This window comes from Pinus tabuliformis, chromosome 4_1 (assembly GCF_031772625.1).
Source record: "Pinus tabuliformis cultivar Carrire ecotype Pingquan chromosome 4_1, CPIR1, whole genome shotgun sequence".
NCBI classification, from domain to species: Eukaryota; Viridiplantae; Streptophyta; class Pinopsida; order Pinales; family Pinaceae; genus Pinus; species Pinus tabuliformis.
In genome coordinates this window covers 134,327,791-134,399,879 of record NC_142303.1, presented here as the reverse complement: position 1 = coordinate 134,399,879, position 72,089 = coordinate 134,327,791, and positions in this window count along the sequence as shown.

Sequence of the window (72,089 nt, the reverse complement as noted above, 5' to 3'; positions counted from 1 at the left end):
TGCTTTTGTATCTTCTAGAAGCTTGGTCATAGGAGACTTATCTTCCTCTTCTTGTCTTGAGGCCTTAGTGACCTTCTTACTACCCTTATGCAAAATAACCAAGCTCTGATACCATGTTGAGAAATTTAGGGCATTATGTGAATTAGATTATTCAAGTGGATTTCTCTTACCTTTGATATTTTCTTGTGATTGTTCTTATCTCTTTATTAGTTATTTATTTCATTTTGTTATGTTCATAAAGACAAATGCCAAACAAACAAGGACACAAGATGTAGGTACAAGGCCAGGGAAAAACCCTTATGAAGGGGAAAAACCCAGTCAACTCTTTCTTTAGTAGATTAGATTAGTTTAATACAAACTTGACTGTTTGACCATATACCCATTCCATCCACAAAGTTGGCCCTTTTTTAAGTTCTTGATCCTTCCTACAACTCTTGTTCTTGTTTTCTACAACTACCATTCTCTAAGACTCTCAACCCTCTATAATTAACTTCTGAAATTAGGTTCTCCATGATCTTCATTTCTTGAATTGGACTGCTCTCTATAGAACTTCACATGGCTCCTTCCTGCTTCATAAAAATTGCAGATCAAATGTTCTCTTGTCATATTGTAGATCCAAACTCTCTGTCACATTAAAATTTGAATTCTCTGTTGTATTATAGGTTTGAACCCTCTGTTGTATTACAAGTTTGAACCCTCTGTTGTATTGTGGGTCTGAGATTTATTTTGTATTGTAGGTCCAATATTTTTGTTTTATTACAGGTCTAAGCTCTCTATATTTTCAAATTGGTCAAGCTTCCTTTACTATTTATAATGGTTTCTTACTGTACTTTGGGTAGACATGAAAAATCGTCTTGAGGCTAACTTGTATACTTGTTTGGAGGCCAATTTTGAAGGATATGTGGCAGCCTTTTGTATAACAAAAGGGTTGACTTGGTGGAGGAGTTCCCTTTGACACAATTTTTTTTTATGACTTTTGATTTTGACTTAATAAATTAACTTAGAGCACATAATGGGTGATATTACCTAATGTCCATTGAACCAAGCATGAAACCCATGCTTTAATAAGTGATTCCCTTTAAATAAAAAACAATTTTCTTTTCATTTGACAAATCATGACTCAAATACAATTTTGAAGACCGAAACTATTTACATTCTTTAACATCCCCTAGGAAAGGGTTTTTTTTCCCTTGCTAAGAGCCTATATTCTGTGTTATTTTGTTTATGGGATATTCATGTTTTTCATTCGATAACTATTTAATGAAGAAGAACATAATTAAACTAAAAAAATGCCAACAAAATTCACAAATAATTATCAACGAAATATAAATATAATAATTATTGGAAGCCTCCTAATTTTCTCAACATAATTAGGATGATGTACATATGAAATGGTGCTAAACAAAGTTCAATTGTTTAGATTTCTCCCACACCATACCTCGAAAGGAGTTTTAGACTTCAACATTACACCCACCACAATAATATTTGTTATTCAAACATTTTTGAATACACAACATGCACTTTCCATCAATGTCACATTCTCCCCTTGTTTTGCACCAGTATGGGCATTATGAATTCAATCTTGATACCTTCTTGTATGCAAATCTTACTCACACACAAATTTATCTCCGCAACCACTTCATTGGATTCTTAGTCTCCTTTGATAAGGCCTGGAACAATTTAAAACACTTCACCATCTCAGACTCCACCTTGATGGGATAAACCAGTCTTATGGAAAGAATATCAATGAAATTATAAAAATATCTAGTTCGACTATGTATGGGAATTGTGAATTCAAGCTTGATGGATTCTTGTACACAAAGTGCTTTAAAGAAATTCAAATCATACTCAAATTCAATGTCTATGCTTAACATTTTCATTGGATTCTTAGTCTCCCTTGATAAAGGCCTGGGACAGTTTAAAACACTTAATCATCTGAAGACTGAGATTTATCCTTGATGGAATAAACCTGTGTATGAAAATATTATCAATAAGTTAAAAATATATCTCATTCCACTTGTCACTATGCACACTACAATCTTTGGGATTTTTTTTATGCCCTGGAACTGTTGGGTTGTGTGACATTATTTCCACGACTAGCCGTAGTAGTTAACCTAGGGGGTTAGGGGGGGATGGAGGCCCCCCTTTGTTGTGCCAATGCACAATGGGGGCAGAAATCCCCCCTGTTGGGGGGTTTGGGGGGGGGTGGTAGCCCCCCTTTGCGGGGTTTGGGGAAGCGCCCTGAGATTTTTTTTTGGACCCTATATTAGTTGGGCAGACCTACCTATGGTTTTGTGCATGGTTTTCACACATGGTTTTGGGCACAATGGTTTTCAGTCCATGGCATTTTGGAGATCTGATCAAGGAAAGTACGATTATGTTATAATCCAGGGTTAATGGATTGGGGTTTATGGATGCTTCGATATGTATATATATGTATTGTAACATTGAAAGGAACATAACGAAAAATCAATCTGGTAGTCCCCGTTTTGGGATCCAGGGGAAAATCTCTGTGTATTTTTGTTATATGTGTTATGCTCTTTCCATTGTTTATTTTTTGTTTTTAGAATTCGTATGCAGGTAATTTCTGTATGGGGTTAAAACCTACATTTGTACAGAGTTCCAATCCTTGACTTGATGTCTTCCAATCAAGTTGTCCTGCCTCCCTCTACCTCTAGAAACAATTCGCTCTACCTCCTGACAATAGATCTGGGCATTAGCAACAAAACAAATGCTCATTTCGGCAACTCACGCTCGAAATCTGGGCAACTCGCACTACAAAATACAACCTCCTCTATTGGATAATTTGGCCTCTTGTCCTACCTTTGGATCATTGGAAAATATCGTAAGAATTTCTCCATAAATTTTCATTGCTGCAAACCCTTGCTATTATCTCTCCTTGGCTCTAACTGCGTCATGCTGAATATTGCGAACTTGGTAGTTCGAACTGCCTTTCTCACTCAATGTGTCTTTTCCAATCCCTATGACCCGATCTTATAAAATTTCATTGGAGCATCAATAGCCAAGATCTAAACATGATCGATGGCTCATATCATCTTAGACTCCGTAAATTTACTTTTCTTGAAGTCTTTAGAGAAAAAGAAAATTTCTTAGTTAATACCCATTAATTAATCAATTTTCCTAAGTTAGACTTAGGAATTTTTTAATTATTGATCATTTAATTTAATTGAAAGGTTTCTAAGTGTTCTCTCTCAAAACCTTTTATAGGTTTTGAAGATCTTGTGTTCCTTAGCCTCTCTGACACTTTAGAGATTAAAACACCTATCCAATGTTACCATATCCATGAAAAATTAACACTCGCTCTTAGCAAGGAATGTGTTCTTAGCTCTACTCCATTCGCTCATCTTCTCTCTGAAGAACAATCTGTAGCTGGACTAACTCACACTTTGCACAATCTCTGATTCATATATTACAAATTCCAACTTAACTATCATGTGGTGCTACTACACTACTTTGATCTCACACTATTGATGCCCTTGCACTGCCACTACACTGATGCAACCACTACAATTGTGTGCATTTATCTCTCATGATCTCCCTCTACATAAGAACTGAGAAATTTCTCCTAGATAAAAAAAGTCTCTCATGGAGTCTCTGTCTAGCGGGAACTGTTGATATGATTTCTTATCATGGTAATTACTTGTGACTTATATTCATTCTTTTCTTATTTTTACTTTATTAGTTATGTCATCAAGAAATTACATATTATCAAAATATATAGAACATAATGCACAAGAGACAAAAGACACTAGAAATTAGGCTCAAAGCTAGGGAAATACCCCACAAGGGGGAAAACCCAAACAATCATTCTCTTTTAGAATTAGATCAAAATAATATATCCAACACCAAAAATTCTACCAAAACTCAAAGTCCAACCCTCCTCCAAGTCACCTCCAACATCAAAAGTCAACATAGTTCAAACTAGTCTTCCTGAAATTTTGAACCCTAAAATTTCAGGAATCCTTGAAATCCCGCTCATGAAATTTTTGGCTTACAATGATCTCTAAAATTAATCCTTTTTATTCATAGAAATTTCTCCACGTGTGCAAGATCTTTCTTCTCTACTTTTTCATTCTTTTCTCCATTCGTTAAGTACAAAATTTATGTATGAATGATGATGGAATATATGTCCTCCAAAGTTATGAAACTGTCCTCTATATATATCTGTCCAGGAGGTTGAATAGGTGGCTCTTAGAGCCCAGGACGACTTGTTCCCAAGAAGGGCCCACTTGAAAATTTTGGTGGACTTTGAATAAATAAACTTTTTTTCTTTCTTTTCTTACAAAAATTCCAAACGAGACTTGACTCAATTAAATATTCTTTTTAGCTTACCCTATAAGTGTTAAAAAATGTAATAGTGTTGGTATTCATAATTGCATTTGAGTCATGATGTAATGTATTTGTCAAAAGAAAGAAAAAGGAATTTTATTCTAAAATAAATTGACTTATTAAATTATTGGTTTCATGCTTGGGTCAATGTGTTTAGGTCAAGGCATCCATTGTAGGATTCTAGGGTTTATGTCAAGTGTCCTTGTCTTTGTCAATATGTAAAATACGCTTCTTGGGCTTCATCTATCAAAGAAGAAATTTATTTTTATGTAAAATAGGTCATCTAGGCCTCCTCCACCAAGTTGGCCTCAACTTGGAAAAGTCGGCCTAATTAGAGAGGAAAAACCCACTATAAAATGGAAGAAACTCAACTCATTTGGAACACATCCACACCAAGTTTGATCTGCAACTGTTGGAAGCAGAAAAGGGTGCAAAATTCAAGGAAGAGGAAGGAAACCCTAATGAAGGAGAAGAAAGTCTTTTTCAAGCATAATAAGTCAAATTTTCTCTCTCCTTGTCTCACACATGTGAAGTTGTTGGGTTGTTGAAAGGGCCAAAATTACAATGCTGTAGCTGGGTTTGAATTCTGGAGTAGCTCGGTTGAAATAATGGAGGTACTGGGGGCCAAGATTCTGGGTTGTTGTTGGGTTGTAGCTGCTGGACAAGAAGAGACCACTCACGTTTTTTGAATCATATTGGAAGTTTGATTTGGTGGAGGAGGAAAGTCTTTTGGTTAGGTCTAAGTTCTTGGTCTATCTCAATTTGATTAGTGGAAGAGTTTGACTGGGTTTTCACCTAGAGAGGGGGTTTAGCCCTAACTGAGTGCCTATATCTGGTGTCATTGATATTCATGTTTTTGATTTCATGATTTCTTGATGAAAAGAAGATAAAAGAAAAACATAAAGAATACAATAAGAATACAAGAATAACACAAGAAATTATCAACATAAAAAAATATTTATACCTTTCTAATGTTCTCACATGGTATTAGAGCTAAGGTGAATAAGGAAGAAAATGGAAGCTTGAAGATCTATTGAAAGGGTAAAAGGAAATGATCATATAAGAGGAAGGTCTACTATCTATATCAATAAAGGAAGACATGACAATGAAGTTTGAAAAAAATATAGAAGGACTCAGGATCCTCAAACTGTAGGGCATGGAATAAGAGGATAAATCTTATTCTCGCTAAGCATAAAGTTTTGGATCTCATTCAAGGAAAAGTCAAGAAACATACAAATGATGTAGGAAAGGAGAAGTTCACGGAAACTGACATAGTGGACATGAATTTGATAGTAGATGAAGTGAAGGAAATTCTAATCCCATATACATCCAACATAGATTCCTCTAAAGAAATGCATGAGTCTCTCTCTAAGTTGTTCACCATCAAGAATATTGGTTAGATAGTTAACCTCAAGAATGGACTAAGAACACAAAATATGAAAAAACATGATACTGTATCATCATATTTTGTAAGTATCTCTAGAATAAGAGATGAACTACAATATATATATATATGAATTTTTACCAGAGAAAGAACTCATGGTTGCTGCTCTACTAGGTCTACCAAAATCTTTGAGTGATTTTGTATCAGAGGTTAGAAGTTGGAAAGATACTCCAACCTTTGAAAAAATGTGGAATGCATGCAGTCAAGAAGAAGCCCACATCTCATTAGTAAACAAAAAGAAGGAGGATGGAGAAGACAACACTTCTAATGCCTACTTTTCTCATCACAAGAAGAAGGGAACGTTCAAGAAATTCAAAGGACCAAAGAAGAATTCTGACATATCTAAGATTGAATGCTACAATTGTCACAAAATGGGACATTACAAAAGTCAATGTCTTGAGAATCCAAGGAATAATAAGAATCATAAGTTAAATACCCTAGCCTCTTGATGTTAAGGGTATTTCAATGTTAATAATACAACTATAGTCTACTTAGGGGTTGTTGATAAAGTCCATAATTTATAATGAAATCTTATTCTTTTGAAGTTTAGGGTTTTGATAATGTTGTGGTAAAAACCCTATCCCTTTAGGGTTTGTTGTTAATGTCTAGGCTATATAATGAACCCTAGATTTTTAGGGTTTGGTTATGGTTTATGAAGAAAACACTTATAATAACTAAATTAAGATCATAGGAATGAAACCCTAGGTGTATATTCACTTGTATGATAAAAACCCTAGCCTGGTCAAAATTATTGTATGTCTAACTTCGATGTATTGATGTTTGTATCTTGGGTTTACCTAGTAGATATTGATATGAGATGCTAGTGCATGATAATGAAATTCTATATATGATATGTGAGTATGCAAACTTGATTGTTTATTAATGAAATCTAGGGTTTGTAACAAAACCCGAGTAGAATCTGTTATGAATTCTAGGAAATAATTTTGAAGCCCTAGATGTTTAGTGCTTTGATTGGATTAGTATCTTGATTGAACTTATTTAAGTCTTGATGATGGAATCTAGGGTTTGTGATGAAACTATATCAATTTATTGAAGTCTAGAATATAAAATATGTGACCCTTGCTAAATATGAACCTAACAAGGTTTATGTATTTGATGTCTAAAGCTTGAATGTTTTGATGCTTCCATTGTAATGACATGATTTTGATATAGTTAACTTCATGCTTCTATATATTTGTATTTGGTTGTAATTTCTATTAACTTTTTGCAGCTACATAATCTTCAAGATGTTGAAGATGTTAATAATGATGAACATGATGAAGGAATATATAAGAACGATGATAATCAAAATTGACCTTGATGCCATGAGAAAGAAATGAAGCCTTGATGAAGTTTATCTCATATTATAAAAGAAGGAAGCTATTGATCTCCTTAAGTTGAGAGGGATCATGGTTATAAGAAAAGGTATATCTCCCTGGTTGAGAGGGAGGGAATATTATAATAGTCATAATGAATAAACTTAACAAACAATGAAACCAAATGAAAGAACTATAGATGCATGTTCGTGAAAAAAGACTTGAGAAATAATGAGGCTATATTTGGTGCTACTGAAGAAGTGAAAAGAAGAATGCCTCCAAAAATTTGTATTTAGATAACTTGATGATATTATAAGTAGCATTAGAATGATTGAGGACCCCTAAGGTTTTTGTTTACTTGAATATATATTTAAAAATTTATTATTGATTGGGGTTGTGATTGTGCATGATCTCTCTGTAAAAAGATTGAACATTTGAAGCATGCTTGGAGTGGTGGATATATATTTTATTTAGTTAAAAACGAGAGATGAAGAATCTTGTGGCAACAAAATACTTGGGAGGACATTTGCCTGGCCTATGTGTTGATGTTTAGATCCCGAAGTAGGGAGGATGGCATTGGTCATGGAGCTCCGACATCATATCTGCACCCATATCCCCGGGTTGGTGTTAAATATTAAAATCCTCATGGTACCTTAAGTGGTTAAATCTTGAGTACACCTTAGTCCCACCCAATTAGAGTACCCTGGTTAGGTATCTAATCTGTAGCACTGCATGTGATGTGACTTTTCATAGAGTATATCACTAGTTAAGAGGGAGTGTTAAAAAATGTAACTAGTGTTGGTCTTCATAATTGTATTTGAGTCAGGACGTAATGTATTTTTCAAAAAAAAGAAAAAGGAATTTTATTATAAAAGGAATTGACTTATTAAAGCATGAGTTTCATGCTTGGGTCAATGTTTTTAGGTCAATGCCTCCATTGTAGTTTTCTATGTTTTATATCAAGAGTCCTTGTCTTTGTCAATATGTAAAATACCCTTCTTGGGCTTCATCTATCAAAGAAGAAATTTATTTTTATGTAAGATAGGTCATTTAGGCCTCCTCCACCAAGTTAGCCTCATCCTGGACAATTCATCCTAATTAGAGAGGTAGAAACCAATATAAAAGTGAAACAACTCGACTCATTTGGAACACATCCACAATGAGTTAGATCTGCAATTGCTGGAGGCAGAAAATGTTGCTAAATTAAAGGAAGAGGAAGGAAACCCTAGTGAAGGAGAAGGAAGTCTTTTTCAAGCATAAGAAGTCTAATTTTCTCTCTCCTTGTCTCATACGTGCACATTTTCTGGGTTGCTAGAAGGGTTGAAATTGCAATACTGTAGCTGGGTCAAAATTCTGAAGTAGCTGGGCTGAAATTCTGTAGTTGCTGGGGGCCAAAATTTTGGGTTGTTGCTGGGCTATAGTTGTTTGAAAAGAATATACTACTCAATTTTGATGAATCATATTGGAAGGTTGACTTGGTGGAGGAGGAAAGTATTTTGGTCAGGTCTAGGGTCTTGGTCTATATCAATTTGATTAATGGAAGAGTTTGATTGGGTTTCCCCTCGAGAGGGGTTTTAACCCTGAATGAGTGCCTACATTTGGTGTCCTTAATCTTCATGTTTTTGATTTGATGATTTCTTGATGAAAAGAAGTTAAAATAAGAACATAAAGAAGATAATAAGAATATAATAATAACACAAGAAATTATCAACATAAGAAAATCTTTCTTCCTTTTTGATTTTCTAACAATAAGTATGAAGAACATGCTTTGACTAGAAACAAAATAACAATAATAATTAATATAATCAATGATAAAAATTACATTTCATTACATTATGAATACAAACTCTAGTTACATTTTTCAACATTCCCTCTTAACTAGGGAGGTATTCATAATGACACAATAGGATACTCTCAAGTTGAATTATTGATATAAGAAATGATTCAATTTGATAAGCATCATCATAACCAACATTGTCAAAATAACAAGGCCTTGAATAACAAGCTCTATCTCTCCACTAGATCAAAGAAAAATGTTGAGAGGCATAAATTTGGACACCACCACATCTCTAGGCACACACCCCATCCATATTTTCACCAAGTATGTCCTCACATGACTATTCTTTTATTGGATACACATCCTCAAATAATATCAATCCTCATGACTCTTGGATACAAATCCTCAAAGAATATCAGTCCTAGATGATTATCGGTCCACCATTCTCCCTACCAATTCCTTCACTAGAATTACAACTATTATACCTAGACATATTACATGACACATGGAGAAAAAATGTCCATCCTCACTCCCTCTCAAATAGGGAGAAATAACCACAAGCATAGCTTGTCTCAAAACTATTCATCAATGCATCAACTATCTGTTCTTCCGTGGAGATATATTGTAGCTTCTCGAATTCTATATGAATCACATCATAACAAGATATGATCTTCTTTATTTTATGAAAAACTTCATATTGAATTCAACATGTCATCAAATAGTTCATCAAGTGCGTTATGGAGCCAAACTTCTCTGTCGCTCATTTGCACAAGCCTTCGCATCTTCTTTCTTCATATTACAAAAGAATTACGCTTCACATTCTTCCAAGAAATCATATAATCTCCTAATTATTAGTAGCATCTCTAACAATACTGTCAATCGAACCAATCATAGCTCCCTTTTTCAAGCTGAACCAGGTGAACTTATTTTGTGCCACCATCTAATTGACTTCTTCCTCTTCTTCCTTTTTAATCTTCATGCTTTTCCATGTTCTTCCAATTCTTCCATCTTCTAATCAAGCTTATGTAGATCTTGTCTTGACCTGCAACCTTTATTAGAAGACTATGAAAGAACAAAAGGCAAAGTACAAAGACAATAAATTTATTAGTTATCAAGGAGATGTAGAGTACTTATGTTTTGAGGAAGGTTAGCACCCTCTTAATCTTAGAATTGTTCACCAACCTTGCTCTCACATTAGCATGATGCCATTATCATGAAGGGTTAGATCTACTTCATACAGTGGAAACGATTAGATAGGGTTTTTTTCCTAAGGTTCTTCTCAGTCCAAACTTTGTTAGGATTTATAAAACCTAGATGCCAAAGTTTTCAAGGCTTACTTTTCAAAAATTGAAAATTATATAAACATACTAATAAGTTAGTTGCAAAACCCTAGACACATTATTGACAAGATTACTATTGACCTAGTATTCATAAGGAAATAATCTGAATTCTAACATATCAACTATGTCACCATCTCTAATACATGTCTATCCAAACCCATTTACTATCTTTCAAAAGGACATTACCATGACCTAGAGGACTTAATATAATCTGCATAGATCATGAAATGCACAAAAAAATTATACATACCTCTTCAAAATTATCTATACATCCTTGTAGATATCTGGTCCTATTTCTTCAGTTGATATTAGTCGACTTCCTTCAAAAGAGACACCATATACCTTCAGTTATCGAACTATGAAGTTGGTCATAGAAATTTATTTGGTATTCTTGCAATGCTCTTTTCATATATATCGTCTATAGAGGAGGCTATAGTCTCTTCACCAATATTCAATCCATTATCAGCTTTTATTGTATCATATAGGTCAACTTTAATGATGTGATTAGCCTTACTTCTATGTAAAGGAGGTAAGTATAGTTACATCAAGTGTTACAAAGATATCTTTTCACAATTCTTCCACGGGGTTCACAAGATCTCAACCTCTAGTGATGTTTTACGTGGTTCTAGTCCCTTCCACTATATATTACTGACTTCAAGTCCAACAAAGGAATCTTCCAAAGAGTCAAGAAATATAGTTGCAGGTATGTCCCTTATTTTAACGAGGTATCTTTCCTTTGCGTATGTCACAAAGATGATGATATTTAGAGCTTCACAAAAAATTTATGTCCTTCACATATATCTCAGGTCTTCATATAAAATGTCTCAGGGTTCACATAAGGGCATATATTATTACAAAATTCATAATAACACATAGCCATAGAACTTCATATAGGCTATCATAGAATGGAGTTTAAAATTATTCCATAGAGAGATTAATTTTATGTATTTCTGAACTTGACTATTTGGGTCTTGGATAAGTACTTGATGTCATTATGGATGTCTTAAATTTGTCATAGATATACTTTTTATGAATGTTTTTTTGTCATATTCCATTTATTAGGGAGAGAAACACTATTTCCATGCTTCAAATATATTTCACATTTCTTTTCATGTCTCTTATTGTTTTATGCCTTAGGAATTCCATAAGGGTCTAGTTTCAGATTTCACTTTGGATCAAATTCACAAAGTGTTAAGTTCTTCAATGATTTATCCACAATCCAAACTGATTATATATGTCTGCCACATCAGAGAGATATAGGTGACATAGAAGGCTTGCTTCGATGTAGGAAGATGTGCCATAGGAGCTTGCATTAGCCTAGAGAGATCTATCATAGGAACTCAATTCATTATGGAGAGATATGTCACCAGAACTTGAATCATTATTATCATCATGGGAGATACGTGTCACTAAATTTCATCACAGGAACTCATTTTATCATGCGGATGTATGTAATCATAGAGATGACATATATAGTACTTCTTCCAAGAGATGTATATTAGGTCCTCAGCAAATTACAAAAGTTTGAATCTTAGTCCAGGATAGTAACCATTTTTTTGTACTTCTTGCCCAGGATAAAATTTGAATTATAATCACATATTACTAGTCATAGATTTTAGATTTTTCATAGGTACAAACTTCAGTCTTTAATCTTCTTACTTAGGTCACGTATCACATAAAGATATATATCATCACAAAATTTGTATATTATGGTGTCACTTCATGTTTCTTTAGATAATAATCTTTTTCTTTATAGTTTATTTGAGCAAGGGTTAATTATTACTTCAGTGCTACTATAGGAGAATACTTTGTATCATTATGTACCTCAAGTTTTGGATTGTTCCTTTTATTCAAAGTATCACCACATATTTACAAATTCCACCATAGGTTTGGACACAAGTAATATTTTATAGAGTTTGGATTTTCTGAAATGTGAATAAGATATTGAAATCTCCCTGAAAAAAAAGGCAAATCAAATTCATATTTAGGAAATTCAAAACAAAATTACATGAAACAATTGTGAAAATGATGCAGTGATTCATTAGGTGATTTTCGCAATTGCAAAATTTTCTTGCACATATGTTTACGATCATACATGTCAAAAGCGTGAAACAATTATGTGACAAGATGTTTGAAAGTGTGTATGGAGGCATCAAGAAATGTGCAACACCATTCCCTTGCGTGCCCTTTGAACGTGAGAATGAACAATCTACAACCAAAATCCTCACAGTGGATGTTGTGTTCTATGTAGAATTCAAGAAAATGAGCAATATGCTAAAATAAGGTTGTTTCACCCCCGCCATCAAATTTTAGAGTTGACAAGTCATCTATGATATTCACCGACACTTGTAGACTTTCATTTCTGGAAAAACATGCCAAGTTATGATTATGGAAACAGTCATTAAATGAGTGCATAAATTCAAAACAAACTTCAAGGGCTCAACTTGTCATCTGGCCCTCCTTCTAGTGCTAGAAATGTTAATGGTGCTAGACCTGCAACATTCATGGGATCTCCTTGATGTAAAGTACCAACTAGACCTCACACTATTTGTAGTAGGAGTCCCAGCAGTGGGTGATAATATTATGCCTTGGCTATGAAAACACACAGAGAGAAGTATGGTAACTTTGGGTGAGAGCGTGTGACCCCGCGGAAAGTCAAGTGCGATGCATGAATGTTTCAACACACGAAGGAAAAAGGAAGTGCACCCCTTGGAATCTTGTAATAGTATGAAGCTTGAAAGTAACACATGAGCATAATGACATCAAAAGCTAAGACGTGAAATAGTCCACAAGTTAAATTGATGAATTAATACAACAACATGTATTCAACATGATTCATACAAAGGAAAATGAAATAGTTCATAAGCATAAGTGTAAGTTAAATAACATACATTGAAAATAAAACAAGAATAGTCCTACTATATTCACAACATATGCATGAAAGCGTGTTGGCTCTAATTTTATTATAAGTGAAAGATCCATTCATACATACACCATTGATGGACCACTAGCCCCAATAATGGAATACTAAAGTCAAGAACACCTGCTCCTCAAAAGAAGTATACTCGCTCTATGCTACGGAGAAGCCAAGGCTCTTCACAATACTCCCAAGCTCCTTCTAAGCCTAAGCCTAGCCAAAATATTGGCTCCCAAAATCCCTTTACATGAGTTATGAGGTTCTATTTATAACAAGAGGGGGTGACTCTTCAACTCCCCTTTGTGACCTTTGGACTACCCTCACGACTCTTTAACTTCTTTACAAATTATTCATTACATTACATCATGACTCTTCATATTCCAATATTAACACTTGGAATTTTACTTACAACATAATTAAAAATAATATTACAATTTACACTTGTACCCATATAAGAAAAAATAGGGTAGAGGCAACTTGAAAACCTAACAAGAAAAAACGCTATGATGCTTGAGTTTTGGGAAACTCTAGCTCAAAAAATTTCACTTGATGCTTCTTGGTCACATATTGGTGCCAAGCATTGAAGAAAGTGTAACTAAGTTCGGTCTTCATAAATTTACTTTTGATATTTGTATTTATTCAAGAAATGATTATTTATTTATTTATCAATGAGTTTCTTTCTCATTGAAATAGGTCTAGTACATGTTAAAGTGCTATAGGTGAGTCAAAGAGTCAAAATAAAATGTTGAAGACCTTAAGGGAATGTTACACCATGTATATATTTGTATAAGAGTCAAAGAATATCTCTTGAAGCAAAGTGAAAGTCTTCTTTATGCAACGACATCATCACATAAGAAATTTCGATGCAAAAGAAGAGAAGTCGACCTACTGTCCTCAAGTTGGCCTAAACGAGGGACAATCCTCTATATATAAAGGTTGTCCAATCCTCCAATTACAAGCCTACAATATCTCTGAAATAAATGAGAAGAAAGACGAGTTAAGGGTGAAGGGAAGGCGAGTTTAAGGAGCCTCTAGTTTAGTGAACAAGGAGAAGTCTGACCGAAGTTGAAGAGACTATTTTTAGGGTGAAAAATAGTCACGTGTGCGAGAAAAGGACACATATTTGTGGTAATAACAACAACAATGTAATAGTATCATAATTCTCATTGTTTGGGCTTGAAACTTAGGCCTATAAGGCCTCCCACTAGAGAAAATAATATACTCTCTCAATCGATGAAGAAAGGAACCAAATACTCAAGGAAACCTCCCACACGTGCAAGAATTTAGGGCTGCAGGACTACCATATCAAGTCTAGAACTACACCTTGAGGAAGGAGCTCGATTGGTCAAGAGGAAGGAAGAGATTATCACAAGTAAAGGGTCTCACTAAAGATAAAGGATAAGTATCTCTTCTAGAGTAAGTGCAACAAGGACTATCAACATTTGTAAGAAGAACGAAGTGCCGAAAGAAGGAGGATGAAGTGTCAGGGAACAAAGTGTAGGAAGGAGGAAGTAATTGAATTTTTCTTGGAGGATATTCTTGTCAAGGTTTTGGGGCTTTAAATTGATCAATAAGAAGCTTCAATAATATAAACTTATGAAAGGGTTTTCCTCTCTAAGAGAGATAGGTTTTTCCTTGGTAGAGAGCCAACATCTTGTTTTCTTGTTCTTATATTTTTGGTAGTAGTTTGATGAAGTAAACACACATGCATTAATTATAATAAAAATAAGATTAATCTAACAAGATAAATTGTAAAAGAGATTCACAAATTGTTATAAATTCTAGAAGAATCATAATATACCCCATTGCCCTAGATTCTTCAACATGGTATCGGAGCTAAGATGACACATCAAGGAAAGGGCATCTCACGAACACTCATAAGGTGACTCATCTAAGTAGGAAATTTCAAGAACATCTACAAGGTTGAAGCATAAAGCCAAGAAGTATCAATCACATCAAGGACAAGAAGGTCTAAAATCTACTATCCATCAAAGAAGACTACTAAGCAAGAAGAAAAGCCTTGTATAAAGGCATCTACAAGAAGAGAAAATAAAAGAGGGACCTACATCAAGCTATACCATCTTCAAAAAGGAAAAGCACTACAAGTCAAGTTGTTAAGAAAATATCATCATTAAGCAAGTCCATTTGAAGAAAGAAACTTGAAGAACATCAAGATCTAAGGAAGGCAAGCCATCAAGTCTTCAAGAAGAAAACAAGTTCACTACATCTCAAACTCTATCAAGTAAGTATATGTCCCCTTTTGAATATACCTCAATGTATTTTTCCAAGGAAAGAAACAAATTGGTTGGGACCACTAACTTCCTTGCATGGAAGAAGAGGACTGATTTACTTCTCAAAGAGAATTAACTTCTAGACCTCCTCAAAGTGAATATCACTATCCATGCTAAGGAATAAACTCAAGCCTTAGCCAAGTACAATAAGGATGAGACAAGAGATCAAAGGATTCTAATAGAATCCATCAAAGACTCTCTCATTCCTTATGTCTCCAAATTTGAAACATCAAAAGAAATCTATGATAAATTAATAGAGCTATTCTCGGTAAGCACAACTAGAGAAGTGTTATCTTTATGAAATGATTTGTACAAGATTAAGATATAAAAGGAAGGAATATATCCCTACTTCATGAATATATCTGAGATGAGGGATCAACTTCAAGAGCTAGGGGAAGTCATGTTTGATAGAGAAATGAAAACTATAGTACTCAATGCTCTACCTGAGGATTGGGGAAACATCACATCAAGCATATATGCCAAGAAGGAAGCTACCCCACTAAGTGAACTATGGTATCTATGCAAGATAGAGGAAACTAGACTCAAAGAAAAAGATGATGTGGGATCAAAAGAGAAAGAATTTGCTACCATGGCTAAGAGAAAGGGAAAATTTGGCAAATTTGGTCCACGAAGAACAAGTAATAGAGCTATGTCCAAAGTCCAATGCTTTGGATGCCAAGAATATTGACACTACAAAAGGGATTTTCCTAAACTTGAGAAGGAAAACAAAAACAAAAGAAAAATGTAAGAAGCTCATGTAACTCAAGAGGTGAAAGAAAAAGACAAGAAGTAAAAGAAGGAAGATCCTCCAGATCTCTACTATGACTAAGTCAAACTCTTTACTTAAAGTCTTCTTTCCAAGTTTTGAGTAGTATAGGAGCATGTAGAAATAAAATAGAGTGCATGGTTAAAGATATCTTATAGAATATAGGAGCATGGTAGACATAGCTCAAGATATTCATGTAGAAGGAGCATACCTATTATAGGACCTCATCCACAATGAAATAATAATTGATCATGATTAAGAATCTTAGAATGCCTCTATCATCAAAAGGAAGAAACATTTATAGGATGAGGGTCTTCAAGATCCTCTAATAGAATCTTCAAAATAAGGTTGATAAATAAGAGCAGATGTCTCATTGGGAGTCCCATTCATGGGATTCAAGAAAGGATGATATGCATGCAAGAAAAGATGATATGCATGCAAGAAAAGATGAAGCAATAAAGTCTACACTAATCAAGAAGAACTATCAAATGAAACCAAGATGATCAAAGAAGAATCAAGATGAGGTATGTATGCATCAAAGTTTAAGTCATGCAATCATATGTATTATTGAATCATGGGAATAGTTCTATGACATGATCAAGTATAAAATGATCTCTTTCACCAATAACATGCTCAAAGGCATGTACTACAATGTAATGAAGGTTGACATGAAGAAGTGCTCCCATAAGGAGTGTAAGGTAGTTGACTAATCTATCCAAGAAGAAGCAAATGAAGAAAGAGATCAAGCATGCGAAGAAAACCATGGTCACAAAATATCACTATCTAATAAGATCCATAAAAGACATCTCTCAAAAGAAGGCATGAAAACTCTAACAAAGGAAGAAAAAGATCAAAGGAACCTTGACACCTATGAAGGCCTTGGATATATGAAGAATCAAATAACTGATTCAAATCTACAAAGATGTCATGATGAAGAAGCCATCCAGAAAAAGCACCATTTGATGTTGAATAAGTATTAGGACGAGGTCATGAAGGGCTACTAAATAAAAGTATGGAACAAGAAAGTACAACTAAGCATCCATGTGAAAAGTATTTAGAAGCACAATATTGGCTTGATGAGGCTTGAACCATGTTCAACTTTAACTGCGTCAACCAAAAAAAACCCTAAACTGTTGGCCCTTTCGGCAACAACCCACGTAGAGCAGGTTGTGGTCTCACCCAAACCAGTATTGGGGGATGCTAGAATCAGGTTTCTGCATCCAGAGGCCCATGTGATGGTTTCCTAAAGTTATTACGACTTAGATCTACCTTCACGCAGCTTTATCCCTTCCGAATAGACAACTAATGCAAATATAACTAAATGATGTGCAGGTCTTCGCGAAGGTACTTAGTTGGACTTATTATGCATAAATATTGTAGATCTACCAGGTTCACACAATAATTAAGCATTCATTCATATAAAACACATCACAGAGTGAAGATAGATAAATTTAGTAGAAGTAAATAAAATAACACAGATGCATCATTTTCAGCCCAAAACAGTGTTTATTAAGTGTAAGTGTTCATATACAAACTATTTATCCTTGAGCACTTAGCTGTAAGGGCCCACACACTCAGCTTGCAGACTTACCAAGGTCTCCCCGAACTTAGCTGCAGGAGCCTTCCCCTTTCGCCTAAGTACAGGAAACAAACCTTTCCTCCCTTAGCACCTTGCCCTTACAATGATTTTTCCATTTTAGTTAGTTATAAGACTTGCTATGACTCAGATTTATATAACATTTTCTTTACAATACCATGGTTCGCAGACCATGGGAAGGTCTCAAAACAACTCTATCACCTACCCAACTAAGGGGCTAAAGCCCATTTGACTTCTACTAGCTTTGCTCTTCACTTTCCACATTTTGTGGAGACTTTACATTTGCTACAAAGATAATACAAAATTGACTCAAAACTTAACAAAATTGACCCCAGGGACCCCATCCCAATAGGCCTCCAACACAAATTGGGTGACTCGCCCTCGAGTCACTCAGCTGGCGCCTCTATCTTATTGTGGAGTTTGCTGAACTCCATATTCAACACAATTATGTCAGCAAAACCCTATACTGCGGCCTGCTGCAATTCCTCTACCAGCTTTTTTATGGTCAGGCGTTCCATCATGAGGCACATCATCCTTTGACTCTGCTGGAGTGTCTTCAATTTTTCTTGGACTGAAAAAGTAAGATGACTTGCTTCCTCTGTTCATGGCTATATTTTGGCCTTTAAGACAACCTCTTTCCTTTGCATCTCCTTAATCTGCGTTTGAAGTTGTTTTCCTTCTGTTAGGCGAGAGAAGTGCTGGACTGGCGCCAAAGTGTGCACAGTCACCCTGAGTTCATCAAAATGTTGCTACAACTCCCTAATATCTATGCTAAGTTTCTACAGGTTTGGGTCCTCTTGCAGATTCGTCCATAGTTCCATTACCTGCTCAAATATCAGTGTGCAGCCTATGACGGCTGCATCCAAAGTGGCCATACTTTCTCTGATAGCTGCTCCGCATTGTTCCGTGACTTCTAGCGGAGTTTTTGGCTGCAATTTCAACTTGAGCTCTGAGATATTCATTTGGAACTCAAATGTTACTTGGTTGACCTCATCCTTTGATTCTCTAACTGTGGCATCCAACTTCTAAATTTTCGCTGCTGCTATAGCATCGTCTGGAATGTGAAGTTATAGCAGTGTCTGACATGCCTGCGTAATTACTGCCTCCAAGCTTTGGCTTCGCATGGCCAATTCTTCCTTTTTCCTTCAGCGCCTGAGCCTTTTCTGCAAAAATTTTCTCATTATAGTGCACGCTACTCCCTAATCTTGAGATTTTCTGATACCCATTGATGAAGCACATGGAGTGTTTGAATAGGAAACATGACTAAGTTGACACCCACGTATTTTAGTTGTTCGAGCTAGGTGTTTTCTTCACCTGCCTCTGCGCGTAGTGAACCGTCTGGTAAAGGTATAACTTTGAGGTCTAGAGTTCTGTCTATGTTTAGCATCAACATGCTTGCTTGCTGCAGGTTCACTTGAATCCCACTCACCTGTCCCACTGATTTGATAATCACCCTATGAGTGACCTCAGTGAAGATTTATTAAACAAAAGGTATTACAGACCCATGTGGCAGTGTGTGTTCAGTGTTATTGAAACAATGGATCGATCAGATTGCCAATACATAAAAAATAAATGGAAAGAGAAAAGAGAAATACAGTAAGCAATACAAAGACAAACAATTTTTAATAAGGAGTTCACCCTATTCTCCAGGGCTACGTATTCGGTCCAGCTTCAGTGGTGGCCTTATTTTATTGTGTCTTTCATCAGAGAAATTACAATGCAGGGACTTAATAGGAGTTCTCCTGAAGTAGAGTTTTCTTGACAGGGTGGTTCTTGGATTCCCCAAGCCACTTGGAGTACACAGACTCTTGTTCTTCCTACCAGCTTTGTGACCCTCAGTCTATAGTGGAAAGAGCCAACTGTGATGCTCAATCCGGACAGATTCCTCTATGGGAAGGCTTGATTCTTCAAGCTCTCTGGTGCTCGACGCTGCCTATGGTCAGCTCGGCCCTCTGTCTCCTATGCTTGGCTTTACTGCTCTCCGTGCTCAGTCCTCCTCTCAGGGTTCACTGTTCACTGTCTCTCTTGGTCGCTTGGACTCTTTGTTTTGAATATCTCTTCTGATCCCTATTCACTGTCTCTATTCGTGGCTTTAGCCATTCGACCTCCATGCCTGTTCGGTTCCTCTCCCACCTACGTAGATTCGCCTACCGCCTGTGTGCTTGAAATTCCCTGTTTGACATCAGCATGAATGCTCGAGAAGTAGCCATGTGTCCTTACTGGAACAACGCCAGCTGTTCGTCGATTTGTTTCTTTCTCCACTGTGGTGGTCAACGGATTCCAAATCCTCTTAAATCACGACTTAATCCCCTGTTAATTCCGCCCTGTCTATCAGACGCAATATCAGCTGTCCGATCTGGGCTCCTCCAGATCCAAAGTCATTCGCACGCCGAGCGTGGTTGACTTGCTCGACCGATAACGCACGATCGCGACAGTTTTTCTCTCACCTCTGCTGCCACGCGTCGATCGCTGAGGGTGATCGCTCCGTTTTCTCCAAAACCGCTTACTGTTCAAGGGTGCCCCAATCAATACCGCTGGTTTCCAGGGTGCGAGTCCTGCTTTTGTACTTTAGCACCTTTAACTTTTTCCATCTGCGGTCCTCTGGTTCCCCCATGCGACCAAGTGCTTAACGCTCCTCCTTTTTGGCCCTGTTTTCTTGGTGAAAATCAGCTCCTTTTCTCGTTCCGAGGCTCCCAGGGGCTATTCTGACCTCTAGTGCAGTCTCCATGGGCCTCGGTCAGCGCACTTTGACCGAGGTCCTTGTTGTTCTACACTAGCTACCATGGCCACTGGTTCAGGGTGTTTTCGATTGCTGTTTTGGATTCTTCAAGGATTTGTTTCATCCCGATATAGTCATGGTTCTATGATAGTCGTTTATAGATCCGATTTGGATCACGACCTCCCAACTGAAAATATTTTGGACCACCAAAAGTTGGTTTTATTCAAGCATTGACTAAGTGAGGAAACTGCTGTCTCACTTGTCCAATCTCAATCCACTTCGCACTGCTCGGCTTCGAACCTTTAAGCCTAATTCTGAGGTATTCCACCTGTCCATTGCGCGTCATCCTTACCTTCCTGTCTAGCATTGTATCTTCCTGCAACTCATTAAGATATTCAGGTAGTAGATCATCAAGAGAAGGTAATTGACTCTGCTCTTCAGGGTCCTCAATCATTGAAGGTTCAAACAACCTCAAGCAATCTACGTTCACGACTGAGTAGATGTGCATGTAAGCTGGCAGATCAAGGCGAAAAGCATTTTCACCAATCTTCTCAAGTATCCTGAAGGGTCCATACCTGATAGGTTTTAGCTTCTTACCTTCACCTTGCATCCTGTCCTTGCGGATATATAGCCAGACTTGGTCTCCATCTGATGCTTATCATGCCTAGCCTTGTACTTGGCCTGGCTCTTTCCAGCTTTTCTGTATTGCCTGGTGAATCTACTGGATCTGTTCAATGAACCTAGTTGCTTTATCCACATCACTGTGTCCATCAACCATGGTATCTTTACCAAAGACAAAATCCAAGGGAGACCTTGGTATGAAACCAAATCAGGTCTCAAAAGGAGATCTCTGGGTAGAAGAGTGTTTGGATCTATTGAAAGCATGCTGCACATAACACAAGTGTTCATCCCAAAGCTTAGGGTGTTTGCTGCAATATCCTCTTAGTAACTGGATCACTATCCTGTTAACTACTTCTGTCTGGCCATCTGTTTGTGGATGGAAAGCTGTGCTTTTCTTTAATTTGGTGTACATTAGTTCCCACAAACTGGACCAAAACTTTCCCACAAATACAGTGTCTTGATCAGATATAATGGAAGTGGGTAATCCAAAATGAACCCATACACGTTCAAAGAATAATTTTGCAGTTTGTTCAGTTGTAATCTGTTTACTATACGGTATCAAAATACACATTTTGCTGAACCTATCCACAACAACATATAGATAATCATGACCTTTCCTAGATTTAGGTAGTCCTCCAACAAAATCCATGGAAATGATTTCCCAAGGGTGAGAAGGAACTGGATATGGAGTGTACAAGCCTAGTTTTCTGTTGCTGGGCTTGCTTTTAGCACACATAGCACACCCCTTTACATATCTAGAAACTGTCTCACTCATTCTTGGCCAATAACAGAACCTTTGCAGCTGTGCAACTGTCTTACTTACCCCGAAGTGACCTGATATCATAGAAGTGTGTGCTTCCCTAATTATCTTTGCTCTCTCAGTTTGTGGAATTCAGAGTTTCCCACAGTGATATAAGAGTCGGTCCTTCACATGATAGTCCAATTCTTCTACTCTTTTGCCTTGACTCAAAGTTGCATATACATCTTTAAAGTCCATACCCTAAGCATACTATTCTATGTAGCTTTCATGTAGCACATAATTATGCTTAAGTATGGTAGATGCATTTATAATGGGTCTAGATAACATGTCTGCAACCTTGTTATGTATGCCCTTTTTATATCTGATGACTGAATGAAACAGTTGTAGAAAACCCATCCATCTGTAATGTATTGATTGTTGCAACTTAGTTTGGGAGTGTAGATATTGAAGTGGTCAATTATTAGTATGTATTACTGTTTCTTTGCCCATTAAGTAATGTTTCCACTTTTTCACACTCTGAGCTAATGCATACAATTCTTTATCATAGGTAGGATAGTTAACTACTGCAGGATTAAAAGTCTCAGAATGATAACATATGGGTTTACCGTGTTGTGTCAACACTGCTCCCATGGCATAGTCACTGGCATCAGTTTGGATCTCAAATGGTCTTTGTAGATCTGGCAGTGCTAGTACAAGTGATGTACTAATTTTTTCTTTCAAGGTGTCGAAGGCTTTTTCCGGTTTGCCTCCCCACTGAAACACCTTGTTCACTCCTGTCAAAGCATGTAAGGGAGATTCAATTGAGGAAAAATTTGAAATGAACTTCCTCCAATACTGCGCTGCTCCTAAGAAGCTTCTCACTTCTGTAGCAGACTTGGGTTTAGGCCAGTTTACAATGACTACCACTTTAGAGGGATCTATTTTCAATTCACCTCCCCCTACTATATGACCCAAATAATTTAGAGAGGTTTTGCCAAATTCACATTTGGAGAGTTTAACATAAAGTTTTTCTCTTTTCAAAACATCTAATGTCTGCTTAACATGCTCTAAATGTTCTTCCCACATTTTACTAAAAATCAGAATGTCATCCAGATACACAACAACAAAATCATCAAGAAAAGGCCTGAGTACATCATTCATTAATCTCATGAAAGTAGTAGGGGCATTGGTCAAGCCAAAATGCATAACCAACCATTCATACAATCCCTGCTTTGTTTTGAAAGCAGTCTTCCATGCATCTTTCTCTGCAACTCTGACCTGATGGTATCCACTATGAAAATCCAGCTTGGTGAAATAAACAGATTCCTTCAACTGATCTAAAAGATCATCTATGCGAGGAAGGGGATAACGATTTTTGATCATTATTTTATTCAGTGCTTGGTAGTCAATGCAAATTCTCCACGAGCCATCTTTCTTTCTCACCAAAACGATCGATGACCCACATGGTGATGTGCTAGGCTTGATGCACCCTTTCTTGAGCAACTCCTGCACCTGCTTCTTGATTTCAGCATTCTCTAAAGTAGATAACCTGTACATCCCAATGTTAGGCAAAGGAACATCTTGCTGCAAAATAATATCATGTACTATTCCCTTTTTGGGTGGCAGACCTTGAGGTTCTTGAAACAAGACATCATACTCTGAAACAATCTTTTCTATATCAGCTTGCTGATCAGAATTATAGCCCTCAAATACATTGGTTTTATCAGTTTTCTTTTCCTTTACAACTATTAGTAAGAACTTTTTGCATGAATTTATCATTCTTTTAATCTGTCCCGAGTTTATGAGAGTATAATTATTCTTGAGCTTATGAACTCTTACAAAGTATTCGATTCCATCTTTAACAAGTAGATACTTGTTCTCAACTCTATAGAAAATAGCCTTTCTATCATACAAGTAAGGACTTCCTAAAACAATTCCACATATATCCAAAGGAATTACATCTAACTCAACCTCATCTACAAATGCTGACCCAAAAGAAAACTTGAGTTTGAACTGTCTAGTCACTTGTAGTTGTGCTTTATCATTCAACCATCCTAATGGGTATGGTTTCTTATAAGGTGTAGTTGCTAATCCCAATTTCTTTACAACTGCTTTAGAAATCATATTTACTTGTGAGCCACTATCAAACAAAGTATCAATCTTTTGATATTTGGAAACAACTTGAATATGGAAAAGCTCAAGCCTTTGTCTCTCATGTTCTTCATCAATGACAGATTGAGTAGAATTACTAGTAGATGCTTTAGAGTTCTTACCTTGTATACCTATGGCTGCAATGATTGTTTCATCTCGCGAGTCTGACCCCAAATCCTGCTGAATAGCTGCAGCAGTCTTCTTCTTCTTGCCCTCGGACTTCTTAGGTCTAAGCTCTGGATGCAGAATCCAACAGTGCTCATCATCATGCCCCTCCTTTTTACAGTGAGTGCATGAGGCTTTGCCTTTTTGTGCAGTGTTAGCCTTCCTTGCTTTCCACTTCTGCTTTCTTTTCTCCTTGCTCTTGCTTACAGTGGGTTGGGATGGTCCCCCAACTTCTGGATTTCCATTCTTTCCTCTAGCTTCTAGATGAGTAGCTTGTACAGATACCTCATCTCTACTAGTGGAATTAAACATGAGGATGGTATGCCTCATGTAGCTATGTAGACCACCAATGTACTTCAAAATAGTTTCTAGTGAGTCTAATGAAATACCCAACATCAATTCTCACTTTCAGAACTCTTGAGTATACCCTTGTACACTTTTCGCTTTCAACTGCCGAAGAGTTTGCCAGGTCATCATGGCTTGTTGCATGTAGGCCAATGGATAGAATTGCTTTTTGATTGCAGTAACAAATTCACTCCAGACAGAGATGGTCTTACCATGCTTCCTCATATCAGCTTGGGTTCTGCCTTCCCACCAAACCAAGGCAGTGCCCCCTAGGCGAAGGCTTGCCAGCTAAATCTTGCTCTTGTATGAGTCTATATTTTGTACTCTGCAATACACATCAATTTGTCTTATCCAATTGTCCAACTTTTTAGCATTTAGCTCTCCATTATATATAGGAAAATCAAATTTAACATCTAACTTAATCAAAGATGCTTTCTTATTATGCACAGGGCTACTAGGAGGTGTAGGGAAGCTTTCTTTTTCCCCTTTCCTTTGGAGTGGTCATGGGAATGAGATTCATCTTCTTCTCTATCTTTCTTAGAGCCTGATGAATCTTCACCCTTATGCTTTCTAAAGTCCCTATACATTTCTTCCACCATGGACTTTATAGCTAGGAAACTTTCTATGAATTGAGAGTCTGGCCCTATAGAACCTTCTTTTGACATTGTCTTTTGAGAATAGACTCTCCCAATTTCAGGATTAGTTTCCACCAATTCTCCTTTTCCTAATTTGAGCTTTGATCTAGTGAGCATTCACAGCTAAACCAACACAAGCTTGTCTAACCTTACAGCCTAGAGCTCTGATACAACTTGATCTGATAATCACCCTATGAGTGACCTCTGTGAAGATTTATTAAACAAAAGGTATTACAGACGCATGTGCTGGTGTGTGTTCTGTATTATTGAAACAACAGATCGATCAGATTTCCAATACACAGAAAATAAATGGAAAGACAACAGAGAAATACAGTCGATCAGATTGCCAATACACAGAAAATAAATGGAAAGACAACAGAGAAATACAGTGAGCAATACAAAGACACAAACAATTTTTAATAAGGAGTTCACCCTATTCTCGAAGGCTACGTCTCTGGTCCAGCTTCAGTGGTGGCCTTATTTTATTGTGTCTTTCAGTAGAGAAATTACAATGCAGGGACTCAATAGGAGTTCTCCTGAAGCAGAGTTTGCTTGGCAGGGTGGTTCTTGGATTCCCCAAGCCACTTGGAGTACACAGACTCTTGTTCTTCCTACCAGCTCTGTGACCCTCGGTCTACAGTGGAAAGAGCCAACTATGATGCTCAATACAGACAGATTCCTCTATTGGAAGGTTTGATTCTTCAAGCTCTTTGGTGCTTGATGCTGCCTATGGTCAGCTCGGCCCTCCGTCTCCTCTGCTTGGCTTTATTGCTCTCCATGCTCAGTCCTCCTCTCAGGGTTCACTATTCACAGTCTCTCTTGGTCGCTTGGACTCTTCATTCTGAATCTCTCTTCCGATCCCTGTTCACTGTCTCTATTCATGGATTTAGCCATTCAACCTCCATGCCTGTTCGGTTCCTCTCCCGCCTACGTCGATTTGCCTACCGCCTGTGTGCTTGGAATTCCCTGTTCGGCGTCAGCATGAATGCTCGAGAAGTAACCATGTGTCCTTACTGGAACAACGCCAGCCTGTTCGTCGATTCATTTCTTTCTCGATTGTGGCGGTCAACGGATTCCAAATCGTCTTAAATCGCGGCTTAATCCCCTATCAATTTCTCCCTGTCTATCAGACGTAATCTCAGCTGTCCGATTTGGGCTCCTCCAGATCCAACGCCATTTTCACGCCAAGCGTGGTTGACTTGCTCAACCGATAATGCGTGATCGCGGTGGTTTTTATCTCACCTCCACTTCCATGCATCGATCGTTGAGGGTGCTCGCTCCGTTTTCTCCAAAACCTCTTACCGTTCAAGGGCACCCCGATCAATACTGTCGGTTTCCAGGGTGCGGGTCCCACCTTTGTACTTTAGCACCTTTACCTTTTTCCACCCGCGGTCCTCTGGTTCCCCCACGTGACCGAGTGCTTAACGCTCCTCCTTTTCAGCCCTGTTTGCCCAGCAAAAATCAACTTCTTTTCCTGTTCCGGGGCTCCCAGGGGCTATTTTGACCTCCTGCGCAGTCTCCATGGGCCTCTGCCAACGCGCTTTGACTGAGGTCCACATCGTTCCACGTCAGCTACCATGGCCACTGGTTCAGGGTGTTTTCGATTGCTGTTTTGGATTCTCCAAGGATTTGTTTCATCCCGATATAGTCATGGTTAAATGACAGTCGTTTATGGATCTGATTTGGATCACCCACACTTTCTTGAATTTGACCTGTTTGAATATGAAACTCACGTAGATCCTTTTGCACACTCCCTAAGGTTTGAATGTACTGCTATTCGAACTATGTCCACAACTCCATCATTGTGTTGAAAACCTTGTCTCCAATCTTATACAAGTACCCCTTAGTGAGGACCATTGGATCCACATGTGCATGCTTATCTAACTTCTGCTTCTTCCAAGATCTAGAAGTCATATCCTTGGTCCACTTCTGCAATTTAAAAGGAGTTCTCTACTCCTCGCCACCACCTCCTTTCTCCTCAGACCCTTCCTTGTCCGTAGTGTGTTGAGATGCAGACTCCTCAAGTTCCAGTGTGGCCTCGTTTGCAGCATGCTCCTTGTCAGCAATTTCATTCTTTTTCTGCACTACGTTTTCTTGAGCAACATCTTGCTTAGCTTCCTTTTTCTTATGCGTTGCTATGGCCTACATGGAGGAACTTCCCCTAGTTGTGCTGGTTCCTGTGCCGAGATTTGATGGCTACTGCCACTCACTTGTTCATTTTTCCACAACTTCCTGTACATATGCGTTAGTGACTAGGTATGACAACTTGTACCATACTTTCTTAGGATCTCACCTCACGCAGATGGATGCATTGTGAAATTCCACTTTAAATTGCACGTAGGCCTCCAATTTCCCAAACTATGTTGGTGACAGCCTTGCCTTTGGCTGATCATGGTGCGAAGGTCCATCTTGAGCAGTACCCAGAATAATTTTGTCTCCATGACCCTCTCTAGATCCTTCTTTTCCCATAGCGAAGTGAACTTTGCGACCTCCGGTAAATCATCGTCCTGTGGAGGGAACTAGTTGTCCTCTGGGAGCCTCCACGTGATGAGGACAATCAACAACAACAGGAAGGCATAATGAAATTCCTTGGAATCGTCTTGTGTTTTGTGAAAGTTGATCAAGAATTCCTTACAGACATATTATGCCTAGTTGTACTACACCCCCTTCACGCACTGTGCATCCAATGAAATAACTAGTGCTAGAACCTCGTCCACGTGACACTTTATCATGACCTTGTAGGTCAAAATTTGAGTGGAAAACTGCACCACCTTGTCTGTAATGGAGTGGATGGAGTATCCGCATGACTTATTTATCAAGCCAAATGTGTTCTTCATCCTATCCATGAGTTGATTCTCCTTTCTTTTTCCTCCGAACTCCTCAATTAGATCCACCCCTTGATAGGGAAACCTTGTAATGTGCTGGATCAACATGTCTGTGATGGGGATGGGTTCTCCCAGCTAGAGACACCCATCATGAACTAATGTAAGTAGTTTGCGTATGCACACCATGTTGATAGTGGTTCAGCTGAAGTGTGGTACCCATAGCATGTTCAGTAACCCGGCCTTTTTAATCCTCGTGACCCACTTCATAGTCTCCAGTCGCGTGACCCCAGTCTCCTCATAGTAGATTTTTGTCATGTATTTGTTTGTGGCCAAATGCAGAAATTTCTCGTGATCAACAAGATCCCAATCCTCCATTTTCAGTGCAGGGATGCACGCTAAGAGCACACCTTCAAATGGCACCTTCTCCAGTAATAATAGTGTAGAGACCATAAATTTTCCAGAATCAGGATCCTTGGGTATCTTCGCTTTACCCTTTTGCGAAGGGATATATTTTGGGAGCCTAGTGATAGGCTCACCCTCCTCAGCATCCATATCTTCCACTCCTTCACGAAGCTCTTCTTCGTCTAGATCTAATGGTTCATGTGGTTGCTTGGATTTGTCCATTTTCCCTTTTTGTCAAACCTCCATAGGGTTCTTCCTCGGTGACCGCCTCACTTGTACAACCTGTGGTTTCTTTTGTTTCTCTTTGGAAGTAGATGGTTTTGACCTAGGAGACCTTGGTTTCATAGGCACAGATGGTGTAGATTCCATCTACGTGATTTCAGGGGCTGCAGCTTGAGAGACAACAGCTTCAGAACTTGTAGCTTCTGTGGGATTAGTTGCATACATTTTCTCGAAGATGAGCTCACGGTTCCACTCAGGAAAATTTGCAAACTCCGGCTGTGACAACAGTTCCTCCCAATCTTCTGAGTTCATAGGCTTCAGAAAACAAAGCTTACAAATAATTTTCAGAAGGAAAAGTGTTCTACTGCAGGCCAACATGCCAAATTTATAGGTAATTTTGAATTCAAATATGACTGTTCCCTCCAAAATCCTGTCATAAATGCATCTTTGGCGGCATATTGCTAAAGATTTTCACGATAAATGTCGCCTACCTACTCCTCCTAACACGATTTTCACCATCCAAAAAGCTACAATGCATACAATGACTATTTTTGAACTCCTTTGCGTGACACCATCCTTCATCACATAGCTCTCTTGGCGCAGCTCCTCCTGGCACACTTTTGGCTTCCCTCACACAACCCCCTTACTTCGTTTTCCCATTCTTTGGGTAGTGTAGTTTATAGTCCCGTACCTCCTTGCAGTTGCCTGGAGTACTAAGACTGTCCTGCTATCATGTAGTTATTGCGTAGGGCATGATCCCCTTGATATAACTTCAGTCAAATTCCATTGACTCTTCCTAGAAATATTTCCCCATTTAGATTCGCGAGCTGAACTGCGCCACCATCTGTAATTTCCTTGACTATATAGGGCCCCAATAAATGCATTTGAAACTTCCTAGGGATCTTTGGGAATTTCCTATCATATAGTAGCACTAAATCATTTAGCTTGAAGGTGCGCAACTTAATATGTCACTCATTCCAGGGCTTCTTGCACTCCTTCTACACCTACTGGTGAAATCTTGATAGAAATCAGACTTCTTCTAATTCCATCAACTGCACGAGGTGTTCCTCCATAGTTTCATGGTCTACCATATCCATTAATGCTGCAATTCGCAATCTCAACACAATATACTCCATAGGCATCAAAACCTCTATCCCATAGACCAACCTAAACGAGGTTTGTCTAGTCAAATTCTTACACGTCGTCTTATACGCCCATAGGACCACTGGTACACACATATCCTAGTCATTTCTCTACGCGTTGCAGACCGTCGTCAATGTGTTCTCCAAGATTTTATTGAATGCTTCAACCGTACCATTTTCTTGAGGATGATAGGGTGTACTCTTTTGATGATAAACATGAAATTCCTTGAGCATCACAGTAATAGTTTCATTCAAAAAGTGCGTACCCCTGTCACTCATCAGTGTCTTAGAACACCCAAACCATGTCAAGACATACTCAAATAGGAACTTTACGGTTGTAGTGATGTTACAGTCCTTCACCAATTGTGCTTCTGCCCAGCTCGTCAAGTATTCAGTTGTAGTAATAATATACGCACGCTAGTATTTTTCCCTGAGGGCTGTATTGGACCCACAAAGTCAAAATCCCATTTGTCAAACACCTGCAATGATATCTGAGGATTCAAGGGAAATTCATCCCTTCACGATGTCTTTCATATCCTCTGACATGCATCACATGCCTTGCAATATGCCTTAGAATCCTTATGTAGCATTGCCACCATAATCATATGGTTAGAATCTTCTGCACGGTTGCTCTACATGCATAGTGTCCTCCTGCCACTCCTCCATGTGCTTCGGCAAGGATACTGGATCGGTCAAACTACCGAACTTATCGATGCAATATTTCATCAGTACCCATGTTATACAATTGTCCCACAATCACATAAAAGTCGGCAACAAGACCACCAATTCCTTCTTTTGCTGAGTAGAATATCTTTCCGGGGCTATTCAAGTAGTTAGAAACTGAATTATATCAGCAAAGTGATCATCCGCGACTTGTACATCAAAGAGATGTGCATCTGACAACCCTTCTTCCAAACTAGTTGGTCCTTCATTTGTCTCAATCTGGGATAAATGATTTGGTCCTGCATTCAGCTTTCCAGGCTTTACAATCACTTCAAAATCATATTCTTGAACCAAAAATAACCATCTATAGATATTCCCCAACAAAAGCTTGTTGACCAGGTACTTGAGAGCGGAGTGATTTGTATAAATTTTGAAATGTATGCCTATTGACAGTGCTGGACCTGCCAACATGTCAAGGGGATCTCCTGGTAAGAAGTCCCAATTAGACCTCATAACGTTTGGTGTAGGAGTCTTAGCAGTGGGTCGTAAGGTAATTCCTTGATCGCGATGTTGCATAGAGGTAAGTAAGATAACTCTGTTAGTAGCAAGGGTGTGACTGATAAAATGAGTCAAGGAATGAGTATGAGTGGTTCCAATACTTTGAAGGGATAGGAAGGTGAAGGTGAGTTCCAGGTTGAAAGGGATCAATCCCAACTCGGCTAGGAACACACAACACAAAGGACATGGACAACTTCCGGTAGAGCAGTCGACACGGATGTGATTGTCACAACATACAAGGTAATATAACATGAACAACCCTCATGGATCAGTCTGAGACGCGTGTGATGGTTGATATAAAAAGGTTCAGAGAAAGGTGTGTCTAATGTTTGGCAGAGCAGTCGACATGGATGGTGACAAAATTAACAAGATATGAAACACATTAACAACAATATTCATATAATTGCATTCAAATTAGTTCATATACAAGTACGTAAGTTAAACAATATATATAATTAAGGCAATTGGAGCAGTCCAACTACAATAACAACATATGCATGAAAATGTACTGGCTTTTATTCTATAAAGAAGTATAAGTCACAATCATACAATACACCATGTAAATCTGCTAGCCTTATCAGTGGAACGTTACAACCACATCTACCTGCTCCTCCAAAGAGATGTACTAGCTCTGTGCAGTGGAGAAGCCAAGGCACGTTACAATACTGCCCAAGCCTTCTTCAAGATAGTCTTAGTAGAAGCTTGGCTGACCAAAAGCCTATACAATGAGTTATGAGGGACTATTTATAGCAAAGGGTGGGGTGACCCTTGACATTCCCCTTTGTGACAGTTCAACTACCCTAATGAATTTTCACCTACTCTATGACTATTACATCCAACTGTTGACACTCGACTTACACTTGACATGACTCAACATTACAATGCACACGTACTCATGTGAGACAACATGGCTTGAGCAAGCCTTGCAAGACATCACTGACACTTGGTCCACTGTGATGAGACCAACTCTTTGACATGCTTGTGATGGTGAAGGTGGTGAGCTGATGCCAAGCTTGGTCGTCCATGATGATGTGTGTGCACCTCATGGTGACATCTTGGTGAAGCGAACTCTTGCCTCCATTGCAACCAGTGGATTGGTTCTGCACCTTCATCCAACTCATTTGCTAACATGTGCGTGGTCTTCTTGGGTATGGTTGAACCGACAACATACTGATGCATAGTGTCAGTTCTAATCTTCAAGTGTGTGTTGGTGGTTATGCACATCAACTTGCCAAAGTACATACTCAACCCTAGTTGGACTTGCTTCTTGTCTTCACCTTGGTGAGTGTGTTGAATGGGTTGGATTGCATGTGTGCACTCAACGACATGCATGCTGCTAGATCCCTTGCATGCGATCAAAAACATTGCTCACCATGTTTGCTCTGTGTCAACTACTGGAATAGATCCTTAACTCGTATTGGCGTAGTTTCATCTACGATTGTATGTTGTGCCCACTGTTGTTCTTATTCCTGATGCAATTCATTGGACTATATATGCAGCTTCATGTTCTTCCTGAGTTGCTGCTTCAACACAACAACTCCTTCTTTGTTTCATCTTCTACCTTTGCATGATCTTCATGTTGCTTTGTCACTTCATAGCCCGAGTCTCTAAATTTGCTTTCATTATCAGTGGATTTGCTTGATCTTGCAACTTTGCTCTGCCTCTATGTTGTCAACAACCTTCCTCTTTCATTCATTGCGTTCACTACATTTGGTATGCTGCCTTCATCTGTTGTTCATGACGCTGCTCGTTGTGATGCTATTGCTTGATGTCCTTTTCCATGAACAACTTGATGTCTTTGTGAGTAGGTAAGCCCATGGAAACTTGCTCGAATGCATCCCCAAGCATGATTTGAATGGTGTCTTCGTCTCTGCTCTCTTGGAAACCATTGTACATGTACTGCTGAGAGGTAGATGAACACTTGTGATACCTGGAGACATGGCAACACTCATAGCAAGAAATCTCTCTGTCGAAAACCAAAATTAACATGAGAAATAACTTGTAACATACATGGGTGAATGATCATGAAGGTTGCGCAGTTTCGGCCATGAGGCTGAGTGATTGGCTGCAAGAACTGCACAAAATGCAGTCTAGACTGACTGGGAGGCTGGACTGGCTATTGGATCTGTAAAATGTGCAATCCAGTTGGGAAGTTGGATGCTGGGATTGCACAATGCGCGATTCTAGTTGGGAAAGATTGCTGGCCCAGGGACAATTTTGCGCAAAATTTTGGGCCAAGCAACCACTGACCTCCAGAAATGAAATTTTTTAAGAATAATAAATAAATTTAACACACATGAAAAATAACGGAGACATAGAAATGGTGGAAAAGGCCTCAGCCTTATTGTATTCTATTCCTCACACTCTCAATGTAATATACAAATAATGATAATAGTAAAAATAAATACATGAGGAAGTTTGTCTCAAGATAGTACGTCTATCTTGGACACTATGGTTGAGAAAATATCTCAGCCAAACACTAATCTAAGAGCCTAACTAGCTTGAGAGAATCTCTCAACCAATTAAGCCTAAACTGATTCCTAACCATGAGGAACAAACTCAATCTAGAAAGGTAGGATTAAATCCAACTTTCTTGATTTTAATTAATTTAATTGTTTTGGACTTATAATTGTTTTCATCACATGAGAGTGAGGCTAACATTCCCCCCCTCAATGATAAGTCCATAATAAGAGCCAGGAATCATCGTCCAAGTTCTCATGCTGAAACTATTGATCCTCAAAAACACTGCATGAAAAACTGCCAAAGCTGGATGTTGAAAAAACTCCAATCATAAGAGAACATGAGTCAATTGCAAGTCTGAGTCATCTCTGAAATTTTTCTTGAAAACTCCATCACGTGCTAAGCTGCAAAATGATCCATCTGTCCTCTTCTTGAAATTAGCATTCTTTGTCCATTCACAAAATATTGAGAACGCCCACTAGATACTTTGATGTTGACTGCCCATTGGCTACTTTGATGTTGATGATGTCCACAGGCTAATTTGTTGATGATGCCTGTTGGCTGATTTGAAGATGTTGTCGAGACTTTTAGTCTGACAACCACCCTTAATTCCGTTATCATTTCCCCCCTTTGTCAGCTGAAAGGAGAGACAATCATCTGCATTTGATTTCTGAACTCCCTCCCTTCAGGTGTAGGAGAGTTTCATCATTGTACTCCCCCTTTCAGGTGCATGAGAGTACCATCTTCAATTGACTATTGGCTGCAATAGTTGAGATTTAATTCTGTTGTAAGACTTATATAATCGTTTTACTATTGACGACCATTCCTAAGGATAAATCTATGCATTTTTGATCTTTAATCTGGCAGGTTGGTGTTGTTTGCAACATTTCTCTGATGAGTGATTCTGCTTGCCACAATGGTGACAAGGATGGAGATCAAAACGCTGATCTTCCATGTGACCTTTCCTTTGAAAATGTTTGCATGTGGGTTTGCCTTCCACTTTCTCATGGCTTGTTGATGTTATTTGATCAAGAAATCTTGCACTGATGAACTTGATCAACTCAGAATAATCTGGGACATACAAGTTGTTTTCATCTTTGTCATATCCTAATCCTGGTTGATTTTTGTTACTTTGGAGTTCTTCCCACGACTTGATGATTGGTTTGGAAGACACAAGTTTAATTTGATCACGAACAACTTCTACACTTGAAATTGTTTGGATGAGTGACTTAGAATCAACATCTTTATCTTCATGTATATGGTTGAAAGACTTGGAAACATCACTTTTCTGTTGCAACTAATCTCTTTGAAGTTGTGACTCCAATTGAAGGAACTCAATTGTTTCATGTGCCTGTTGTAGATTATTTGAAATATCAGCAAGAGTTTCTTTGTTGATTTGTACCATGTCTTCAGCAGTTGAGAGGATAAAATTGTTAAGAATCTGTAATAACTGAATGATTTTTGCCATGTGAACTTGCTCACTTGATGCTTTCTACAACCAGTTTCAGGCTCGCTTGATGTTGTGAACTTTGCACTTGCTTGAACTCACTCTCTTGATTGATCAAAAGAAGGGTGTCGAATAAGAAAATGCACCTAAGAGAAACACTTACAATGATTTGAACGACTTAGTTAAAAAGAATGGATTCACTTGGTTTAATTGATTCCCTATCAATTCAAATCTTAGGTGTCGGTTTCAACCGAGAATGCACCCTTACAATTCAACTCAATTTGACTTTGATTACAATCCAACTTACAAATTATGATTTACAAGTTACATTTTTGTATTGAGCTTCTTAAAAAAAATAAAATGGTGCAAGTTCATTTTCCAAAAAATTGATGTTGAATTGATGCAAATGTTGTTGATGTAGATGATAACTTCATTAACTTGATTGGATGTTTATGTAGAATTGTCTTTGAGAACTTGATTATGTATTGCTGCTTCTTGATTGATTTTAGTTTACTTGATTACATAAGCTTGAATGGAATTGATTATGTGCATGCATTGCCTTAATTTGTTGTGTACTTCATGTTTACCATATTAGAAGGATAGTGTCAAAACTGGACACAAAAAATAAGCTACATCAAGGAGCATGTGCCATCACAAACATACACATGGTGTACCTAAGATCCCCTTATTCAATTTCGAGCGGATCTAGGACACATCAACACCACAAAAAATGTCTTTATTAAGTATTTGAGTACATCAACCTTTCATCTTTACAACATCTTCATTGAAACTTCTCAAGCACAAAGTTTGAGAACTTCTTAGAGGTAAATAGTCTTCAAAAGACTGGATGTTCACTGACTCAATTGCTCTCAAAATATCTCTCAAAGTAAAATAGTACTTTGGATTACAATAATAACTTTCTCTAAAAAAAATCACTTATCACTCCAAATACAAAACACTTATAACTCCATAATTATAAAAAATAATTTCACCTTCTCACTCCGCAAAATCACACCTTATCTCTCCAAAATAAAAATTTCACATTCCAATAATGAGATTTATCTTTCAATATTTTTAAACTCCCATTTAAAAGAATTTCATGAAGTCCCTTTTAAAGAAGTGAATTAAAAAGTGAACGAATTTCATGAAGTTCCTTTTTGAATGAAGTGAATTAAAAAGTGAACTTTATGGATTCACTTTAAAATTTAAATATCTCCTTTACCAAAGTCAAATCACACTTAAAAAAAATTCATTTGGAGAAGTTACGTAGAGCAACATAAAAACTTTCACTGTAGATCATTTTGTTCATTTTTCATTTGGCACAAAGAAAAATTACCAATTCGTAATTGTAGGTGAAGACCGCCCTTTAAGCTAGCTCAACACATTGAAAACCTCCAAGCTGGCTCAATGCACTCCATTTTGAAAGCTAATTCATAAAATTACTAAATTTTTTCAAAACTTCACTTGATATTCATGCTAATGGCTTTAGCTTGTTGAGAAAATTGTGTAAGATCTGGACAATGGTTACCGATATGTAGCTTCCATTGGTAATGAGGATCTTGACAATCACAACAATTGTGTGGTATCCTTAAGGGTTCGATCTCATCCATAGCAATTAAGTGGTCTCTTTGTAAAATAATTTGCATGATTCAATCACCCACAACAGATCGATTCTGTGCTTGAGTTGCAGCTTCACAGGCTCAATCCGACAGTAATAAATCAACACAACCCAATGGAAAACCTTCGAAACTCTCCGGACATTCTTTTGCCCACTTGATCCAATGAAGCCCTCCTATATTTTTCCTCTTAATGTGTATAAACTCTATAGAAATAGAAACCCCTTAAAATTGCATCACCTTGAAAATCTATCAGATTGAATGCCAAAACAACATCTAGCCAATCCTACGCAGGAAACCCTGAATTCCGAGAATGAGTTCAACAGAACACCAAAAGCGCTCATTCCTCGAATTTCTTTGGATTTTTTTTACTAGAAGACACTGGATCAACACCCTCCTGGTAGAGGGCCAACCAGGAGCATCACACATATTGTTGCGGTTGGTGGAGCTGCTTTGGGAGATTCAGTCGATGACTGCTTGGGTGCTGCAGCTTTGTGCTCAACAAATCTTCAAGATTTATCATCCTTTCCACAATGAATTGTTGCCATTCCATTCTTCGATCCACAATCCAAAGTATCATACGCATCACTTATCTAAAGTCATATTTATTACCAACACATAGATTCCTCATTGATGTTCATTAACAACAACACAACTCTCTATTTAATTCCAAACGTAAAATATTTGACTCTCAAACCTTAAGCTCATGCTGGGCTCTCACAAATCTCACCATGGCTCTGATACCATATGAAGAATAATAAATAAAATTAACACACATGAAAAATACCAGAGACATAGAAATGGCAGAAAATGCCTCAACCTTACTGTATTCTATTCCTCACACTCTCAATGTAATATACGAATAACGATAATAGTACAAATAAATACATGAGGAATTTTGTCTCAAGATAGCATGCCTATCTTGGACACTATGGTTGAGAAAATATCTCAACCAAACACTAATCTAGGAGCCTAGCTAGTTGGAGAGAATCTCTCAACCAACTAAGCCTAAACTGACTCCTAACCATGAGGAACAAACTCAATCTAGAAAGGTAGGATTAAATACAACTTTCTTGATTTTAATTAATTTAATTGTATTGGACTTATAATTGTTTTCATCACATGGGAGTGAGGCTAACACAATTCAGTCTAGGAGGCCAGTGCTGGGCCATAATGCACAAATCTGGAGAGGAAGGTGAGCCTTCCTTCTCTAGATTACGCAAAGTAGCCTTGGTTAAGGCAGAGATCGGGCCAAAGTTGGCTCGACTCACCGACGGGCAACTAAAAGCAAGTAAGTGGATGAAATGCACGACGAAACTAAGTGATAGAAGAAGTGATAAAAAGTGCATGCAAAACATGAATGGAAGATTGAGAAAACAGATCAACATGTATGTGGGTGAGACCGTTCACCGTTTGGGAGAACACCTGTGAAAAATAGTTTCATGCATGCAACGACAGTGAGCTAGCAACGAAAATTGAAATAGAGCTAGGAAAAGCTAGAATATATGTAAACGACATTAGACGCTCAAAGAAATCAAGCAAACAACACTCACACAAGAGAATACACAAAAAGCTATAGAAATGTTGAAAAAGACAAGTTGAGGCCACTTACCCATGAATAGCTGAGCTAGATGTGTCAAAGAGTCCTGGATGTGCTGTGGGATGTCAGAGCTCCAAGATCGATGTGAATGAATGAGCTTTGATGCGTCAAATAAATAAGTTTGGTCTCAAGACGCGCATGACACAAATCTAGGAAAAAGCGACACTTGGAGGGATGCTTCTAAAATTTTTTTGTATGTAACCCACAGCTACTAAAAATAGCTTCTTGAATCATGGGATACCTTTTGCATGTTTCCTCTTGCTATTTTGAGAATATCAATGTTGTGGGGAAAAATGCCTATGCAGGACGATCCTATCCACCTAAGGTGTGACAGTGCCTTAGCAACAAACAGAGACAGCTATTCTAGTATTCTTCCTTTATGAATTAAGAATGAAGAGAGATAGATGGACTAACCAGTGTCTTCCGTTTGTCCCTCGATCCGGTTTCTCTTCTCTTGGAGAGTTCCCAGCTACTTGCCTTCTCGCTCGCCCAGCTTCAAGAGGTTTCTGCAAGATCACAAGAAGAGAACACTACACAAGACATGGATTCATATTCATAACTAGTTCATGATTAGAAATAAACTAAACATACTAATGCAATCATACATCAAAAATACATCAGTATATAGGAGAAACCAAGATAGCTTTATTGATGAATAACAAGGTTCAGGAAGAGATACAACCCAGAGGGCTCCAATCCAGCATCTCCTTCCCAGCAAATGGAATTCCTATCTTCACCCCCTTCAAAGCATTAAGCACCCAATGATTCCAATCTCAAACCAACAACAATTCTTTGCAATAACAAAATTCCAGCCTATAGATCTCATGGAGGAGAGATCCATATATAGATGTTTGGAGAGAGGATGAGTCAGCTTGAGATCTAACTAGTGTCCTTTCCCTCTGTCAGTTCTTGAGTCCACTTGGAGGTTCTTGCTTCCACTTGGAGATTTGGAACCTCTTACTCATCACCAGTCGAATTCCCTGAGGCAAGTGTCATTTTGGAAGCTTCCTGGGTTTTGACACCTTGAGAAATGAGCCTGCCACTTGTCCATTCTCGCTCAGCGCAGGTAGCCAGTGTTCCCTTTGACATTCAGCGTAGGTAGCCAGTGTTGGCTTTGACATTCAGCGCAAAAAACTAGTGGAGCCACTGAATTGATCCTGAATTGACTTGTTTTTGAGCAGTTTCTGGTGGAGAACTTCTGTGAATTGCTGTGGTTTGTTAGCCGTGTTCCTCTAGGGGTAGGAACAACATGTTTAGGGACTTTGGATCCCTTAGATTATGGACATTTCATGCTCAATGCTGTAAGGCACAAAAACGTCTATAACAGTTGCCCCCTAAAGTATGAGGCTGTTTATCGGGTGAAATGCTTTATCAAGGGGATCCGAAGTTCATCCAATGCTGGGAGGAGACCTGTAATAAGATACAATACAATACATTATTTTTCATACTGCTTTCATGATCTAGCTGAAGCGGGCATTCCCATGCTCAGCTTTATAAATTCATTTTTCTGTACATAGAACAGACAATCGTCTGATGGTAGACTGATAATTTTGGTGAAATTATCATCCTTTGAGTAGGATGATTATCCGCTGCAATGATGTACATGTCAATGTCTTTATCTTTCCTGAATATATATATCGCAGCCCGGATGGATGAAACTAGATCCGGGGTCTTCAAACTCGTTCGATCTTCACTCTAAGTACAAGTCGATCCATGTGAGAAATGTTCTGAAGTCGAACATGGAAAGACATCACTTGATTACCGGTCAATGATGTAAACCGTTAACAAGCGCGAGAGGAATCACCGATAATGATAATGACCCTCAAGGTACTGCAGTACAATTCACGTGGTGTGAATAAAGGACTTGGCGTCGAACACCAAGCAAAATCTTTCGGTCGAAGGTCATTGATGTATACCTGTCGCCGGAAGTGAGAAACTTGCCATTGTGGCATGCAAGGTTCAAAGTACTGAAGGGGTTGTTCCTAGATCAACTTCTTGGATAATGAGCTGATGTCGACAAGAAGCGATCCATCAAAGGAGGGTGTTGGATAGGTAAATCCCCTCTGCGGACAGAGGTGATCCCACTAACCTAAAACAGAACTAGCCACAATAAATTCACGCTGCCACGCAAGTTCCTAGTTGTACATTAAAGGTGAATTAAGAAGACCAACCTGGAATCCAACGCTATAGTCGAAGCAGAGTTGGTATTCCCACTCCCTCGCTCCGGCAGGTCACAATCCTTGCGATCCTTGCAAACGGACACCTGCACATGCAAAGGAAGAAACAAAGACAAGCATAAAATCCACCAAAGCACAACTATATTTCAGTCAGAAAGGAAATAAATCAAACATCACTATAATAGACAATGAGATTGGAACCATAACAGCAGTCGTTCATTAATAAATAATAGACAGGAAAAGTTACAACCAAGGTTCTGACGTTGAACCTCTCCTCTAGCTGGGCGAGCAACTAATGTACCTCCTCTCCGGCAGCATAACCTCTCTATGCTTCACTATCACTCACGACAAGCGTAATCACAACTAGCATTCCTCCAAAAACTTCCACTGTCTAATGCATGAAGACAGATATTTATAGATGGAGAAGGGAGAAAGATTCGATGAACCAGGACACCCATTGTGGATTGGCATTATCTCTGAAAAGCCATTGTGGATAGATATCAAGGATAGATGATGACTCTCGACCTCTATCAGATGGATTTTTCCCTTAAAAGACTTCATGATCTGAAGGGAAAAAACAGATGGGTGTGCGTTTATCAAAAATCATTACCAAACTGGGCTGGCGCGGGTGTTGTTCTGTGACAGAGCGCCAATGGTCGCGCCCTATTTTGAGGATCTCAGTGATTGGCGTGGGTAAGATACTTGTGGACCTGCGCCAATGGAAAGAGAGTACTTTTCAGGGAGAATTTGCAGAAGGTGTCTTCAGGGAACATGAAGTACATACTTAGGGGAACATAATGCAAGTGTTTTTGGGTTATGTCACTGTTCACAGGTCCCGGAATTCGTCCTCCAATGTACGGGAACGGGGCGATAGGGACGGTGACAAATGGTGACAAATTACTGTGTAACAGATGCCCCCTAAAGCATGAAGTCCGAGAGGGAGAGAGAGGGGTGAAATGCTTTATAGGAACACACAAGAACACATATAGCTGCCGCCAAGGATCTGCATTGAGAGACACGACTGATAGTTCAATTACATGATGTACGTGGTATGGTTGCAGCCATCCATAAGAGGGTACATAAATAATCTAGATCCATAGTATGGACGCAGCCATCTGGTTAGGATCAATGAATAGACTCAGGCATGGTCGCAGCCATCCAGTGAATTAGTCATGTATCAAGAATCACGCCTGGATTACAACAGACACAATCCAGGGTCTTGCGCTCCATCTCGACCCGAACAAGAGTACAAGTTCAAGCATGCAAATATATGAGCTGAAGTCGAACATGCATGAACATCGTCCGATTACCAGTCAATAGTGGAAACTGTTAACAGACGCGAGAGGTACCACCAATAATGACAATGGCCCTCAAGGTACTATAGGTACAATCTACGGCGTGCGAATTAATGAGCTGGCGTCGAACACCCGTAGAATCATTCAATCAGAGGCCAATGATGAAAACCTCACGTCGAACACGAAGAACCTGCCATTGAGGCATGCAGGCTCCAAGGCACCATAAGGGAGTCTCTAGATCAGCTTCCTGGATAATGAGCTGAAGTCGACAGGAAGTGACCTTGATCGAAGGTGGGCCATAATGTTTCCCACATCATCGACACGAGACAGAGAGATAATTTTGTGAATCAAGATTGTACGAGCTATCAAAGGGAGGTTGTTTCTTTGTAGAGGTCAACTTCTCTTGAACATATTGGCGGCACATTAATGGAATTGGCAGTATTTGACATTAATGTATCAAAGGTCATGATGACGAGGCAATGAGTAGATGAGAGGTCAAATAGGGTACCCAAGTCCATGGAAGCAAGTGAAAAATATGAGATGAGATATCCCCACCCTGGACACGAAAACAGAGAAGTGCCATGTTCAAGAGCGACATACTGCCGACACGATAATAATTATGGTTCCAAAATTTTCTTTTCCCCCACCATTTCTGGTGAGTACCCCAGTTATTTTTAACAAGCTTGATGGGGATAGCATATGCTTGTGGTGTGTCATTTCGACAAAATCCGATGTTATCAGGTTGTAACAAGTCTGACAAAGGAAGAACTCGGCGTCTTTTCATGTTTAGAGAGTTTGAAAAGACAACAGAAAAGGAAACTCCAGGGGTGTCCTTTTTCGCAAAGTTGTGTCTCTCGGGCCCGAAAAAGTATAAAATAATGCCCGAAAGAACCGCCCGACCATTACGATCGAGGAGTACTTTTCATAAATAGTGATTCCGACATGAAAAAGTAAAAAAGCGGTTGAAATCACGTCGTTTCATGACCATTAACGAGTTTGAAACGACAAAACCAGGTAATCTTTTTATGTTTTAACGGTTGATAAAAAGAACTTAAAACGACCGCCCCTTATTAACGTTTAACGAGTCAAGAGGGGTAACTCGGCAATCTTTTCATCTTTAAACAGTCGGAAAAGAGCTGAAAGCAGACCTCCATTTTTATTCTCTTTAACGAGTCAAAAGGAAAAAATACTCGGCAATCTTTTCATATTTTATGAGTCTGAAAAGAGCTTAAAGGAGACTCGTCCTAGAGGAATGAGTGGTATAAAGAGTAGCAACTGGTTCCGGTAATGGTGGAACTGCTCAAAACATGTAATGGTCAAGAGGCTGGCTAATAAAACCACTCATCGCTGCGGTTCCTCAGGAAAGGATAAACAACCAAGTGAAAGCATATGGTCGGCCAAAGAGATGGTGGCGATGGAATGAAACAACCAAGGCTCATCTAGCAGAATTTAGCAGATAAAAGGCAATCACAGGATGTGAATCAGGTATGGTTCATTTTTACACAAGCTCGAACCATAGAGAACTTTGCTTGAATTCGGTTTCATGTTTACACAAGCTTGAAACGGAAAACTATGCTTGCTATAAATTTGCATGCCCCCAACATAATGACGCAAATCGACGCAAATCGAGGTACATGCCCCCCAAGCTTCATTGCATTCAACGAGGTGGATGGAATGAAGGTTCACTCTCGAGATCTAGGAAAGACTCGACTTGTATTTTACGAGATCCTAATCAAAAGACTCGATTTGGAAAGGGAGTTGTTTCATTTTTTAATGAGGTTGACCTAGTAAAAGAACTATCCTCTTAACCCTTGTTTCATTTTTTAACGAGCTTGACACAAGACAAGGAACTATGCTTTGTCCAGACTTCATCATAATGAATGGGAAGTGGAGGCTTCCAAGAGGGCCGCTCCGGAGGAAAGGCCAACCTCTTGGAAATCAGGGCCCAATGCCCCCAGGACACTATGCACGACGGCGGCATCGCTGGTTACAGGCACGGGATAGGTGCCCACATAGTTGACCTGCGGTGAAGCAGATGCAACTGGTGGATGTAAACCAAGGGAGGATGACAATTGCGCCGGGGGGACTCGTGGACGAACGAACAATAATTGATCGATAGTCACAATTCTTCCATCGTGTGGAAAGCAAACCACACGGAAAAGTGAAGAGACAAGGGCCCCCATGGCATAAACATAGTCGCGGCCAAGGAGAAGACTGAAATCTAAAGCACCTTGGGTAACCGATACATCTATATAGATGGTTTTGCCTCCCAAAGTAATAGGGAACTTTGGAAGGATCCCTAATGGTTGACTAGTTCCTCCGTCAAAAGCCGTCAGATTCGATGCTACTGGCACAAGCTGTGGGGAACCCAAAGCTTGCCAAGTAGTGGCAGACATAAGACTAACAGATGCACCCTCATCTAAAACAGTGCCAGGTATTGCCTTATCATAGGCATGTACCGTGATCCAGAAAGGCACATGGGATGGGAGGCGGAAGGTAGTCAAACGTCTCCAGTCAAAGGAAACGACTGAACTACTTGGTGGGGGAATCGTATGATTTCCCCCCTGCTCTGAAGGAAACGAAGCACGACTCTCGGGAGCAGCTAGAATAAGAGAGTCATTTCTGGATTCAGGAGAATCTGAGGAGACGAGAAGAGGAGAGGTCCACCTTTGAATCAACATGATGTTGTTCGGGTGGAGGAGATGGTGGAACAGGAGTCATCACACTCGGGACCACCGAGGTTGAAAACAACCATACGGGCAAACCGATGGTTAACCCAGGCAAAGACAAAGTTGCCATATATGGAGCACCAACATTTCCAAAAGAAGTAAATGAACTAGGGTTTCCATCCGGGGGAAAACCTTGGCCGGTGGACTCAGGGAAGGATGCCATTGAGCGAGAAAGAATCCTACTCAAGCTAATGTAAACAAAATCTAATTGGGTAGATGTTATCGTAGCCAGATAAATTTTAAGACGCAAAGACACGACTTGACCTTTTCATGTTTTAAGAGTCGAGAAAAGGACAAAAGATGACTCTAGTCTCCTTAGAATATTTAATGAGCACGAAGTGACAAGACGCTCACAGGCACCTTTTCTTTTAGGGAGTCCAAAAAGGATCAAAAGTGACTGCTCTGGAAAACTAGGCAAGAGGTTTACCAAACAATCCGTAAAACTTCTTATACACCTCGGCAATCAGATGAAAACCAAGGACTTCCCGTACTGCAGTCAATCTTCCCGAATGCTGTGTTCAGTGCATTACGACAGACTCTGCTTCCTATGGATAAAGGATGATGTCCTAGTGGGGTCTCTCGTATATACGCGACGCTACGTGGGAGCTCAGTCCGTATTGGCACCTATCGTTTCACCGTGGAGGAATCACCCAACCACTCAACGGTAAGCTACCAGGTTTAAAGACACCGGAACACGTCTCTAACCTAGACCTCTAGAATGTTTGCGTTAGATTCCAATGCGTTGTTATGTTCATTGAGTTTATTTTAAAGTTTATCTTCAATTATGTTTCAGTTTTTGGTCCTACCGTATGTGATATCTCAAAAACTTCTTAAATGCGAACTACATGCCAAAACTATATCATTTCATTCAATGAATTCTATCTATAGGAAGGTTGAGATCTTTACACAAACGAAATGATCACTCAGCAAACAACAAAGATCCTAATGCAGCTAATAACAAGAAATGAATTTTTTTTTCTTTTTAATAGCAACAAATAACAATAAACGCTAACTAATATGATGCAAAAGATCATTTGTTTTTCTTTCCTTTAAGATGGCATGATGCATTTAAACAAATCTTAAGAGATATTCACAAGTATAAACAAATCAAGTTTACACCAATTCTGAAACACCAAGATGAACTATCCAAGCAAGGAGAAACACAAAGACTTTCAATGAACCATGTAATCTAAGTTCAAATGAAGTCGAGCAAAATCCAGAGAAGCTAGAAGTGAATCACCCAAAGCATAGAAGACCAAGCTTTAACAAACCACTAGATAGGTGCGGAACACAACCAACAAGTTGACTGGAAAATCAAAAGACCGAAACTTCCCACAGAAGGCTAGACATGCGAAGCCACTAGATGTTCTAGGGCCAGGATGAAAATCAATAGAAATAAGTAAACAACTGAAGGATAAAGGCAAAACTAGTCAAACAGAGGTTCAACACACTTCCAGAGGCTGTAAAAGAAATAAAAAGATAAAAATATGAGTTGAAAGAGCTTCCAACCAACACACAGGCAAAATTCACAGGGCTGGCGCGACTGTCAGCCTGCAACTTGCGCTACCAAAAGATTGGCGCGGGTTGCTGTTGGGAAACATGCGCCAACTGGCGCGACTGTCAGAATAAAAACCGCAGCAACAAAGCTTGCCGGCTTAAAAAATAAATAACACGACCCCAGGTCGGGCTGACAGTGTTCAGATGGATCAAACTTAATGAACAATCTCAAAACTGACCCAGAAAGCTCAATCACTCAAGCAAACAAGAGAAAATGAACATGCAAGACAAGTTCCAAATAGCTTCTCCCCAGCGGAGTCACCAAATTGTTGGATAGGTAAATCCCCTCTGCAGACAGAGGCGATCCCACTAGCCTAAAACAAAACTAGCCACAATCAATTCACGCTGCCACGCAAGTTCCTAGTTGTACATTAAAGGTGAATTAAGAAGACCAACCTGGAATCCAACGCTATAGTCGAAGCAGAGTTGGTATTCCCGCTCCCTCGCTCCGACAGGTCACAATCCTTGCGATCCTTGCAAACGGACACCTGCACATGCAAAGGAAGAAACAAAGACAAGCATAAAATCCACCAAAGCACAACTATATTTCAGTCAGAAAGGAAATAAATCAAACATCACTATAATAGACAATGAGATTGGAACCATAACAGAAGTCCTTCATTAATAAATAATAGACAGGAAAAGTTACAACCATGGTTCTGACATTGAACCTCTCCTCTAGCTGGGCGAGCAACTATATGTGTCTTGCAATGTACCTCCTCTCCGGCAGCATAACCTCTCTATGCTTCACTATCACTCACGACAAGCGTAATCACAACTAGCATTCCTCCAAAAACTTCCACTGTCTAATGCATGAAGACAAATATTTATAGATGGAGAAGGGAGAAAGATTCGATGAACCAGGACACCCATTGTGGATTGGAATTATCTCTGAAAAGCCACTGTGGATAGATATCAAGGATAGATGATGACTCTCGACCTCTATTAGATGGATTTTTCCCTTAAAAGACTTCGTGATCTGAAGGGAAAAAACAGATGGGTGTGCGTTTAGCAAAAATCATTACCAAACTGGGCTGGCACGGGTGTTGTTCTGTGACAAAGCGCCAATGGTCACGCCCTCTTTTGAGGATCTCAGTGATTGGCGTGGGTAAGATACTTGTGGACCTGTGCCAATGGAAAGAGAGTACTTTTCAGGGAGAATTTGCAGAAGGTGTCTTCAGGGAACATGAAGTACATACTCAGGGGAACATAATGCAAGTGTTTTTGGGTTATGTCACTGTTCACAGGTCCTGGAATTCGTCCTCCAATGTACGGGAACGGGGCGATAGGGACGGTGACCGATGGTGACAAATTACTGTGTAACAGAGGGCCTTAATGAATCCCACATCAATGACACGGAACGGAGCTAATGATTTTAATGGAGGTGAAAACGATCTGTGACATATGATTCAGGGTGGCGGTCATGAGAGGATGAAGGATAATGTACGGCAGTGGATGGGACACGGTTGACTTTTCTGAACGACTTCTCTTGAACATATGGCGACACTGATGCGATGGATTGGTAGCATTACCCCAAATATGGATGGTATGGCGAGACCATGGATGTGACCGGTGAATGAAACAACCCAACCCGATTGTGGTACGGAAGAAAAGTGTCATGTTCAAGAGCGACTTGCTACCATCAAAGTTTTCTTGAGTTTCTCCCAATTTTTCCCCAGTCATTGCTGACCAGTACCTCTTTATTTTTTTCAAGCTTGAGGAGGATAACATATGCTTGTTCTATAACCTGCCCTTCGGGAAAGCCCATCGCTATGTTTTAACGAGCCTAGCGATAGTGAAACTCGTTCTCGTCTAAAGACAAGTTTGTCGCTATTTAATGATTTTAACGAGTCTAACGACAAGGATAACTCGGTCCTTTTCATTTTTAGAGAGTCTGAAAAGGTACATAAAGTTAACTCCAAAAGTCCTTTTTCGTCATCTAATCCCTTAAGTCCGAAAAAGTATAAAACAATACAGAAGGGATGAGTTTTCGATAGTTTTAACGAGCCGAACAAAACAAGCGCTCGATCGTTTTGTGCAATAATCCCTCAGGTCCAAAAAGATTAAAATCTAGAGGAGGGATAGCTCTTCTGGTCGCTTTAACGAGCTAGAAGGCCAAAACTCGGCAATCTTTTCATATTTTACGAGTCAATTGAAAATAGCTTAAAGAAGACTCGTCTTTTGAGGAACGAGTGATAAATAGGGTTAGCAGCAGATTCCAGGTACAGGTTGGAATTTTCCAATCACGGCAGTGTCACAAGGATATCTAGGTGGAATCACTCTTCGCAGCTGTTCCTCAAAATGGGTAAACAATCATATGGAGGTGAACGATCGGCCAATGGAAAAGTGGAGGTGACGGTGCAACACGACCAAGGCTTTAATGGCTGATGATATTACATTCGCAGTGGTTATTTACCGGGTAGTTCATTTTTTAACGAGCTTAAACGCGGGTGGAAACATTTGCTCGGTCTTATGTTTATTTTTTAACGAGCATGAAATATGTGCTAAAACTGCTCGGATCTTGCGTTTATTTTTTAACGAGCATGAACTTTGTGCTAAAACTGCTCGAATCTTGCGTTTATTTTTTAACGAGCATGAACTGTGTGCTAAAACTGCTCGATTTTATGTTTATTTTTTAACGAGCATGAACTATACGATAAAACTGCTCGGTGATAAGCTTGCATGCCCCCAGCATAATAACGCAAATCGAGGTGCATGCCCCCCCAAGCTTCATTGCATTCAACTCGGTGGTTGGAATGAAGGTTTACCTTTGAGATTTGAAAAGGGGATTTGTTTCATTTTTTAATGAGGTTGACACAGTAAAAGAACTATCCTCATGACTCCTTGTTTCATTTTTTAACGAGGTTGACACGAGATAAGAACCGTCCTCGGAGTCCAAATCCATTAGATGTAGAAGGTTTCATATTCCACTGTGGCCACTTCCGCCAGATTACTTGGAGGCGGTAGGGCAAAAGTACCCATTAAAGCAGGGTCTTTTAGGAGACCTACTCCGATATTTTGGAGCGAATGATTGCTTCCATGGATCATTGGAATGCTTCCCGTAACTTGTGAACTGTTGGGGAGAAAAGTTTGTTGGTCGACGATTGTAATTCCTCCTTGGAAGGAAAATGCAATCTTCCTGAAGTAGGTCGACACAACTGCAGCCATGGCATAGATCCATGGTCTTCCTAGTAGGATGTTGTAATCAAGATTCCCATCGATGACTTCAACATCTATTTCTACTGTTTTCCCTCGTAGTTCAACTTTCAAGTTACTTAGGATACCATATGGGGTATATGTCCTTCCGTCGAATGCTTTTAATGTCGTCAAAGATCGCGACAAGGTTGGATATCCTAAAGTTTTCCAGCAACTCATCGACATAATGCATGTAGATGCCCCCTCATCAATAATTGTTCGATGAACAGTTTTGTTGAGGGCTTTCACTTGAATAAGGAAAGCTAGTTGAGCTGGTAACTGAGGGTCATATCCTTTATGATCAAAGGCCACAAGATTGGAATCCATTGGGTCAATCCCACCTATTGCTGATAATAAAGCTTGCTCTTGGGAGAAGCAATTTTGCGGTACCTCAAGTGTCGACATAGCGGACGGCGATTGGGTCAGGTCCTCTATCTGTGCTATTTTCGCACAAGGATTAAATGTCGATTTGTGTATGCTCCCTTTTGCGACTTTATCATTGGCTCAGGAACGATGGGTTGCACAACTTCGGTCAAAGTTGTTGTCAAACTACTAGGTTGTTCATTAGCCTTGTTGTTCGACAGCTTTGGATTCCTGTAATCTTTATTCCTCGTCAAAGCATCATTTTGCTGCTTTGATACAGACAACATAAGCACTTGGGATCGGGAAGCATTTTGATTAGCAACCAGTTCGGTTCCCGGGCTTGGAAACGGATCAGTCAACACAGCTGAGGTTTTCGAACTCTTAAATAATCTTTTAAGCTCAGCTTTGTATGGACAATCTGCTGTCCAATGATCCTCATCGCATATATGACACCCCACAGGGGGTTTCCTTTTTCTCCCTTTCTTTTTCTTCTTGTCCCCTGGTTGCTTCAGTTGTTTGTCCTTGTCGTCCGACACGACACTTACTTCCGAGGCAAGAAGTTCCTCATTTGGATTTTGACCAGAAATCTTACGGGCCTTTTTATATATAGCCTTTATCAATTTCATGTCTGTTGCGCCAATCACGCCATCGCCGACATGAGAGTCATTGTTTGATTTAGGAGGAGGAGGAATTGAGAATTCCGGTCTAGGGGCATCAGGTATTTTATCGTAGAGCGTGCCGAACTGAGTGTAAACCAAGTCCAGATATTGTGCACGAGCGATGATTTGCTCTTCCGTTACGACTCCCCCCTTTGCCACATCTTCCGTGATGGCAGGAAGTAATGACTTGATAAACCATTCAGCTAATAGCTGATCGGGAGCGTACATTTTTACCATCCTACGACGACGTCGCCACTCATGTATATGATCAGATATGTGAGTGGCCGTTGTCTGTTTGAAATTGGTTAGGAGTTCCGTTCCCGTTTCATACCTTATGGGTAATTGAAAATGGGTTAAGAAAGTCGTGGCTAGGGTACTGAAGTTAGCGAATGAAGCTCTAGGAAATTCGATATACCATTTTGCTGCCGAACTAGTTAACGTCCTCTGAAAAAGGCGAAAGCCTAATCGAATCATCATTTATGGTGTTTGATGAACACCACAGATGAAAGGTCATCACATGATTCGATGGATCTTCACCCGGATTTCCATTAAATTTAGGAATAGCTGACGAAAGTTTATGCGGAATCGCTGGCCACCAAGGGGCATAAGCAATTGGATCATTCGTCAGCCGGTTTAGATCTGGTAATTCTAGAGTTGCTACAAAGGGAAACTGTTGAGTCAGGTTAGGCGAAGCATACCCAGGATAAGATGGAATCGCCTGAGGAGTGGGTCTTTGCATACCAGCATAATGTATTTGATGGTGGCAACTTTGACAAGGTTGATGGGCATAACCATTATAATATGGTTGTTGGTAACCGCTTTGTAAATGCGATTGCCCATTACTTACAAAGAATTGTTGCTCAGGTCCTCGATATGATTGTTGGAATGGGGGTTGATGAGTTTGAACCAGCTCTGGTTGTTGGACCAGTTGCTGTTGTCCAATACTGGATGATTGACCAAGATGAGGAGTCATAGTACTTGTTTGTGCCTGAGTCGCTCCAGATAAGGAGGCATTAACCGGAGGTTGTGATTGAGTTGTCGAGACAAGAGGCTGTTGTACGGAAACCTGAGAAACTTGGGGTTGACATACAACAGGTAGTGCTTGTACTTGCGACGCAATCACCATACCAGGTATAGTGGCAACATTCGACACAGGGTGGACTGGTTGCATTGAATATGCAACCCTTGGTTGCGGAGGCAGTATTGGTACCCATCCGCTGGATGTAATTCCAGTTTGACCTGAACTTTGTTGTAAACTCCCATATGGTTGTTCTCCAGGGGGGAACAATGAAAAGGCATACTGCCCTCCATATGGTGGCAATCCAGTACTTAAAGGGTAGATTGGCCTTTGAAGACACATTGGATCAATTTGTTGAGTTTCAACATAAGAAATACTAGATGATAATCTAGATGAAGAAATAGGAACTAACCATGTCGTCGAAGCAGTCCCTGATGGGACTCCGGCTTGTTGTTGATAACTTGCCGGGACAGATGGTATACCATCGAACATCGTTGGAGTAGCAGTAGGATGTTCTGCTGCAGCTGTGTCGGATGACACAGTCCTAGATGTCGACGATTGTTCAGACATATCTAGTCTATCCAAAAGATTTCTTAGCGATTCTACAAGAACTTGTGATGAAGGGAGACTAACTTCGAAGATCAACGAGGGAAAGGTGATGTTTATCTCGTTTAAAATAAATTTTAGACGCTTTGACACAACTTGCTTTTTCACTTTTAAAGAGTCGAGAAAAAGCTAAAGATGACTCTAGTCTCCTTCGATGTTTTAACGAGCCCGAAGTGACAAATGCTCGAATGGACTTTTTCCGTTATAGAGTCTGAAAAAGGCCAAAAGGAACTGCTCTGGAGTTCTAGGTAGAGGGTGTGCCAAACTTTTCGCAAAACCGCAGAATACTTTTTAAGGTACGGGCGGTCGATCTTCCTGAATGCTGTGTTCAGTGCATTGCGATCAGTAGGGCGGCCGACACAGCTTCCTAAGGATAAAGGTTTTATGCCTATAGGGGTCTCCCAATATATACGCGACGGTACGTGGGAGCACAATCCGTACTGGGGCTATCGTCCCTCAGGAGGAATCACCCACCATCCACGAGATCGACAGTGACCAGGCTTTACGACGCTGGAACACGTCTCTAGCCTAGACCTCTATGTTGTGCGTTATGTTGCAAAGCGTTGTTAAGTTCATTCAATTTATTTTAAGTTGATCTTTTTAGAAGTTTACCTTTCAAGGTTCACCACGAGATGTATGATACAATTCCTAAATGCAGTCTAAAGATGATGAGAAAGCTTTATATCTTTTCAACTTTGAAAATCATAGCTACTAAGGGAAAAGAAAGACACCATCTTTTCTCAAAGAGCAATCAGCACACTCTAATGCACTTTTCCTAAATCAAACATGCAAACTATCAAGATGCAAATGCACAATGCAGGTGTTTGTTTTCCGCTTTCTTAGTATTGATGCCTACAAAGAAAGCTTTTTGTACAACTTTGAATTTGCTTTTAAATGACAAATACAAACAAGTTTACTTTTTCGAAATCAGAGAGGGTAGAAGAGATTACAACACTTAACGATTTTCGAAATGAATACTTGTTTCGACACTTAAAAGAGACAAACTCAAACCAATAAGCAAGAGTAAATGTATAATCAACTGCAAACAACCAATGAACTCTCTTCTAAGATCACAATAAACAGATCTGAATCAAGGGCTACAGGATGATTATTTCACTCATGCAAAGGAAAACTGCAAATGATGTCACAAACACATAAAAACACTCACATTATTTTTTTACAAAAGGAGGCGGAATCTAAGCAGAGAAAAGGAGTTATTAGACTGGTACCTATGCTGGTTACAGGTTGCAAAAATCAGAGATCAAAACAAGGCAAAACAGAGCAGAGAACCCCAGCTGCACAAGGGCAAACTGGTTCAGCGCAACCTCAACACAGGGGTTTTGACATTCAACGCAGGTAGCCTTCACGGGACCTACGTTGAAATGCAGAATCCCTACACTGGGTCTGCGCTGAAGGAGAAACTCTTGTTTCCCTGAGGTTCTGGGTCACAGATTGCTATTTAATTCACTGTTTTAGGCCAAATAAAAGCAACAAGCAAGGTGTAATCAAAGGGATGCTTTGAGGGGCTACTAAGATCTATCACAAGGATCATCAAATCATTTGTGAATCCATTGTTCAGATCATAGACAAGTTCAGCAATTGGATCAAAGCAGCAACTTTCTACTTTGCATCCGGGAAAGATGCAGTTCGATTGTTGCTGTCAAGTCTATGATGCAAACAATGATAGAAACACAAATAAAATGACTAAACAAATCTCCCCAGTGGAGTCGCCAATTTGTTGTGGGGAAAAATGCCTATGCAGGACGATCCTATCCACCTAAGAATTAAGAATGAAGAGAGATAGATGGACTAACCGGTGTCTTCTGTTTGTCCCTCGATCCAGTTTCTCTTCTCTTGGAGAGTTCCCAGCTACTTGACTTCTCGCTCGCCCAGCTTCAAGAGGTTTCTGCAAGATCACAAGAAGAGAACACTACACAAGACATGGATTCATATTCATAACTAGTTCAGGATTAGAAATAAACTAAACATACTAATGCAATCATACATCAAAAATACATCAGTATATAAGAGAAACCAAGATAGCTTTATTGATGAATAACAAGGTTCAGGAAGAGATACAACCCAGAGGGCTCCAATCCAGCATCTCCTTCCCAGCAAATGGAATTCCTATCTTCACCCCCTTCAAAGCATTAAGCACCCAATGATTCCAATCTCAAACCAACAACAATTCTTTGCAATAACAAAATTCCAGCCTATAGATCTCATGGAGGAGAGATCCATATATAGATGTTTGGAGAGAGGATGAGTCAGCTTGAGATCTGACTAGTGTCCTTTCCCTCTGTCAGTTCTTGAGTCCACTTGGAGGTTCTTGCTTCCACTTGGAGATTTGGAACCTCTTACTCATCACCAGTCGAATTCCCTGAGGCAAGTGTCATTTTGGAAGCTTCCTGGGTTTTGACACCTTGAGAAATGAGCCTGCCACTTGTCCATTCTCGCTCAGCGCAGGTAGCCAGTGTTCCCTTTGACATTCAGCACAGGTAGCCAGTGTTGGCTTTGACTTTCAGCACAAACAGCTAGTGGAGCCACTGAATTGATCCTGAATTGACTTTTTTTTGAGCAGTTTCTGGTGGAGAACTTCTGTGAATTGCTGTGGTTTGTTAGCCTTGTTCCTCTAGGGGTAGGAACAACATGTTTAGGGACTTTGGATCCCTTAGATTATGGACATTTCATGCTCAATGCTGTAAGGCACAAAAATGTCTATAACAATCAAGTCATGCATGCATGCACGTCAAGTTTCCTTAGTCCTGGGTGGAACTGATCAACCAAACTATCCATGCATGCCAGTGCTCAACTGCTTGGGAAAAATGCGCATTCCTAACTGTAAGCTGGGATGACTGCCCAAGGTGATTGCACAATTTCTAGGCCCAGCAGCTGAAAATTGCCAAGATTTGCGCAAATCCTAGGTTGAACAACTTGTTGATGGGAAAAACTGCGAAATCCTACTAGGAGGGTTGGCTGGTAGGATTGTGCAATCCTGAAGCCCAGTAGGATGTCAGAGGGAATTGTGCAATTCCTAGAGGACAAGGCTATTTTCCCTCCAAGAATGCACAATTTTCAAGGGGAAGCTACTCAACCTACAGTTGGAACAAGTCTAGGTAAGCAGCCTATGAGGGGAATGGATCGACTATGATTAACAGGATGCCTTTCTGTAAGGAAAACACTGAAGCTTGAGTACTTGACGAAGCAAGACAAAGTGTTGTGTAAGGTTTGTAGGGAGGCTCCAAAATAGGCTAAGGCAAAATTTTCGGGGGTGGTTGTAGCCTCTACAATACTTGGCGACACACTGGTAGAACTCCAACTCTCTGCATAGACCTTGTTTGTGAAAAGAAAGTCTAACACCTTTGGAAGTATTGTTCAGTTCTATTGATAGGGAAAATGTTTGCTATGACAACAAAGGGGAATTAACCCAATCACAGACTCCAATTAAATATGCTTTCATTTGGAGTGGCTAATTCCGATGGGTTTTAAAGGATCCCATAAACCACTACAGGTGTTGAAAGATTACTTCTCGGAGGAAGACTTCAATTCGATCAACAAAAGTAACAACTAAAATATATCCAGCATGCACTATCTATACTAATTCTACCTGCTTATGCTAATCCTAACTATTCTAACCTATCCTGCAGAAGCGTAATTAAAAGAGATTAAACATCATATATGAATTCCAAGTCCAAATGAATCAATTACTGGGTTCACCGATGAACATGAATGTGCTTAAGCTTAATTGCAATCTAATTTCTCATAAAAGGAATACACATTCCATTTCATATAAATCAAACTTGCAACTGATGTTTAATATTGTTTCAAATAAGAGATAGCTCATGAATTGACCATGCTAATGAATTACATTCAAATAATAGAGACTAATCATAAACTAGATACAATTACTGTGCATGAAAAGATCCATATCTCCTCATGCCAACAACAATGCTCTCATTCCAAACATGTAAATAGAAACTTGCAAAAGGCCACCTCTTGACTGAAACAATTCTCTTTATTAACACAATAAAATCAGACTCTGTTCTGCCAAAAAAGTCCTTTTCCCATATTCAGAGGCAATACTTATACAAAAAGAGATCCGATCATAGGTCTTCCATGACCTTTGGCCTTCCGAGTTCCTATCAAAATTAAATTTAAAATATACAAAATAAAAATGGTTGGTGAAACTGCTGACATAGTCAAGCCATTGTTGCTGGAGCTTCTCCCAACAATCCATGATAATTTTATCCTTAAAATTCTTCTCCCCTTTTATAGTTTTCAAATCCTGAGGAGAATTCTCATAGACCTTGGAATACCATGCCACAGTCTTCAATGCCCCATTTTATTCTTGCTGGAGGGACCTCTGCTTGTCATTCCCCTCTTCTAATTTCATAATTTGATGGTAATATCGCTGCAGGGTCTCTAAGTTTTGTAAGAAGTAAACCTGAGCCTCCCTGAACTTCTCATTTGCGACTTGAGCTTCTTCAGTAAACAAATAGAGGGCTCCCACAGCAGCATTACTTCGCTCCTCCTCTCTTATCCTTTCCCTGGATTCTCCTAGCTCCATGACGCAAACATCCTTCAATGTGGCTATGCAATCTTGATGCTTCTACATCAGCTCGTTGAACTCGCTTTTCTTCTCTTCTTCGAAGGCATCGATTCTTAACCCAGCTCAGGCCACATCCTGCCCTGCGATATCCCATTGGATTCTTTCCTCAGTACCCTCCACGATCATCTTCTCCTTCTCTGCTACTTTTACCCTTTTCTTCCGAGGAGTGGTTTCCATGACTACAAGCTTTCGCTTGTCGAATTTGTAGCTACTTAGGAAAAACACTTCCTCCTCTGAAGCGAGCCTGAAAGGCCACTTCATGAGCGGGTCAGAGAACAAGTCTAGTAGTCTTGACTCCTGGAGATCTCCTGAAGGGTCGCTGTCCCGGGATGGGCTTGTGTCCTTCCACTTGAGATTGTCCTGCAAAAATGATTAACATTAGCTATAATCATGAAAGATATGAAAGCAACGCCCAAAAACAAACCTTACCTTAATCAAAACTTTCAAAAGGAGAAAGACTCTGTAACTGGGAACTCTATGAATCCTTCAGACCCTAAATCTCAAGAGAGCATGATAATCCTTACTTAGACATGGCAAAATGATGGCTCCAAACTTGCTAGGTGATGTTTTAAGGGAAACTGACGATTAAATGCGAAACGACCAGCCACACAGTGAAATGATTAAAATCTTTCTGCACAATGGGAACACACCTCCTTCGGATTTGGTTTCATTTATTCACATTCGACGCTATGTACTGAGAGCCCCCAAGAAATGTCCTCGAAATACGAAACCTCGGAATCTGGGGAAGCGATCACACGACAACAGAATGGTGGAGCTCGGAGTTGGGTGGGATTGGTAACATTTCTACTCACAACTTCAGAGTCTGGAACTCCAGAATCAAATATCTCCAGAAAACTGTGAAATGCGCCATGTGCTGGGTTTTCTCTTGGACCCCAGATAGATTCAACCTTCAGAACCCTTTGGGTTAATCCCATAGAGTATAGCATCAATAACTTCATGACATTATTCAGGCATACAATGTCAAAGTTTCCATTTTAATCTCAAAACACATTGCAACTATAATCATTAAAACCATTAAAATCATTCAGCTTTGAAAACATAATTCCATTCGACAACTCCAGTTATCATTCAAAGAAACAAAGGATCAAACTTCTTGGGGGACCCATTCAATTTTGCCCTAGAGCAAAATTTAATAGGGTGGTGGTTGTGGCCACAACAAGTGGCGAACCACTGGGTGAACCAGTTATCTCTGTTACCAAATAAACCTTGGACCAGTAGAACATCAGGGAGTTAAAGATAAACTTGAAATGAAAATTGTATAGAAGGATAGGCATGGGTTCCACTTAGCATTATTCTCTTTTGGTAGGATAAAGACAAATAGCTCTACTTACCACTAGGGTTTCGACAGGCATTCTCCAATGGTCATATTATGGGATTCATTAACCATCCTTTACCCACTTTTCCACTTTCAAAATCCTTTCGGGGCCATCACTTGTTTGTCAATACCTGCTTAGGTGTGTACCTGTTGTACTTTCATATGATTGAATGGGGCACAGTCATAGGTTACACCATATTTTTAAACCGCTTAAGTAAGGTTGGGGCTTGCTGTGTCAACCGTTACTCTAAGTCCAACAACAATCCTACTCTAATCAGCTTCCCAAACAACCTATCCTTCCAGATTGGCATAAGGACTAGACATTTTATTTTCTTTTAAATAAGTCCTTCTAGTTTTAGGCACAAGGACTAGAGCATAATTTAATTTGCCACAGGATATATGAAAGTGAGCTTAGCCCATGAAAGGAGGTTTACTTGCAGATGATGGATATCAACAATTTTAGTGTAGTGGGTGGAACCAATGGAGAATAACTGAAAACCCTATAAGCAAGTATAAGCTAGGTCTGGGTAGGACCTTTCAAAATGCAGTGTTCCGCCATGCCATTCCAGCTGTGGTTATACATTCTTCATTTTATAAGGTTTACCCTTCATGCTCAGGGTATCCAGGCTATCAACAGAGTCTACCTAGTTCCCAATAGTTGCCAATGAGTGGTTTTGATTTTAATTTTACCCGTGATTTTTCCAACTTTCAAAAGCTCATCAAAAGGTTCAATTGTCTTGCAAAGTAACAATGAATTTAAGATTTGTAGACTCATCAACAGGCTAGTGAGGGAAGAAAAATGTTGAAGATGATGAGTGAGGGAAATCGAAAGAAAGCTACAAAAGGCAAAAATGAAACTGAAAGACCGAAATCAAATTGCTGAAAGAAACTGAAGTTCAAAAAACAAAAGAAAAAAAAAAACTTGAAAAAAATAAACTAGGCTAACAACAAATAAAATAAATCCTAACCTACTCAGGAGGTAACCACCATGTGGTGGCTACTAGAAATACCTCTTAAGATGCTGGCCATTAACAGGGAGCTTTTCAGTCTCTCCCTGTAAAGTTTTCAATCTGTAGGTTCCCTGACCAATTTTTTCCTCAACTTGGAACGGGCCCAGCCATAAGTGTTGGAATTTCGTGTGCTTGCCTTTCGGCTCACTCAACTTGTCCCATTTCAAGACTAGATCTCTGACTTGGTAATATTTATTTCCCGCTTGGTGGTGATCAAACCATCTCTTCACAATCATTTGGTGATTCCTGAACTTATTTCTGGCATTATCTCTCAATTCCTCCAACCTCACCAGTTGGTTGATCCTCTTTTGAAGTAAGGCTGAAGGGGTCCCTCTCGAAGCTTGGGAGAGTTGTAAAGAGGGAAGGGCAACATTGGGAGGTAAGATCGCTTCCTATCCATAGACGAGGAAGTATGGGGAGTTTCCTAATGCTACTTTTGGGGTGACTCTATCGGCCCAGAGGGAATTTGTTAGAGTGTTATGCCAATTTCTTTGGTTGTCTGCGACAAATTTATGGATTATACGAATGAGGTTTTTATTTGATGACTCTGCAACTCTGTTTCCTTGGGGGTAATAGTTTGCAGCATACCTTATGCGAATTGATTTATCAATAGAAAATTCAGTCAATTTTAGTGATGAAAAGTAAGAAGCATTATCAAATATGAGAGCGTTAGGAATACCAAACTTGTTGATATTGAATTTCTCAATAAAAGATATTACCTCGTCTTCATTAACCTTCCGAAGTGGGATGGCTTCAGTCCATTGGTGAAGTAATTAGTTTCCGTGAGTATATACTTATGCTACTATGAAGATTTCAGAATGATTTCACCTATGACATCCAGGCCCCATTACTGAACAGGCGGTAAATCATAACAGGCCTAAGGGGAATGGCTGGCTTTCTTTCTCTCCCTGTGACAGTTTGACATACCCTGCACTTCCAAGCGTAGGCATGTGAGTCTCTGAACAATGTGGGCCAATAATATCTAGCTCTTAATATTTTGTGAGCAGTGGTCTCTCCACCGTAGTGACCACCTGCTGGGCCATCGTGCATTTCTTTCAAGACATGATCTGCATCACCCTTTTCCAAACACCTCAGCCAAACTCCATCATAATTATTCCTATATAATATGTCATTAGCTAAGTGGTACTGATTAGATTTTAACCGGAGCGCTCTTCTCCTTGATGCATCCATATGCTCAGGACATGATCCTCAGGTTAGATAAAAACATATGTCGTAATACCAAGAATCAGAGTCTAATGGGACTTCCAATATTTCACGCTCATACATCAACATCTCATTGTCCCATCTGGGCTCCTTCCGGAATTCTTCTTGCACACCCCACGTGCACTGCGCTTCTGGTTCCTTTGAAGTTCCTTCTTTATCTGCTAAGGCTTCCACTACAAGCTTACACAATCCCTGCCCCCGAACTATCTCAAGGTCATATTCTTGAAGAGAAGTCATCCAATTCCCTCTTCGTTCTCCCATTTCTCTCTGTACGAAGAGGGTTCTTACAGCAGGGTGGGGAACAGTTACTTTACTCCTAGTCTGATCTAGATTTAAATAGGAACTCAAAAAAGTACAGAGATAACCATATACACAGATATGCAGTGGAAATAATACTTCATTTCATTTCAGAGGGATATATGTTTCTTCGAAATGAGGCTCTTCCAAATGAGTGGGAGGATATTTTTTACCTTTACGATCCATACACTAATCTTTTCAAATCCATGTGCAACCTGCGATTGCAAATATGTGACCAATAAATTCTTTGATACTTTTTTAACAATGAAAGTAAAAGATAAAACACATGTTCACCATTCACTGTTAAGGGAAAAATTTCATTTATAGATGAAATCCTAAAAAGCTGTGAAAGGGGGCGACCCTCCTTCTAGCGCCAATTTTGTTGATAGGGCAAATGTTTGCTGTGCCAACAAAGGGGAACTAACCTGATTGCAGACTCCAATTAGATCTACTTTCATTTGGAGTGGCTAATTCCGATGGGTTTTAAAGGATCCTGTAAACCACTACAGGTGCTGAAAGATTGCTTCCCAGAGGAAGACTTCAATTAGATCAACAAAAGTAACAACTAACCTATATGCATCATCTATACTAATTCTACCTGCTTATCCTAATCCTAACTATTCTAACCCATCCTGTAGGAGCGTAATTAAAAGAGATTAAACATCATATATGAATTCCAAATCCAAATGAATCGATTACTGGGTTCACTAATGAACACGAATGTGTTTAAGCTTAATTGCAATCTAATTTCTCATAAAAGGAATACACATTCCATTTCATATAAATCAAACTTGCAACTGATGTTTAATATTGTTTCGAATAAGAGACAGCTCATGAATTGACCATGATAACGAATTACTTTCAAATAACAGAGACTAACCATAAATTGGATACAATTACTGTGCATGAAAAGATCCATATCTCCTCATGATAGCAACAATGCTCTCATTGCAAACATGTAAACAGAAACTTAAAAAGGCCACCTCTTGACTGAAACAATTCTCTTTATTAACACAATAAAGTCAGACTCTGTTCTGCAAAAAAAAAAAGGGTCCTTTCCCCATATTCAGAGGAAATACTTATACAAAAAGAGATCCAACCGCAGGTCTCCCACAACCTTTGGCTGTCTAAGTTCCTATCAAAATTAAATTTAAAATATACAAAAAATAAAACGGTTGGTGAAATTGCTGACATAGTCAAGCCATTGCTGCTGGGAGTTGCTCCCAACAATCCATGATAATTTTATCCTTAAACTTCTGCTCCCCTTTGATAGTTTGCAGATCTAGAGGAGAATTCTCATAGACCTTGGAATACCGTGCCACAATCTTCAATGCCCCATTTTATTCTTGTTGGAGGGACCTCTTCTTGTCATTCCCCTATTCTAATTTCACAATTTGATGGTAATATCACTGCAGGGTCTCTAAGTTTTGTAAGAAGTAAACCTGAGCCTCCCTAAACTTCTTATTTGTGACTTGAGCTTCTTCAGTAAACAAATAGAGGGCTCCCACAACAGCATTACTTCACTTCTCCTCTCTGATCCTTTCCCTGGCTTCTCCTAGCTCCATGACATGAATATCCTTCAACGTGGCTATGTCATCTTGATGCTTCTACATCAGCTCATCGAACTCGCTTTTCTTCTCTTCTTCGAAGGCATCGATTCTTAACCCAACTCAGGCCACATCCTGCCTTATGATATCCCATCAGAATCTTTCCTCGGTACCCTCCATTATCATCTTCTCCTTGTCTACTACTTTTACCCTTTTCTTCTAGGGAGTGGCTTCCACGACTGCAAGTTTTCTCTTGTCAAATTTGTAGTTGCTTAGGAAAACCACTTCCTCCTCTGAAACGAGCCTGGAAGGCCACTTCATGAGCGGGTTAGAGAACAAGTCTAGCAGTCCTGACTCCTGGAGATCTCCAGATGGGTCGCTGTCCTAGGATGGGCTTGTGTCCTTCCACTTGTGATTGTCTTGCAAAAATGATTAACATTAGCTATAATCATGAAAGATATGAAAGCAATGCCCCAAAACAAACCTTACCTTAATCAAAACTTTCAAAAGGAGAAAGACTATGTGACTGGGAACTCTGTGAATCCTTCAGACCATAAATCTCAAAAGAGCACGATAATCCTTACTTAGACACGACAAAATGATGGCTCCAAACTTGCTAGGTGATGTTTTAAGGGAAACTGATGATTAAATGCGAAACGACTAGCCATGCGGTGAAATGATTAAAATCTTTCTGTGTAATGGGAACACACCTCCTTCAGATTTGGTTTCATTTATTCACATTTGGCACCGTATACTGAGAGCCCCCAAGAAATGTCCCCGAAATCTTGAACTCCGGCATCCAGGGAAGTGATCACACGACTACAGAATGGCGGAGCTCAGAGCTGGGCGGGATTGGTAACATTTCTGCTCACAACTTCGGAGTCCGGAACTCTGGAATCCAAGATCTCCAGAAAACTGTGAAATTCACCATGTGTTGGGTTTTCTCTTGGACCCCGAACTAGATTTGAATATCCTTCAGGACCCTTTGGGTTAATCCCATGGATTATAGCATCAAGCACTTCATGACATTCTTCAGGCATACAAAGTCAAAGTTTCCATTTTAATCTCAAAACACATTGCAACCATAATCATTAAAACCATTAAAATCATTCAGCTTTGAAAACATAATTCCATCCGACAACTCCAGTTATCATTCAAAGAAACAAAGGATCAAACTTCTTGGGGGACCCATTCAATTTTTCCCTAGAGCAAAATTTAATAGGGTGGTGGTTGTGGTCGCAACGAGTTCTTAGCTCATCTTGGTTTCACACTAACTTGACTGTAAGATGTAGCATCTACCAAGCCCTTGGTCGATTGACACACATTCCAAGCCAAGGCAAAAAAGTTGTTTCGATTGGGGTTGAGGGGTATATATGTGCACAAGTAGTATAGTTGTCAAAGTCTTAGTTTCATCTATGGTGTTGCTCCACTTCTAGTAGGTCTAGATAGTACCCCGGTGGAGTCACATAGGAAAATAAGCATGGCTCCATTGCCAACAAGCCTGATCAGTACCCCGATAGAGTTACTTGCATCACCTCCCTGCACAGGAAGCCTTTCTGTTCTTTTACCTTATTCATTATTCATTTTGAATTTTTTGACTTTTCATTTTTTCATTTTTCATTTTCACTGTGCATAGCACTTATTCATTTCAGAGGCAGAAGAGGGATCCTAAATTATTGAGAGCAAAGGAGGTTGTTCCAGTAGAGAAGTAGTTTATTGTATCTCTGATGTGCCTGTTAATGTTTTCCCCCTCACCTTATTCTACTTGAATGAGGTGAAAAGGGTTAACCCAAAAGAAATTGACTAGAGAAGGTGACACTAATTAGCACACAAGTGTTGTGTTTACATCAAGGTTCACTTCAAAGAGTATGTATTTTCCTTCGATGTATCATGGACTAAGAGTAACAAGTTCATCATACAGACGCAAGATGACAGGTAACCAAGTAGCAATCGCTGTACAAACCCTCTTGTAATTTACCCAGCTTGTTTCATGAGTCACACACGGTTTCATGCAAACTAACCTACGAATGAACGAAACAAACAACAAAGAAAAGCAAGAGCAGAAGTAGAAGTGAAAGCAAAACAGGTAAACAAACAAGCAAGCACATAAACAAGCAAGAAAAGCATGTAAGAAAACAAGCATGCAAGCAAACAACTGAAAGAAAACATTACTCCTACTCCTACTCCTATACTAACAGTGCATGGGCCTCATTACATGAAGTGCTACTTCCAATGCAGCCATCGGTGCATAGGTAGACCCATGTGGGTGAAGGTTTGGTCCGTGAGTAACCTAGTTGTGTGGACCAGCATACAAGAAAGACATGACACTGAAGAGAGCTACACTTCGTGTTTCAAAGTGCCCACAGGACATAAGTGAGTGCATGTGCATGACGGATAGTCCATGGAATTATCATGATGTTGTGTGATACTACGTGCAAGTTTGAAGAAAAAGCACACTATTGACTGAGACATGCAAGGAAACGAAAGAAACAAAGAAAACTTGCGTCGCGAATGAGTGCTTGCAATGTAAGACTCCTCCAATGCATGAGCAATGGGATCATGCAGTTCGAGTGGAGGAAGTGTGATTTGTGTGAGGTGGATATTCAATGCATACAGATGAGTGATGAGGAGCATTGGGTGAATGAACAATTTCATGATCGGAAGTGATATTGACCCCAAGAGAGTGAGGGATTGACATAACCATCAACTCGAGCTGAAGTGCCTCGATAGTCTTGGGTGTCTCAACTTCATCCTCAGGTGGAACATCATAAACCAGTGGTTTCGAAAGATCAATTGTGATAGATTCATTATCACGATAAAAAAAATAAATGAATTCTTCGACATCCTCATGATCAGATGAATAAAAAAGATGGGTATATGAAAAGTGAATAAATTCATCCTCCGTGTTTCCAGAAAATACATATGAAGGATCAAGTGGATCTTCAATGAATAACTTATCCTCTCCATTGTTGAATGATGGGATAGCATACGGTGAGCCCTGCGAGTGATCAACAATGGGTGCATCCGTAGATGAAGAGACACATGTAAAATTATGGATGGCAGGTTCACCAAAGAAGCTAGGAAAGAACAGAGGGGGCTCAAATGGAAGGGAGTCATCCTTCACCGAGTTTTGATGTTCAAGCTCCCATTCATACTCTTCATGAATGACAATGCATGTTGGTTGTGCAACACCAACTCCCTCAATGGGTTGTTCCTTGTTAACAACAAGTGAAGAGTCCAGAATGGATGAACACAAGACAACATCATCTGGAGGAAAAAAGGTCGAAGACTAAGGTCGAGGAAAATAATGTATATGGGAACTCGAAGGACCCACAACCAACTCTGCGCGAAAATTAAGTGGAGTGATGTTGGGAGGGTGTAAAGAATGAATAGATGTGAAAACATGATTCTTAGCATCACTGGGCGATGGTGGAACTGTTGAATGAAAGGAAGGCGGATCGTCCGTTGAGACAGTGCCTGCTCCCACATGGGATTGTGTATTTTCATCAATGAACAAGGTTGAGTGAGGCTTGACATCAAGATTTCTCTTGGGACGGGCAAATTTCTTAAGACAATACTTGAACTGGTCCCAGAGATAGGCGAACTTCATCTGGCTCTTCGGAGATTGAAACTATAAGTCACTGAATGTTGCCAAGAATCAATAATGGATTCATATGGAGCCCTCCATTGCTGTAAAAATTTCTGGTCAAGATGGTTTGGATCAAAATGATGGAACATGTTGTCAATAAGATCACAAAAGTGCTCACATGAGTGCATGTGTCAGCCGATAGGCTGAGCACCTAATGAAATGGGGATTCACAAAGTGTGAATGCAAGCAGTAGAACGACATGTTCATCAGTAAACTCATCTTCCTCATAAATCACGGAAAGGATATTATGTAAGTGCTCAGGCCAGGCCACTTCGCCTTCACCATCATACGTGTAAGTGGATAAGAGATTGAAAAGCTTCCTTGAGATGGAGACATATTCACGATTCGAAAAACACCTCAGGAGAAGAAGAATGCAAGGTTCCATGAAAGATATGCAAAGGTTCAAAACTGGATGAGAGGACACTGCTTGTCATCAGGTCCTCCTTCTAGCACCAGAAATGTTGACGGTGCTAGACCCACCAACATGTCAAGGGGATCTCCCTGATAAGAAGTCTCGATTATACCTCAAATCGTTTGGTGTAGGAGTCCCAACAGTGGGTCATAAGGTAATGCCTTGACCGCGATGTCGCATAGAGGCAAGTAAGATAACTCTGTCAATAGAAAAGGTGTGACTGATGTAGTGAGTCAAGGAATGAGTATGAGAGGTTTCAATACTTCGAAGGGAGAGGAAGGTGAATGTGAGTTCCACGTTGAAAGCGATCAACCCCAAATCGGCTAGGAACAACACAAAGGACATGCACAACTTCCAATAGAGCAATCAAAACAGATGCGATAGTCACAACATACAAGGTAATATAACACAAACAACACTCACGGATCAGTTTGAGATGAGTGTGATGGTTGATATAACAAGGTTCAAAGAAAGGTCTGTCTGATGTCTGAAAGAGCAGTCGACACAGACAGTGACAAAATTAACAACATATGAAACACATTAACAAAAAGATTCATATAATTGCATACAAATTAGTTCATATACAAGTACGTAAGTTAAACAACATATATCATTAAGGCAACTGGAACAGTCCAACTACAATAACAACATATGCATGAAAATGTGCTGGATTTTTTTATATAAAGAAGTGTAAGTCACAATCACACAATACACCATGTAAACCCACCAGCCTCATCAGTGGAACATTATAGCCACATCCGCCTACTCCTCCAAAGAGATGCAGTAGCTCCATGCAATGGAGAAGCCAAGGCGCGTTACAATACTGTCCAAGCCTTCTTCAAGATAGTCTGAGTAGAAGCTTGGCTAACCAAAAGCCTATACAATGAGTTATGAGGGACTATTTATAGCAAAGGGTGGGGTGACCCTTGAAATTCCCCTTTGTGACAGTTCAACTACCCTCATGACTCTTCACCTACTCTATGACTGTTACATCCAACTGTTGGCACTCGACTTACACTTGACATGACTCAATATTACAATGCACATGTACTCATGTGAGATGACATGGCTTGAGCAAGCCTTGCAATACATCACTGACACTTAGTCTGCTGTGATGAGACCAACTCTTTGACATGCTTGTGATGGTGAAGGTGGTAAGCTGATACCAAGCTTGGTCATCCGTGATGATGCGCATGAACCTCATGGTGACATCTTACTGAAGGAAACTCTTGCCTCTGTTGCAATCAATGCATTGGTTTGGCTCATCCAACTCGTTTGCTAATATGGGCATGGTATTCTTAGGTATGGTTGAACCGACAACACATTGATGAATAGTGTCCATGCTGATATTCAAGTGTGTGCTGGTGGTCATGCACATCAACTTGCTGAAGTACATGTTCAGCCCCAGTTGGACTTGCTTCTTATCTTCACCTTGGTGAGTGTGTTGAATGGGTTGGATTGCATGCATGTGCTTAGCGACATGCATGCTGCTGGATCCCTTGCATGCGATCAACACCATTTCTAACCATGTTTTCTCTGTGTCAGCTATTGGGATAGATCCTTAACTCGTACTGGTGTAGTTTCATCTGCGAGTGTATGTTGCGCCCACTGTTGTTCCTATTCCTGCTGCAACACATTGGATTGTCTGTGCAGCTTCATGTTCTTCCTGAGTTGCTGCTTCAACACATGCAACTCCTTCTTTGTTCCATCTTCTGCGTTTGCGTGATCTTCATGTCGCACCGTCACTTCATAGCTTGAGTCTCCAAGGTTTCTTTCATTATTAATGGATCTTCTTGATCTTGCAACTTTGTTCCGCCTCTATGTTGTCAACAACCTTCCTCTTGCATTTGCTGCATTCCCTGCATTCACCGTGTTCGCTGCATTCAGTATGTTTCCTTCAGCTACTATTCATGATGCTACTTGCTATGATGTTGCTTCTTTATGTCCTTGTCCATGAACAACTTGATGTCTTCGTGAGTAGGGAAGCCCATGGACACTTGATCGATTGCATCCCCAAGTGTGCTTTGAATAGTGTCTTCATCTCTGCTCTCTTGGAAACCATTGTACTTATACTGCTGAGAGGAAGATGAACACCTATGATACCTGGAGACATGGAAACACACATAGCAAGCAATCCGTCAGTCGAAAACCAAAATGAACATGAGAACTGACTTTCAACATACCTAGGTGAATGATCATGAAGGTTGCACAATTTCGGCTAGTAGGCTGAGTGACTAACTACCAGAACTGCGAAAAAAGAAGTCTGGACTGATTGGGAGGCTGGATTGACTATTGGATCTAAAAAATACGAAATCCAGTTGGGTAGTTGGCTGCTGGTATTAGCAATGCACGATTCCAGCTGGGAAAGACTATTGGCCTAGGGACAATTTTGGGCAATTTTTTGGGCCAAGAAGCCACTGACCTCCAGAAATGCGCAATTCATTCCAGGAGGCCAGTGCTGGGCCAGAATGTGCAAATTTGGAGAGGAAGGTGATCCTTCCTTCTCTAGATCGCGCAAAGCAGCCTTGGTGAAGGCAGAGACTGGGCCAAGGTTGGCCCGACACGTCAATGGGAAACTGAAAGCAAGTAAGTCGATGAAATGCATGGCGACACTAAGTGCCAGTAGAAGTGACAAATAGTGCATGAAAAAAATGAATGGAAGATTGAGAAAATAGATCAACATGCATGTGGGTGAGTTTGTTCACTGGTTGGGCGAACGTCTGTGAAAAACAGTTTCATGCATGCGACAACAATGAGATATCAATGAAAATTGAAAAAGAGATAGGAAAAGCTAGAATATATGTAAACAATAGTAGGCGCTCAAATAAATCAAGCAAACAACACTCACATAAGCGAATACACAAAAAGTGACAAAAATGCCGAAAAAGACAAGTTGAGGCCACTGACTCGTGAATAGTTGAGCCGAATATGTCGAAGAGTCCTAGATGTGCTGTGGGATTTCAGAGCTCCGAGATTGATGTGAATGAATGAGCTTTGATGCATCAAATAAATAAGTTTTGTGTTAAGATGCGCATGCCATAAATATAGGAAAACGTGACACTTGGAGGGAAACTTCTAAAACAGATTTGCATGTAACCCCTGGTTGCTAAAAATAGCTCCCTGAATCATGGGATACCTTTTGCATGTTGCCTCTTGCTATTATGGGAAGATCAAGTCATGCATGCATGTAAGTCAAGTTTCCTCGGTCCCAGGTGGAACTGTTCAACCAGACTGTCCATGCATGCCAGTGCTCAACTACTTGGGAAAAATGCACATTCCTGACTGTAAACTGGGATGACTGCCCTAGGGGATTGTACACTTTCTGGGCCCAGTAACTAACTATTTCCTAGATTTGTTGAAATCATGGGCTCAATATCCTATTGATGGGAAAAACTACGTAAATCCTACTGAGAGGGTTGGCTGGCAGGATTGCGAAATCCTAGAGCCCAGTAGGCTGTCAAAGGGAATTGCAAAAGTCCTGGAGGGAAAGGCTGGTTTCCCTCCAGGAATGTGCAATTTTCAAGGGGAAGCTACTCATCCTGCACCTGGACCAAGTTTGGGTAAGCAACCTATGAGGGGAATGGATCGAGTGTGATCGACAGGCTGCCTTTGTGCAAGGAAAACACTGAAGCTTGAGTACTTGACGAAGCAAGACAAAGTTCTCTGTAAGGTTGGTAGGGAGGCTCCAAAATAGGCTAAGGAAAAATTTTTAGGGGTGGTTGTAACTGCTACACCAACGCCCAACAAATAATGTTGAAACTTCTGTAGTGCATAGACCATCGCCAATCCTTCGCGCTCGGTATTTGAATAGTATTTTTCGGCCTTTGACAATTTCCTACTCGCGAAGGCTATAGGGTGATCTATCTCACCTTCACCTAGTTGGGTCAATGCCACACCCAAGCCAATACAAGAGGCATCCACATGCATATGAAATTATTTCTTCCAGTCGGGAAACACCAAAATAGGTGCAGTCACCATCTTTTCCTTTAACACATCCAGACTATGCTGACACTCTTCATCCCAACAGAAGGTCGTGTCCTTCTTCAGTAATTTCTCCATCAGCGTGGTTATCTGTGCATAAGATTTGATGAACTTTCTATAGTAACTAGTGTGCCCCAACATTGCGTGCAACTGCTTTACATTCTTCGGAGCTTCTAAATTGACAATCATTGCTATCTTCATAGGATCTACCATTAATCCCTGCTTGCAGACCACATGACCTAATAGTATCCCATAAGGCACACAAAAGATACACTTCTTCAAATTTAGAGAAATTTGGTATCTGCGACAAGTATCCAACATGAGGCGCAAACTTGCAACATGGTGTTTTACCAATCCAAACACAGTCTAGTCATCAAAATACACTTCTAAGAATTTATGGATGAATTCTTTGAACGCTGCAATTACAACTCTTGAAAAGATCACAGGTGCATACTTTAGTTTGAATGGAATCACTGTGTATTGGAAGCATCCCCACTCCATCTTGAAGGTTGTCTTACTGCGATCCTCTAACACAATCTTAATCTGATGGTACCCTAAGAACCCATCAGTGAACGGATAAGCTTCCTTCTCTCTAACATTCTCCAAAAATTCGTCCGTAAATGGTGTTGGAAATGGGTCATGAACACATGCATCATTGAGCTTCCTTAGGTCTACGCATATCATTATTTCACCTTGCTGCTTCTTCTCTTGAACTACCATAGGGCTCACCCAATCAGATTCTTCTACTAGCTCAATAATTCATGCTTCCAACATTTTGTCTAGCTCTTTGCGCACCTTTTCCTTATACTTGGGATTCAGTCGGTAAGGTCTCTGTTTCATGGGCTTCACATCAGGCTTTAAAGTGATCTTCATCACTCCCATATCCCCTACTATTCCCTTCAAGTCTGAGAACTTGGTAGGAAATAAGTCTTGGTATTCGTGCAGTAGCTCCGCAACTTTATCAACTGTATCTTCATCTCAATAATCTCCTACCTTTGCAAAATTAGGCTACGCATTAGATCCAATGTTGAATTGCCTTGTCTTTAAAGGTTATGATATATTAGGGTTCTCTACTTTAGGTCCTTCAACCTCGCATTATCCTTTAGTCTTTGAAATATTGATTTTTCGTGGATCATTTTCTTCTTCTTCTACAATCACATTGTAACATTCTAGAGCAAGGCGTAGTTGTGTACTCCAATCTGTTTGAGCCCATTCTATGATCCTTCAGGTGTTATAAATATAGCGGCCTTAATTTCCTGGAGTGCTTCATCAATGCACTCAACCCCATCCTCATAGATGAAAGTTAATAAGAAGCACTCCCTCAAGATGTCCAATTCGACTGTCCCATGGCGTAACTCTGTTTCCAAATACCATTTCATTGGGATAGTACCAAGTGTATGACAGAGGATATGCACCCATTCAGGTTTTGACTCTTCTCCCCAAGCTTTAGTCCACCACACCAAGTGCTCGTGTAGATCATCCTTTTCGCTATATTTCTTATTCATCCGGGTATTAGCATATGCAAACCTCAACTTCTTCATCCGCTAGCATTCCCTCGAGTCAGCGAAGCTTTCCTTATGTGTATCGCACCAACGGGTGGGTGTAGTGCACAGTGCTAATTCAAGTGCATGGAATCGATGTTCCTTAGGCACCTCCCTTTAAAACTCATCCAAAAATAGATTAACATCATTCAGATCATCATAATGCAAGAGATTTCTTACCTTTGTAGATATGCATCGCAATGATTTTATCATCATATTGCAATGTATTGTAGAGACTTCATGCAACCGATTCTACCAGTGTTCGAGCTCTTCATCTGAGTCTAAGGTACATGACCTGTCCCTATCCCACGTGATTCACCCATATGCAGTGGGATTGATCCAATATTCATCGCGCACAATTGTCTTGTATATCTGATCTATATCCTCATCTTCCACATAATCGCAGACCGGTTTAGTGTAGCATGCTCCTTCAGCATAGTCCAATGGCACAATAACTCTAAGCACCTTCTTCTCAAATGTCATCCTTCTCTTCTTCAGATTAATCACCACATTCGTGTTGAAGGCCCAATCAATTCCTAGTAGCATAGTGTAAGGATTGCTGTCATCCACTATTTCAATTACCTCTAAGTCAGCCAACACACTCACTCCTTCAATGTCCACTGTTACCCCATATAATCATCCCATAGGAATTATCTTCTGCTGATTGGCCATGTGTAGTTGTATAGGAGACCATTGTAGCAAATGTATTATCGTCCTTTCCCATGTTTTCTTAGGCAGTTCATTCACATCAGAACCCAAATCTAGGATGACTTGGT